Genomic DNA, 68,135 nt, shown 5'->3' on the forward strand with positions numbered 1-68,135 from the left:
AGGTGTACTTGACTGCTGGGAGAAAATAGTCATGGACTCTTCCTGTCACAGCTGTCTTTTTTTTTAAAGAAATAATTTCCTTTTTCAGTGTAGTGACTATTGGAAAGGTAGGTTTCTTCCCTGTCATGGTAGGTAGGTGGGAAAGGAGGTGTGAGAGAACCCGTGTCTTCAGGTGGTTATTGATGGATCTTAGAGTACTAATACTGAAAAACTCAGCAACACATGGTTGGAGTCACTTGAAGTCATATGTTAGTAATACAAGTGAGAGGCCATAAACAAATTATTAGCATTTCTTGAACTTTCAGGGACAGAATCTATACCAGGTGCCAATCATAACAGTTTCATGTGAATTGTTTGATCAAAAGACATTTAATAAGCACTTAGAGCATTATATGACTACTATGCATTTCAAAATGAGTTAAAAATGGAATGTGTTAACAAAACTCTAGTTGTTTTTCACTGCTTCTATATATGGCATTTTCATAATCCCAGGAAACTGCTACAAAGGGTGAGATTTCGGGTGACATTTTGGAAAGGGCTGTTCAGGGCAAATTTGTTGGAGAACTGAAAGCAGAAAGGAAAATGTAATGGATCTTCAACATTTAAGAATTTTTATTAGAGATTCATAAAGAGGAATTTCTCTTTAATAATAACAATGTTTGCTAAGTGCTTACTCTATGTAAATATAAATAATCCGGTTGGATGTAGTCCCTGCCCCACAAGAGGGTTCACACTTTAAGAGAGTGGGATATGTGATATTTAATTCCCATTTTACAGATGAGGAAACTGAGGCCCAGAGAAGGTAAGTGATGAGAAGTTAAATAAGTTAAAGAAGATCACACTGCAGGCAAGTGGAAGAGCCAGGACTAGAACGCAGGTTCTCTAACTCCCAGACCCATGCTCATTCCATTAGGCCACACTGCTTCCCTCAGGTCCCTTGGAATTTAGGGAAGTTTTTAAAGCTCTAAGTATAAGTCTGTTAGTTAGACTCATTCTATTTAGACAATTGTCAAAATTACCTTCAGAGTCTAGAGTATGTGGACAGAATAGCTCTGCATATGAACATGAATTTCCTTAATCGTTACAAATTTAGCAAAAATATGCATTATAAAATCTAGAAAATGTTGAAATTCTCAGTTTTTTTAAAGTAGTCTGAATAAAACACTGCTTTATTCACCTTTTAGATTCTAGTTCAAATCAATTAAATGCATTGAAATGAATGTAAAGAGACCAGGAATTTTAGTGGCATCTACACTACTTAGATCTTTTTGCTATAGTGACATTTTATAATTAATTCAGTCATTCCTGTTTAGGCGCCAAGATATGAATAGCAAGTACAGAAATAAGACTTCAGATGCAGTTTTGTGATTCTGTTTCCACAGACCCATGTTTCCCAGCATATGAGTAACTTAAAGAAAATTCAGGCAAATAAATCATTTAGATAATTTCCCTTCTGCAGTGATTCTCTGTGCTTAATAGAGTTAAGTACTTCTCCCGGAGACTTCCTCTACTCTTTGAGAAATTTGCCTTAATGTATTTCCCCCAGGATTTTCCTATCCCTCACTCAAATGTTGAATCCCAACCATTTGGCCCAAATTCAATAGGTAGGCTCTTTGACTAAATTCTCCAAATTCATTTCTGAAAGGAATTCTAAATTCTTGGAGAAGGAAATAGGAAGCAGTTTAGCTCAGTTAAAAGATCACAGGTCCTAGGTTCTAGTCCAGCTCCTCCATTTGTCTTTTGACCTTGAGCAACTCACTTCTCTGTGCCTCAGTTTCCTTATCTTTATAATGAGGAATAAATACCTCCCTCGCCTTCAGCCTGTGAGTTCGGTTTGGACAGGGACTATGTCTGATGAGATTATTCCCTCTAAACTATAAGCACGTTGTGGGTAGGGCACATCTTTACCAACTCTATTGTATTTTATGCTCCCAATATCTTAGTGCATAAAGTGAACACCCAATAAATATGATTGATTGATTATCCTGTATCTACATAATAATTATGGCACTTATTAAGCACTTACTATGTGCCAAACACTGTTCCAAGCACTGGGGTAAATACAAGGTAATCAGGCGGAATATAGTCCCTGTCCCACATGGGGCGCATAATCTTAATCCCCACTTTACAGATCAGGTAACTGAACCACAGAGAAGTTAAGTGACTTCCCCAAGGTCACAAAGTCATATCCCATATCCTCTGACTCCCATGCCCATGCTCTTGTCACTAGGCCGTGCAACATCAACATTTAACAAATACCATTATACTATTATTATTATTATGTATACGATTGACATACTTGAAGTGCTTTAGGTACGTTTAATGATGGGACATCAAATTTCATATGTTTTCACTCCCAGTCCTTTCTTAATTAGAAGAATATGAGGCCAGTAAATAGTGGGTCACCTTCCTCCACTCCTGTTAAACAGTGACCAACAAGAGGGACCCCATCTTTATGTATCATTAAATCAGATAATGAGACTCCACTATTATCATGATCCAGGAGATATGGGCCAGTATCATTTTTCCTCCACTTTCTAAGGCTTTTCCACTGACTGTAAAGATTAACAGAGTAAAGGCAACATCTTAAAATCTGAAATATCTGTCAGAAGGGTGATGACTGAAGATTACAAACTTCTTTCTAAGCAAAATGAAATGTATTCTCACACTAGCATAAAGCAACAGATTATAAATAAGTGATGTACCAAGTGAATATTTTAAGATGTTCATACATATCCCTTAATGTTTGAAATTACTCTTTCAGTGCAAACTAAATCCTTGTTAGAATCAGAATCATTTAAAAAGTGATCATATACTTAGTTGTTACAGAAAATAACTTGCATGATATGCTAGATGAAGTTTATTGAGAGAAGGTAGACAGAATCCACATCTCTTTATGCCTGTCTTTTTTATAAAGAAAATATGCATTATGGTGAATGTTTCCTTATTATTCTTTCACACTCACACTTAGAATCTAATCAGCCCCACTCAGGCTAAGTGTTCTCTTCTGAATATATTGGCCAGTTGTTAGCAAACTTTGAACTATAACCATGGGAGAAAAATTGTAGATATGAAATTAGAACATACTTCAGAGATGAAGATTACATATCCTCAGTGTGGGACACATGACTAGCCCTCCTTCAGTATGGTGAGGCTTACAAATAAGTACATCATTTCCCTCTTCTGCCCATCTAACTTGGGGTGCCTTTTAGGAGAGGAAATTAGGAATTATGATTTATAATGATTAGGTAAGAAATGGAGGGAGACTTAAGCAAAGTCCTTCAGACTGTAAGCTCATTGTGGATGGGGAATGTAACTGTCAATTAACTCTCTTGTTTGTACCAAGTGCTTAGTACATTACTCTGGACATAGAGAGTGCTCAATAAATGCCACTGATAATATGTGGTTCCAATACTCATATTGGGAGTATTGTGCTTTGAAGGACCTAAATAATCTTTTACAGGTTGTGTGTTAGGAAAGCAAACTAATCACCAGTACATAGTTATGCTTGACATGTTTGCCTTGTATGACCTTATTGTCCCATTCCTGCCCATTCTGCAAAATAAAGGCAAATCAAACTTATTTTTTCAAAATATTAGAGAATATTAAGAATTTTCTTAAATGCATAACTCATGCCTTTATTAACTGTCCAGATTCAGTTCTAGTATTTTTTCCTATGCATAGTGTAATTTTGAAAATGTATCCCCTTATAAGTATCCACAAGTGCTTAGGGAGGGAGTAGATTAAATAATTCCTAAAATATTCTAAATATGAATTATGATTTCAGATAGTAATAGATACAAAAACTGTGGCAGATATTGGTTGATGTAATTAAAGTAGTATTGGAAAAAGACTTCCTAGAAGAGGTGGGATTTGGGGATTTTAAGAGAGTTTAAAGGTGGATTTAGGGGGACAGTGTTCCATTTCTAGTAAGTCTATGGCAAAGACAAGGTACTGGAGAAAGGAAAGTCATTAGTGGAGTTGAATTATCTTGACATGATATTTGGGCTTGTATTTACATGAAAGCAAACTACCTAGGCAGAGGTTTTGAGAAATGGTGCTCAAGGAGAAGAAGAAAAAATAGTTTTCTCCTTGCAAACTGGAATTTCCCTTGGTATTTCACAAAATTATATTTTAATTAAACTAAGTTTTGAGGTTGAGTAGCAAAAAAACATTTTGTAAGAAAATGAAAATGTCTTTGTCATTTAATATCTCTAAAGGCAGTTTAAAGCTAATATTTTCAAAATGGCATTTGGTTGGACATAATGTGCACAAGACGGTCTTGACATTTGGGAAAGAAATGGAGTTTTATAACCACTAATATCTTAAAATGGAAACAACTGATCCAGTCATTCTCAGATTTAGTTCCAGTATTATGGCTTTCAACATTAACTGTTCTCAGTCCTTAAAATAAATCAGTAACTTCTGAATTTGCACCATATGAGGCATGTGGGACTACGTAAGATGAGTACAACACTCTACTTAGTATATTTCAGACCTCTAGCCTCATTGCTTTTTTATATTGCAATCATAGTGGAATTTGTAGATTTATTTGTAATGTGAAAGTGTTGGGTTCAGTACACAAAGACTTGGTTTGAGTTTCTGGTTTGCTATTGATTAGCTATGGGACTTTGGGTAAATTGTCCCCAAGGCTCAATTTTCTTATCTAGAGTAGAAGGCTATCATAGCTCCCCATTTGAGGAGAATGCTGTAGAAATAAAATATGAAAAAGTGCTTTGCAGTTGTAAGGTGAAAAAAGGGCTATTTATCCAATCTCATTTTCCAAACATGAGCATCACCTCAGCAAAAATGTTCCAGCATATGAACACTGGAGTTGTTTCCACCTGGATAAATTTATTTCACTGATGAGCCTATCATAATAGGGTCTTTTGAGAAGATGGCAACACACAAATAATACTGCAAAGTAATTCTGAGCTACTGAAATAAATATTAAACTGATGGCTCCACAAGTTCCCCAGAGACTTGTGAGCCTGCTCAGGTATCAGAGATATATATTTTAGTTTACCAAATGGCTTGAAATAATTCACTGAATTGCAAGCAGTGAGTAATTTACTTCTTTTTCACTAGTACCATCAGAACTGTTTAGGACTATCTGTTAAATTTTATGAGAAATGTAAAAATGTGATAAAAAATCACCAATATAATATCAGAAAAAATGATGAAAAACACTCTTTTGGGGACATAAAAATCACCTTTTCAGGCAATCACATGAAAAAATCACAAAGATTGAAGAAGGAATAGTGTCTTTCCTAGGAATTCAAATGTTCTATTCTAATTCACCTTTATAAATTTGAATAATCCCTGAGGGAGCTAAAAGCCAGGTGGCTATTCGTTTCTATTTTTATATTTATCAAAATCATGTCCTATCAAGTTCTTCCTTTTAATATTTAATGTATTTTTGACATGCACAGTATGATGTATTCTAATGCTGCACTAGGTGGAATATTCTTGCAATCTTAAATTCATAGTTCTGGATCTTGTTCTTCATTTAATTTCCATTAATCAAATATTCACTGGGCATCCACCAGATACAAAAACACTGTTCTAAGAACTTCTAGACTTGACAACAATTCATAGGATTTTAGTGACCATGTTAAATTAATCCATTCCTTTGAGACATTTTTTTATTTTTCAAGTGAAATGATTAGAGAAGTTCTCCTCATATATTTTGTCTTGTTAAAACTACATGAGTCACATCAGTACCCTATTCTAGTGGTTAGAGTGTTAAATTAGGAGTCAGAAGAGATTCTATTTCTAGCTCTGTAAATTCTGTGCTTGATAATTTTTGCCCAATCCTTTAGAGCTATTTCTTGGTTTCTCCACTAGCATTTTGGAGATGAAAAGAGAGACAGGAACCTATCAACCTCATCATCAGCCCAAATCAATTTAATTAGAAAAATGAGGTTGAAAATGATTACAAATGGCTAGTCCTTAAAAGTTATTCAAAATTGCAAGGGTTCCAAGTTTTCATCTTAAATGAAAACTTCAGAATAACTGATATCTCCGTGCACATGCTTGACTTTATTGAACAGAAAATCATGACATTGAGTAGTAAATCGTGATAATTTTTTATGCTTTCTTAATTGCTTACTCTGAGCCAGGCACTGAATGCTGAGATAAATACAAGCTAATCAGGTTGGGCACAGACAAAATCCCATGTGGGTCTCACAGTCTCAATCCCCATTTGAAGATGAAGTAAATGAGGCACAGTAAAGTCACATAGCAAACAAATGGCTGAGCTGGGATCAGAACCCAGGTCCTCTGACTCCTAAGCCCATCCACAGTCCACTGGGCAATGCAGTCCCTCAAATAATAAGAGATTAACGGTTGAGAAATTTCTCAGTCTTCAGAGTATGTTTGAGATTGATTGCAGACTAAATTTTCATTTCTGTATTACCTTGAAAGATATTTTTTCTCAGTTTATCTCACTTGAGAAGCAGTATAGGGTAATAGGAAGAGCGCGGGCCAGTGAGTCAGAGGACCCTACCACCTGTCTGTTTTGTAACAGTCATTCAACTGTTCTGTGTCTCTGATTCTTCATTTGTAAAATGTGGATTTAATAATTGTTTCCTCTCCTACTCAGATTGAGTTTCATGTGGACAGAGACTGTTAACAACTTGATTGACATGTATCTAACCCAGCACTCAGACAATAAGGGATTTACGAATACCACTACCACCACCACTGTACCTAGAAAAAGGATTAACAACTCAGTAAATTGGTTAGGGTCAAAAAAAACCTTGTTACTTCTAGAAATAATTTGAAAAAAGTCTTTGGTAATAGTAATTTACTGAGCAGAAACATCTTCCTTCCCAGGCTCGGAGATGTGAAGAGAGTTGCCTTAACATCAACAGTGCTTTACTGTGAGTCTAAGGAGCTACCTAGGAAGGCCTGTCAGGCAAACTTGCACCATGAAAGCTCCCCAAACTACTAGCTAACTAGCCTGCTAAGATACTAATGGGGTTCTTCAAATCTGAGTCAGTGGGAAAGATAGATGAGAATAAAATTAATTTTTAGTAGTATTTCACAAAAAAAAAGAAAAATGTTATAAACACTTTTTATTTATAAACCTCAAGTTCAAGGGATTCCACAATCACAGGTGTGGATGGACAGCATGAGTCCCAGCAATTTTACTTTGTGAATGACAGTGAATTCAGGAGTGGTAGAGTTGACTCTGGTCATGCCATCCAATACTAGGAGTCTTTATTGGGTCAGGGAAATTTCCTGCATTTTTACAGGAGAAACTCCAGTAGCTAATCACTGTGCTGACCCAGGGATTCACCACCCTGGCCCTAGGTAGCCCTCACATATGCCCACAATAGGTGACCACATCTATTGAATTCTATTCATTCATTCTATTCATGCCTTATCCTCTTTGTTTTTTCCTCCTTTCTCTCTACTAGGGTGTTTTTTTAAAATTCAAAACTTCTTTATACTTCCTTTAGTGAAATTTGGATGCCAAAGGAGAGTTGGAAATTGGTTGTATAGTAGCGTGTCCACACTCAAGAAAATCTTTCAGTCCAGATGGGCCCAGGAATATTTTCCTAAACAAGAGTGTTAATTTCTCCAGCAATTGAGAAAAATGCATTCATATAACAGAACTTATTTTTTTCTTCGTGATATAACAGGAAGCTAGAGGTGATAGGAGTATTCATTCATTCATTCACTTGTATATATTAAGTGCTTACTGTGTGCAGAGCACTATAATAAGCACTTGGGAAAGTACAATACAACAATAAAAAGTGAAAATCCCTGCCCACAATGAGCTCATAGAGTGGAGGGGTAGGAGTGGGAAGGACAGACAGCAATACAAATAAATACAATTGCAGATATGTACATAAGTGCTATGGGGCTTGGGGAGGTCAGCAAAGGGAGCAAGTCAGGGTGATGCAGGAGGAAGTGGGAGGTGAGAAAAAGTGGGATTTAGTCTGGGAAGGCCTCTTGGAGCAAATTTGCCTTCAATAAAACTTTAAATGGGGAGAGAGAAATTGTCCATTAGAGGCAGGACATGGGCCAGAGGGTCCGCAGCGAGACAGGCAAGATCGAGGCACAGTGAGAAGGTTAGCACCAGAGGAGCAAAGTAAGCGGGCTCAGTTGTGGAAGGAGAGAAGCGAAGTGAGGTAGGAGGGGGAAATGTAATGGAGTGCTTTAAAGCCAATGGTGAGGAGTTTTTGTTTGATATGGAGGTGGATAGGCAACCACTGGAGATTTTTGTGGAGGGTGGGGGTGACATGTCCTGAATGTTTTGTGTAGAAAGATGATGGAGGCGGTGGAGTGAAGTGTGGACTAAAGTGGAGAGAGATAGAAGGTTGGGTTGTCAGCAAGGAGGCTGATGCAGTAACCTAAGTAGGTAGGATGAATGATTGTATTAACATGGTAGCAATTTGGACAGAGAGGAAAGAGCAGATTTTATCAATGTTGTGAAGGTGGAACCAACAGGATTTAGTGATGGATTGAATATGTGGGATGAATGAGGAGTCAAGGATAACGCCAAGATTATGGGCTTGTAATACAGGAAGGAAGGCGGTGCCATCTACAGTGATAGAAAAGTCAGGGAGAGAACAAGGTTTGAGTGGGAAGATAAGGAGCTCTGTTTTGGACATGTTAAGTTTGAGATGAAGGGAGGACATCTAAGTAGAGATGTCTTGAATGTGGGAGGAGATGTGCACCTGGAGAGAGGGAAAGAGATTAGGGGAGGAGGTGTAGATTTGGGTATTATCTGCATAGAAATAGTTGTTGAAGCCATGGGAGTGAATGAGTTCTCCTAAGGAATGAGTATAGAGAATAGAAGAGTAGTCAGAACTGAACCTTGAGGGACCCCCACATTTAGAGGGTGGGAGCCAGAGGAGGATCCCAAGAAGGAGACAGAGAATGAATGGCCAGAGAGATGAGGAGAACCAGGAGATGACAGAGCCAGCGAAGCCAAGGTTGGATAACATTTCCAGAAGAGGGTGGTCCACAGTGTCAAAGGCAGGTGAGAGGTCAGGGAGGATTAAGATGGAGTAGGAGTCATTGGATTTGGCAAGAATGAGATCATTGGTGACTTTTGAGAGGGTGGTTTCTGTGGAGTGAAAGGTATGGAAGCCAGATTGGAGAGAGTCCAGGAGAAAATTGGAGGAGAGGGGTTTGAGTCAGAGGGTGTAGAAAACTCACTCAAGGAGTTTGGAAAGGAATGATAGGAGAGAGATGGGGTGATAACTGGAGAGAGCTGTGGAGTCAAGGGAGGGATTTTTTAGAATAGGGGAGAAATGGGCATGTTTGAAGGCAGTGGGGAAGAAGACATTGAGAGTGAATGGTTGAAGAAAACTTCAAGGGAGGGAACTAGAGTTTGTATACGGTGCAAAGGAATGGGGTCCTATGCACATGTGGAGTGGGTGGCATTTAAGAGCAGGCTCTGGAAATACTGCTGGGATGTATGGGAAAGTTGAAGAGGGCGTCAAAAGCGAGAGGACTGAGGAGGTGCAGGGGTGATTTTAGGGAGCTCACACCTGATGATGTTAATTTTCTTAATAAAATAGATGGTCAGGTCACTGGGGGTAAGGGATGGGGGAGCAGGGGAACAGGGGGCTTGAGGAGGGAGTTAAATGTCTGGAACAACTGGTGAGGGAGATGGTATGGGTGTCAATAAGGAAAGAGAAATAGTTTTGCTGGGCACAGGAGAGGGCAGAGTTAAAGCATATAAAGATAAAGTTGAAGTAGAAAAAGGCTGATGTTTAGATTTCCACCAGCAGTGTTCTGTGGCTCAAGCACAATAGCAAAGGAGGTGAACTGTGCAGCTGTGGTGGGTTAGTGGTACAAGATCAATGAAAGAATAGGGGAGCAAGTGAATTAAGTTCAGTAGAGAGGGTGGGGTTGAGGACATCTATTTGGTCATCAAGAGTGGGTAGATTGGGGCATGATAAATTGGGAAAGTTGGTTGGGTTCAGAGATCTGAGGTCTCTGTGGGGGAATAGCACAGATTTATGGGGAGAAGGAATGTGGAAGAGGAATCAAGTGAGAAGGCTGTGGACATATAGGAAGATTTCAGGGTTGGTGAGAGTAGAGATTGTACAGTGATTAGAGAGGAATAGGGGTGGGGAGTTAGATAAAAAAGAATGAGGAAAAGGAAAGAGAGGAGGGCACTGGGGAAGATGAATGGCTGAACACACAGGTGAAAAAGAAGGAGGCAGACTTCATGAAGTGTTCAGACTTGGCTGTTCTGTGTCAGTTGGTCAATCGAACTGATGCAGTTTCCAGGGTGGCTAGTATAGTTGTTCGTGAGTTCAGAAATGGGAATCCCATTTATATTAATGGAGCTCTTAAAAAAAATGGGTTGATACCAAGTGTCAGAAACAGCTAGATACTTATAACACTAGAAAAATGTGCTTCCAATTTGTCTTTGGTATCATGGTAGGTTTTCACCTACTTTATTAACATAGATACCAAAGCTTCATTACCTTGCATTTCTTAAGGAAGAATGTCATTAAATATCAAGAATTTCCTTCATTAACCATCTCCTTTCACTGGGGGCCATTTAACTCTTCTCCATTATGGAATGAATTGGGCACAATTTGATAGTAAGTCTATGTGGCCTTGACTTAACTCTCAAGGACCTTGTCTATTCCTATGCTCTTAGCAGCCTAGAACACTCAATAAATGTGTAAAAGTAATAGTGAAAATCTAGTTCTATGAAATCCTACTCAGAAAGCTATACCTGCTTAATTCATTGAATTATAAGTTGATAGAAAGAAGTAAGAGTAACTTGAAAGATCCATCTTATGGTCATCTTGGTATTGATTTTTTTCCTGTTTCTCATGTAGTCTGCTCTGCCCTCATTTTATTGATTTTTGCACCTGACAACTGTACACTTAAAGGCTTCCTTTAATGCTTTCAAAGAGAATGAAGATGTGTTATTCTTTCATTTATTGATTTTACATAAGTTTGCTATGGTAGGAAGTTTGCTATTAAGTACAAAAATCTCAATTAGACATGCTAACCAAGGCATATCCTAGCATTTATGACACAAGGAAAAAATCTTTAGGAATTAGTAATAACCTCTCTTTATCTGACCTTCAAAATAATGACTAAAAGGCTTTGGTAAAGGGAAAGCATTAGAGTGGGCAATTTTAAGAACAGTGGGAAGAAAAGGAACATGGGATAATACAATAATCAAAAACTCTTCCCTGCAAAATACAAGGTGAGGTTTGTAATGTAATCAACTTAACAATTTTAAGTCACCTAGCCAGTTTCAAAACTTGAACCATTTGTGTTAAAAGGTTCATTGAAATAATCCTAAAAGGTAATGGAGGTATGGAAGAAACTCGATGACATTTATTTGGGTTCTTTTTGAAGTGAAATAAGAGGCAATTGCTGAGTCCTGCTTATAGTATTTTAAAAACAAAGTCTTTATTCTCAAAATCTTACAAAAAGCAGATTTCTTGGGCTGTGAAGTAGGGTAGGAAGTAAACAACCTGTTAGAAATACCATATTAATAATGATCAAAGTTTTTCAGTTTCTTATTCAATATTTACTAACACATATAGTCAAATAGATGAATATAGCTAAATATCTGCAGCTTTTAGAACAATAATCTTCTTTGATTATAATGGGTGTATCTTCATAATACAGCTAAAGATGAAACTTCAGGTCATTATGAAATAATAACATATAATCAAACTGGAGAGTTTACTCGGTGTTCTTAGGAACATATTCTTCATTTCTTTACCAGATCCGAGAAGCCCATGGTCTAGTGAAAAAATCAAGGAGCAAGGATTCAGAGGTCCTGGGTTCTAATTCTGACTCTGCAACATGACTGCTGTGTGACCTTAGGCAAGTCACTTCACTTCTCTTTGTCCCAATTACCTCATTTGTAAAATGAAGATTCAGTATTTGTTCTCCCTCCTATATAGACTGTGAGTCCTGTATGGGACAAGGATTGTGTCCAACCTGATTATCTTGAATCTAACCCAGTGATAAGTACAGTGTTTGGCACCTATTAAACTCTAAACAAGTGCCATAAACTATTATTAGGTCTTCCCAACACTGAAGATTTGATATTCCTTAACTATTGCCAATGTTCTTATAGTATTCAGTGAAGAAAGTATGCAACATAGTAAAATTATTCATTTAAATATGGTTTTTTTTGGTTGAGAAGATTTTATTTGCATCAGATGGCCTTTAAAACTGAAATAGTTTATAGAAGTTATGGAAAAAAATGTTATCAGTATAAGCTTAGATTTTGAATTCTGATACTCTGAGGTCAGGCAATTATGTAAAACTGTGATCAGCAGAGTTTCTCATTTCAATTAGGGAAATAATGATTATTATCTAGATGAAATTTTGCTTCACTTTTAGTCAGATGTCATTTTCATTCTATTACTCAGCATTATTTAGCCTCTCTCTCTCACTCTCTCTGTGCTCCCCAGAGAAACTCTTCACATTAAGCACTTTAATTATGTGTGTAGTAAATGTATTTATCCATACTATTCTTCCATATAATGCAAATACATTATTTAGTTTATGTATCTGTTTTCCAGTTTGGTCATTTTTCAGGCTATTCACATTAGCAGGAGCATTGATTAAGCATCCACTCGATGTGGTGCACTGAACTAGCTGCTTGGAAAAGACAGAATCAAGTAATGGCCCTTCCTTTTTCTTCAAGGAGATTCATGTAGGTGTCATTTTTGTATTAGATTGTAAACTCCTGAAGTGTATATGTTTAACATTTTAAAATCATCTAATAGAGTGTCATAAAGTGTCATATAAAAATGAGTACTAAATGCTTTTGTTGATGATAATTGTATTTAAGGGCATTGTTTACTTATTTAGCTGCAGTTAGGAGAAGAATAAAATGAGATAATTTTATGTCTGGTGAAAGATATAATGTATTGACAGCCTGGAAGTGAAACACTAGTTGCAATGAGAATCCATTTCTCATATGTAGTATCATTTCTACACCTTTTGGGAACAACTTTAATATACTATTTTTAAATAAGAATTTAGAACAGAATCAGACAGAAACTTTTAAATAGAGATCAACAAGATATATGTACTTATGCATGCATGATTCATACATACATGTAAAATATATATACAGCACAATAAATATAAATATAAGTGAAAGCCATTCTTATCCAAAATAAAGGTAGCTTTCCCACTGCTCAATGAATCACTCAGTAATATTTATTGAACACTTATTATACTCGGAGCATTGTACAAAATACTTGGGAATACTATCCCTGCCTGTTAGACATGATCCTTGTCCTAACAGTCTAGTGAGGGGCGAGACATTAAAATATATTAAAATTTATAAATGTATAAAGATAGAGGAGCAGCATGACGTAGTGGAAAGAGCATGGGTTTGGGAGTCAGTCTGCCACTTGTCTGCTGTGTGATCTTGGGCAAGTCACTTAACTTCTCTGTGCCTCAGTTACCTCATCTGTAAAATGGAAACTGATACTGTGAGACCCACATTGGAACAACCTGATTACCTTATATTACCCCAGCACTTTTAAGTGTTTGGCACAGAGTAAGTGCTTAAAAAATACCATTATTATTATTATTATAAAACTGAGTATCAGAATTTGTACATAAATGCTGATGTGTACTTAGGGGGTTGAACTAAGGATGAGGCAAGTGGGTGGGAAAATAAGCTTCCTGCAGGAGATGTGATTTTTGTATTGCTTTGACGATGGGCAAAGTGCTGGTCTGATGGATGTGTAGGAGATGAGAGTTCCCAACTTAAGGGAGGGAATGAGCAAAATTCAAGGAAAGCAGTGTGGCTTAGTGGAAAGAGCATAAGCCTGAGTGTCAGAGGACCTGGCTTCTAATTCTGGCTCTTCCACTTGTCTGCTGTGTGACTTTAGGCAAGTCACAAGCCTAAAGTATGGACTAGAAAGGAAATAGGCTGGAGGTCAGCAAGGACCCATATGAAGTAGTCTAGGTGGGATATATCAAGTGCTTGAATCTATGTGGTAATGGTTCATAACCAACTAAAAATACTTAGGATATATTTTATAGTTTACTTCTCTGGAAACTATATGAAACCACACTTTATTTAGATATTCTTTGTCAATGTTAGTCTCACTCCATCTTTTACTTAAATCTTTTTCTGGTCAGAGTTAGTGATAAGGGACAAGACTGACATAATAATTTAAATGCCATTATACATTTATTTGAAACAGTTAACCCAAACAGTTAACCCAGTTTATAAAAGCCCAGTGCCAAGTAATATATATTTTCAATTATCCATCTTTACCAACCTTTGATAGAATCAGTGTTTTTTATCAAATCCATAATTGTCATATAGTTACTATGACAGTCTCTACAATATTTTTTAAAAAAAGCATCAGTGCTAGATAAAACAATATTGGCTCACCTAAATTATCTGTAGTTTTAAACCATGTCTGAAAGCTTTTAAACACTACTGTTAACTTCCATTGTGTCTTTGGATAGGTAAACAATCCAGTATACCAAATTGAATCCTGAAAATGCCACTGGGAAGAGAATCCTGGAATATTCATCTATTTTGCTCGTGCCACCATTTGTTCCAGGTGATGGGGGAGTGGTGGAAGCTGATTGTGAATTAGGTACAATGGTAGAAACCATGCTAATGTCAAGAGATGGAACTTTATGTGAGGTCAAAGAATTTATTCGCTTCTTCAAATTATAGTTGGAATCAGAATGCTGTGGAGAAAAATAAGTATTAATTATATCTTATCTGTCAAAACCTAGATGAAATAATTTTCACTGGTCTTTAAAATGAAAGTATTGAGCTTATTTTTTTTTTCTTTTCTATCTTTTCTTTATCACATCAAGTCTAAGAAAGAACCCCATCACCATGTCTATGTTTTCCTCATCCCTTAAAGTCAAAAATAAAACCCCATTTCTGTTCACCATCCTTGAGAGAACTTCACCATCCACATTTTAACTGAATCAACTTAAGAATCCCCAAATATTTAGAACACAGTGGGATATATTTCTCCCTATCTATTTCAGGTGGAGTCCTTCAACTTTAGGTAATTGGGTTTGGTTCATTTAGAATCCTGTTACCTGGGTGTTTTATTCTTCCTGGTTAAACAGTAGTGACTCCAGTGTGCTTTTGCGGCAGTGAGCATATCCATTTTACTTCTATCTGAAGTTGTACCTAAAGGGGTTTTGTTCCAATGTTTTATCTCAGGAGAGTGGCTAAGACTGTGCATAGGAGACTAGGGAAAAGAACATGTTTACTGTCTGGATTTCTACTTAACTTTTAGTTCACACAGTGAATTACCATGACAATTTGGGCCATGAAAAAGGATGCACTTTGGCTTGAAGAGTTGGATTTTTCGGGAGAATAGCCTTTAGGCAAGAGGAAGTAAGATGCCTTGACCATTAAAGCCAAAAGGAAGGACTTTCTACTTCAAATATATGAACAATTAGGATGCCTAATCCCATGGGATATTCCTAAGCATCTGTCCTTTCTAATACTGTATCACCAGCTCCACTAAATAATATGTTCTATTCAGCATGACCATTTTGGATATGTGCCAATCTAGAACTCAGATGTTTAATTTTTGTGAATATCTACTTATAGAAACTCACAGATTACTAATAGGGGAAGTGGTGGGAGAGGAATTATCCATTGAGGATTAGCCAGGAGCTCTGAACTAATCACCATTATACTCCTCCTTTATTTGGGATCAAAGCTGGAGCTAGAGTTGCTGCTTTCCATCTTCCCTCTGTTATGTCACCAACATAGCCAAGCTTTATGCCTCTCCCTTATCATTCATGGGAACTTATATTACTAACTTGATCTTTCTTGTTCATTTTGATAAACAGTACCATGATTTAGCCCTCTCCAAAAGCATCATTGTTCTTCCATATTGATTACCTCTTGGTAGAAATGATTCTTAATCACTTCTAATGTGAAAGATTCAGCCCATTTGTTTGGTATCAAAAGATAAAATAATCAATAGGCCAGAAGTCTCTAGCTTCTCCCAGCTTCCTTAGCTTGTGGTGATATTTGTCAAACAAACAACTTTCAGCATACAGATCAGACAATATGAGTCTGTGCTCCTCCAATTTCCCACTTTCCATAATCCCACTAACTCCTCCAGGTCCGCGTGTAGTGATGGAGTGGAGAAGTAGGGACAGAAAGAATGCCAACATTTGCCCTGTTCTTAGAACGCCTGGGGCAGGAGAGGTCTAAGACTAATTAATTGTAGCCTCCAAATAAAATTTAGTGCTGTCATCTCATCTCTCCTTCTGTGGGTTGCACTGTGGCTTCTTCTTCCAGAAAATTCCCTAATTCCTGCTTTTCAGATCCCAGCAGTTGTTACACACCATGGCACTGGACTTAGAGAAGCAGCGTGGCGCAGTGGAAAGAGCACGGGCTTTGGAGTCAGGGCTCATGAGTTCGAATCCCAGCTCTGCCACTTGTCAGCTGTGTGACTGTGGGCAAGTCACTTAACTTCTCTGTGCCTCAGTTCCCTCATCTGTAAAATGGGGATTAAGACTGTGAGCCCCACGTGGGACAACCTGATTCCCCTGTGTTTACCCCAGCGCTTAGAACAGTGCTCTGCACATAGTAAGCGCTTAACAAATACCAACATTATTTTCCTGCCTCTATTCTTATGCTTGCTGGAGATCAGTTTTCCTCTTGTAAAAATTATTTTCTTGTATTTTGGCTGCTGAAAGACCACTTGGCTGATCTGCTGGAAATATTCCTCAGTTGTACAGGGCTCTGGTGGCAGGCTAGAAAACAAGCAGTAGTAAGAGAATTCAAGCTGCTCCTATGGGCAGGAAGGATGTGAGAAGCAGAAGGACCCGTAGATTCAGTGACATTTGGACACAGGTAAGTGTGACAATCATTCATTTTCTCTCCACTTGAATTCTGTTGTCCCATATGCCAAGGAAGAGAATGAGGTTGAGAAACCTTGGGAAAATGTCAGTACCTGCACATTTTTAGAGACCATATATGCTACACTAAGGTTATCTGAAGTTGGTTATGCACTTTAGAAATTGAAGACTCCCTGCTGGTAGTGGTTTGGATAGGAGTTGATCCAATTTATGATAATAAACCTATCAAGTTAACTCTTTACTTGCCATTCCATTCTCCTCTCTCATTCTCAGATAGTTTCTTTTCAGGGATAGCCTAAGTCAACTTGTCCCTTCTGGAAGCAATCCATATCACATGCAATTCTTGTATCTTCAGGCTTCCATGGTATTCACAGCTAACCCTCAGTTATCATTTACTGGACTAACTCGTGCTTGCTGGATTATGCTGGAGAGTATAAAACAACAGAGTTGGTAGACATGTTCTTGAATAGGCATTTCAATTCGGCCAGACATTAAGATGAATTATATTAAATGAACGTGTCTGCTCAATGAATTTGCCAAGATCCTATGGCTATTTTGTGTTTAAAACTGTCATTGTAGTCAGAGTTGGGAGTTTTTCTGTCTAATCATTTTCCCCAACACCATAAGATTAAATAAAACAGTAGGTAGCTTCAGCACGGTTAAACCTATTATGTGTTGACAAACTTGAAGATGTGACAATATATTAGAATCTGTGTTAGAATATGCTCTGATCTTCTGGAAAACTTTTCCTACTCAACAGATTGCAACAAAAGCCTCTGAAAGAAGCACTCATAGCTGAATGGACCATGTGAGGAGATTGGATAATACCAGAACAACCAAGCAGATGCTGTAAAGTAAGCTAAAGTAGGGCATGTGAAGCAGGAGGGTAAAGCAAACATATAAAATATCTAATGAAATATATTTTCAAACATTGTGGGATAGCAACAGTCTGCTTAGAAAAATATCCAGAGAGAACATAGCGTTATGTAGTAATAAGATGGATAACATTTTAGAGCAAAGACTTCAGTTTCATCAGGAGACCAAATGACAGATTTTTAAGCAGTGATAGGTGCTTCAAGAGCCAGTCATATCAGTCACATCAGTCACATCGCCATACTAACTCTCTTCCCCTCCTCAAAGCCCTACTGAGAGCTCACCTCCTCCAAGAGGCCTTCCCAGACTGAGCTTCCCCTTTTCCCTCTGTTCCCTCTGCTCCCTCTCTGCTCCCCCTCCGCCCTCTGCTCCCTTCCCCTTCCCCCCTTCACCTTCCCTCAGCTAAGCCCCCTTTCACTCTGCTCCTCCCCCTCTCCCTTCCCCTCCCCTCAGCACTGTGCTAATTTGTATATATTTTTATTACCCTATTTATTTTGTTAATGAGGTGTACATCCCCTTGATTCTATTTATTGTGATTATGATGTCTTGTTTTTGTCCATTTGTCTCCCCCAATTAGACTGTGAGCCCATCAATGGGCAGGGATTGTCTCTATCTGTTGCTGAATTGTACATTCCAAGAGCTTAGTACAGTGCTCTGCACATAGTAAGCGCTCAGTAAATACTATTGAATGAATGAATGAATCATAAGCCCAGCATATTCAACAGAGTGTAGTTTCCATGGGCAGGGAACATGTCTACCAACTCTGTTTTATTTACTTTCCCAACTGCTTTGTTCTCCACACACAGTAAGATCTCAGGAAATTATAATGGGTAGATTTTTTAATGGTATTTGCTAAGTGCTTACTTTGTGCTAAGCACAGGGGTAGATACAAGTTAATTAGGTTGGACACAGTCCCTGTCTCACATGGTTCTCACAATCTTAATCTCCATTTTCCAGATGAGGGAACTGAGGCAAAGAGAAGTGAAATGACTTCCCCAAGGTCACAAAATAGACAAATAATGAAGCCAGGATAAGAACCCGAGTCCTTCTGACTTCCAGGTCTGTGCTCTAGCCACTAGGCAATGCTGCTTCTCCAACCCATTAATTGATTAGAAATCTACCTCCTCCATGGATAGGATCTCTTCACTGGAAGCATTGTGTTAGAATATAAAAGACTGGGGATAAATGGAAAACTGAATCCAAACATGATGCACTGTATAATATTGTAGATTCTTCCTCATCTCTTAGCCAAACATTTCTCAGAAAAATGTTTTCCTGAATTGATTGCCAGAAGCTAAATGGAATAATTTGAACTTCTTCCAGTCCTTGTTCTGGAGCTCATGATTCTGTTAATGAGAGGTCCAGTGACCAAAGAGTTGGATTTAGGTAAGCCATGTTGCAATTTGAACAATCCTCTTCTGAATACTAAGAGTTCCCTGAATAATTGAAATAGAACTCAAAAGCAGAAAGACTAAGATGGCGCTCTAAAGTAAAATGAGAAATTTTGGTAAAGAATTTGGCTACCCTGCAAATATACTGGGCTCAACCTGAAGTGCAGTATGCCTTCTGTATGGAATGTGGTGTTAAAATAGACAGCTTGTGGCTGTCACACAATTTGAGTGGAACACCTGCAGTTTTCAGTTCACGCAGGGCTGACCTGCTGCTGAGAGCCATCCTGCTATCTATATTTTTAGACCATTGTTTTGTTTTCAAAATGACATAATGCCATTTTTTTTAAAAAAAACTTCAGTTAAACTGACCATTATGACTAACAAAGTTCTTGGTAGAATAAAGCAGCATTCTGGGAATAGTTAGAAGGAATAGAAGTGAAAAGTGTATTTTGATAGATCTTGGATTTAAAAAGGTTGTTCAAGATCCCAGTTTGTTTAACTGTGATGAGAATGTGTCATAATTATGCTTCCTTAGGGGATAAACTTTCCCCCTTATATGTATGTATGAATATACTTGTATATTTCTTATTCAGGAATATCCTAAAATGACCTCTAACTGCCAGATCAAGGGAGAAATAAGAGTTTTCCCATATTATACAAGAGGCTGCAGCAGTCCAAGGTAAGCTGAAACCAAATAAAGTTTTCTTTTTCTTTTTTGTAACTCCAAGCACATATTGGTATTCAATAAATGCTCACAAAAATTAAAATATCATGGAAAAAGAACAAATCAACTAGGGAAAAAAATCCTAAAGAAAGAGCAAGACAAATGGTGCACCCACCTTAACAAAAATCTTTTGGAGCCCAAGACGGATATAAAGGAGCACTAGCAAGCGTCATTATATTAGATTGCCGAGGAGGTCAAACAAGCCATATGTGTGACTTATTTTGACTTTAATAGAACAACTATCTGAGAAAACCAGAAGGACTCTGGTCCTGTTGATACCCCCTATTCAGTGTCTTGGGATGCCTCTGCTTTGGGCAAAATCTAGACACTGAAACATGCAAGGTACCAAGAAAAATACTTTTGAAGAGTAGAGCAGCTGAATAAGAAGCAGAGACAATCAGTAAAAGAAGGGCATTTAAAACTGTAGCAGATGCCAGGCAAATAGAGCTCTCAAAATGTGAAAAATAGAAAAAGATCTGTGAAATGGAAAGGTTTGGTGCTAGACGAAGAGCAGGCAAACCAATGCCTATATGCTGGAAAGAAGGCAAAGTTGATTTTCTAAAGCAGAAGAAAAAATAAAATGCCCCAAACCAAAAGCCTTTCAAACAGATCACTAGGTATTGTTCAAAGAACAGAGATTAAAAAAGCAGCACAGTGTTGTTGAAAGATCACAGGCCTGGGAATCAGAGGAGCTGCCACTTATCTACTGTGTGACCTTGTCAAGTCACTTACTTTTCTGTGCTTCAGCTACCTCATCTGTAAAATGAAGATTAAGACTGAGTCCCATCTGCGACTTGAATTGTGTCCAGTCAGATTATCTTGTATCTACCAGAGTGTTTAGTACAGTGCCTTGCCCATAGTAAGAACTTTACAAATACCATTGAAAAAATCACTACAGGTGGCTAACAGGCTAACATTGAGTAAGCTCTTAGAAATAGATTTGGAAGTACTTGTTATTATTATTATTATAACTTTTAAGTATTTTCAAATGCAAAAGCAAAGAGATCTTTTACTTCAAATTTTATAGCCCCATTCAGAATAACTTCTGATGGAAATCAGATCTTGTGATAAATGTAGAACTTGATTTTAAAAGTGCTTTATATAAGTTAAGCCAACATTAATTTGCTATTCCAATATGAAATTGCCTCAAAATGATATTTTGATCACAAAAACATGGATATTTTAAAATGTAATGGAATTTGGGAAAGTTAAGGGGGTCATAATAATAGGTATACTTTATTGTTGGGCAAAGGACATGCATGATGAATGTTTATTCGGTCTGATATATTTCCAAGGCTTTTGTAAAGCAGCAGTAAATATGCCAATGTGTTATAAAATACATGAGTTCATTTTTAATTAGTAAAATGTTTCACAGATAGTGAACCTAAGATTTATAAAAAAACTTCCTTTCCTTTAATATTGCCATTTTTTAAATGTAATCCCATTTCTACCTTAATATTTTTCTAGCTTCACTGAATGATCTAAATTGTCATTTGCTATTCTTTTTATGATAATTTATGAGAACAATTAGATTAGATTTATAATTCCAGATTTTCCCAGAAAATGTGCAGTTCTGAAAAATATTGATTTTCTGGTGGCTTCATATAAAACGTCCACATTTTCAAATTCTATAATATGAGACAAATAAAAAAGTGTCAGTGAATTTCCGAGTACAGAACTTGATCTTTTTTTCCCAACACTTATCTGCATTCATAAATACAATTTACTGGACTTGTTATTTTGCCTCACTTCTCACATTTTGTCCAGAGAATAAGCAAGTTCAAGCAAATTCTAATTCTGCTTCCTCCACTTACAACTTTTGGTTCTAACTTTCAAAGTTAAAATCAACATTCATAGATATGAATACACACACACACACACAGAGTGGTTTAAATGAGCAGATTAGTACCAAAAAGAAAGAGATAACAGTATCACAATGGGGGAAAATGATCTAGCTATTAAGTTATCGCTGTAAAACAGTTTTTAAAAGTACTTAGTCCCATTTAAAAAAAAAATAAAAAACTACTTGGTGTCCAAAATTCATTTTGGTCCTATTCACAATGGCAAAGGTAAAGCTCACCTGCTATCACTACATTCTTCTAGGCCTTCCCGAATTGTTAGGCAAAAATAACACATCTGTCCACAGAAAATACACTCATCTGACTTAAAAATGAGCTGTGATTCATGTGCAATCCTGGATGAATCCTCAGGCTAATACACAATAAATCAAAGACTACTTAAAAATGCCTGAAGTTTATCAGACAATAGTAGTGTCTACAGCCAGGGATGACAGATGAGCCTCTGTCCTGAGATTTCAGGACCAAGAACCTGAACAGAGAAATTGCTTTGCTAACATCACTTGAACTCTTTTGGCGCTGCCAGTTATGCTTCCACTGCCTGGGAGTATGGAGAGAGCAGATAGACAGGAATGCAGGGCAATACAGAGTCCGTGTGTAGTCTTCACCCATGTTAGCCAGCTACAGGCAGAACTAGAATGAGAACCCAGGCCTCCTGGTGCTTTTTCCCGAAGCAAGTGTTCTTCCTACTGGACCAACAAAACTCCTCTCCATTGCCTTTAAACCACTCCATCACCTTGCCCCCTCCTGTCTCACCTCGCTTCTCTCCTTCTACAATCAAGCTCTCACACCTCGCTCCTCTAATGCTAAACTTCTCACTGTGCCTCGATCTCAGCTTTCTCACCGCAGACCCCTAACCACATCCTGACTCTGTCCTGGAATGCCTTTCCTCCTCTAGTCATACGGACAACCACTCTCCCCCGCTTCAAAGCCATTGAAGGCACATTTCATCCAAGATGCCTTTCCAGACTAAGCCCCACTTTTTTCCATCTCCCAATCCCTCCATCATTGACCTGACTTGCTCTCTTTGCTCTTCCCCCTCCCAGCCCCAAAGCACTTAGGTATATATCTGTAACTTTATATATTTGTATTGATGTCTGTCTCCCTCACTCTAGACTGTGAGGGAGTATCACTGTTTATTGTTGTATCGTACTTTCCCAAGATCTTAGTACAGTGCTCTGCACACAGTAAGCACTCAATAAATACAATTTAATGAAAGAATTAGTATGCCATGTACAGTGCTCTGCACACAGTAAGCACTCAATAAATACAATTTAATGAAAGAATTAGTGTGCCATCAGGTGTTTTTAATACCCACAGCTCATCAGCCTAACTGAATGATGGTGATCGGCCTAGTCTTGTTATCCTTGGTGATCCAGGCTCCAGGTTCCCTCTAATTTGCTGATTGCCATTCCAACCATATTTAAATGAAATAGAAAAGACAAAACAGTTCATTTTAATTTATCTGCCTAATTCCCATTAGACTAACGTGATAATTTTCATGATTATATTTAGTAAAGTTTGGAACAGTCAAAGAGTGATAGATATATTTGTGGAAAATGTATGATATTCTTTGGAACACATTAAAATCAAACCATTTCATCATCATGATTACATTTAAAGAAGCTGTTAATAACCTACTGCTATATTTGGATTAGAGTCATGTCATTGGTTGAATGTGTTTTTCTCTGTAACTGATATTGAATTTTTTTAGGCTGTTATTTCCTATGAGAGACCAGCCATATCTATGTCTTAGGCACTGCACTGTAGCTAATACAACATAGATGCCTCTAAAATTTTAATCTTCAGGAGATGAATTACTCAAAAGAACAGAAATGTTTTCTAGTGTATATGTTGAGAACATGGTATATGCTCTATTGCTGAAAGGAAACATCTGAAATCTAAGAAAATATATATTTTTAAAGTCTTTCCAGAGAATCTGAAATATGTCAGCACAAATAAGAAGTACAAATTAAGAAATACCACAGTTTTTTAAAAGAGAATGGAGAAAAACTTTTACTAAGCTTCTGCTTCTCAAGTTGAAGAGGAAGCTGATAACTTCAAAATGAATATGACCAGATTACCTAATTTGTTTTCAACTAAGATTACAGCAATATTATTCAATTGTAAATGAATTACGGTTTTGGCTATCTCTTCTCAAAGGCTGCGTGATAACAAAAAAGTCAACAATTTACCAAGATAATTCTCTTGTCTTCCGGGTCCATGGCTGCTGACAGGGCTTCTGCCAGGGCTGCTGCCTTGGCTGCCTTCCGCTTTGCTCTCTGGGCATGAAGATTGGTAAAATAGTTGACGGCTGCAAACTCAATGAGTGCAGAAAAGACAAAAGCAAAGCACACAGCTATGAACCAATCCATGGCAGTAGCGTAGGACACCTTGGGCAAAGAATGGCGGGCACTAATGCTTAGAGTAGTCATTGTTAAAACAGTGGTAATTCCTAAAAAAGAAAAGAAGAATTGAAGTATGAGGATTGGAATTCTGGATTTGTTCAGTTTTATTGCTATAAAATCTATATTCTCAGATAACTTACCCTAAATGACCAAGAATAACAAATTGATCTTGGCAGTGGAGAAAAGTGACCTATTTTGTATTTTGGGAGACTTAATCCATTCAAGTCCTTTGCAATAATATTTGGAAGAATTATTTTAAATATTAATTGATCATTCATTCATTTAATAGTATTTATTGAGTGCTTACTATGTGCAGAGCACTGTACTAAGCTCTTGGAATGTACAATTCGGCAACAGATAGATAGATGATCCCCGCCCAATGACGAGCTCACAGTCTAATCGGGGGAGACAGACTGACAAAAATGAGACAACATAATCACGAAGAATAGAATCAAGGGGATGTACACCTCATTAACAAAACAAATATCATCAACTCTATGAGGACAATAGTTTTGTCATTCACTTCTATTGTATATTTGCAATCTCTAAATAGGGTGCTCTTTTGGAGATTATTATTAAGATCCATGTTTTACGGGGTTGGTTTGATAAACCAAAAAAATCATTCCTCTAACAATTGTTTTTAAAAAGCCCATAAAAAACACCTCTTAACTAATGACCTTGAGTACACCTTTAAATGGAATTTATCTTGTTACCAGTGTAATCCTGTGAACTAAATTTTTTTTTAAAAAATGTAGGTTAGATGATGATTATTGGTGTATTTCCAATATTTCTAGAGTAATATTAAAGCAAACAGCGAAACTCCCAACATGAATTACACATCTTAAAGTCATACCGCATGACTTTAAGGAAACTTTGTACCAAATTTTAAATGTTGAAATGACTTTTATTTGATAGATATTATTTTTACATAGAAAATGAAATGATTGGCTATTTTGAGATTTGAGATTATATCCCTACAATATCTCATACACGATGCTTACATGAATTTCCAGATAGATGATGAATTTGGTAAAATTAAGATGAGATATACCAATAGGCTACACCTCCAGAAAAAAAAAGATATTGTTTTATTGTAGCGGGTTGTTATTCATTTTTAACGCTGGGAAAGTACCTTAATGAAGATTTGAAGATTAAAGATGTGAATTTTTTATCATCAGCCTGCTTTTCAAAGAGAGAATATTTCTTTGGAGAACTATATATGGTCAATTTTTATCACTTTCTACAAAATTAAACAAAAACTAAAATATGTTTCTAGTAACAGTTCAGAGAATATACCGTTCAACATGAGCAACATGTCCTTGCGTTGTATTTTAACTAAAATTTGGTTTCTTTCTAAACTTTGAGCAATTGTAAAACTCATTAACACATAGCTAATCATTCTTTATGAAAATAATTATAGGATAAATGTTTATGATCACCATTTCAGCAGGCAATCAAACTTTTGTTTTGAAATATCTGTGTAATAATTAAATTACCATAACTAATATGAATGTGTCAATTCTGATTTTAGAAAAATAAGATTTTAAGGTTAAAAAGTATATTATCAAATCATTTTAATCAAAATTTTTTGATATGGGTTTGAACCTTTTTTTTTTCATTTAGAAAGTGCTGCCCACATGCAAATTCCAAGTATCATACTCTGTACTCTTCTAACATTAAAATACTAAAAAATAACATTAAATTTTAATATCAGAGTAGATCTCTTTTTTGTAATCTGTTTTTAAATATACTTATAGGTTATATTATCAACTGAGGACTTCATCGTTGGCTAAGAATATGACAGTGACAGGTTATGTACATTCATCTAAATGCATCTGTCAATGTGACAAGAATATGTTTTAAAAGGTTGTTCAATCTAGTTTAAAATTACAATATACAATTGAAGACTCATAATATTGTAGTAGCAGGAGCATATTATAGTTATATAAGAATGTTTGCTATTTTGTCTCTCTCTATATATATGAAATTAATTAAGCACATTCACTGAAACTTGTTTTTACATGTACAAACATGTAAGCTACTTGTTTCACAGTAAGTACATATAATATTTTCAGAATTACCTAATTTAAATATGTTGAATACTGTACATTTATATTAGTTAATGGTACATAACATTATTTTTTTAAAAATAACATTTTGTTTACTATAGCACCATTTCATTCTGGAGGAACATAGTACAATCTCAACTCCCGAACATCAACTTTAGAAGGTAAATGGAGGTTGTGGAGAAGTCTGCTTTCAGGATCTGGGAACATAATGACCTACTCTTGTGTGGTGAGAAGTTTGTTTATTTTTTCTTGTTTAACCTTTCATTTAGCTTCCCTGTCACTTTTATATTTGTACCTGTTGATCTTTCTTTAGTCAATAAAAATCTGACTATCCATTATAATTCAGGGATAACATGTATATTAAAATTATACCAAGCAGGAATTTTGCTATTATACATAATAGAACATTCATTACATTATATATTTCTCCATAAACAGCCTTGGTTACATTAGAACCAATGGGAGAGAAATGTAAGTTTATATTAGATTTTTTTTTTGTTTTACTACAAAGAACAGTTGACGTGCCTAAAATAAATATGTACTGGAAGAATGGTGATGGATAAACAGAACTGATGCAGAGACGGCAAAGACATACCAAAAACAGTCCTGGCAGGAACAGACTCCTTATTAATCCAGAAAGACACCTGAGAAAGAATGACTGTCATAATGCAGGGAGTGTAAATCTGTATCATAAAGTAGCCCATCTTTCTTTGCAAGTGGAAATAAACTGTCATTATTATGTATTCACCTGTTAAGAGACATGTATATCAGTGTTATTGTCAACAATGTGCAAACAAATACACCTGAAACTAAATCATGTGTAAGATTTTAAATTAGTCCTGTCTGGGATAAAATGATAGGAAACAACATTTCTCTTAGGATATAGCTGGCTGATCAACAAATGATAGAAAAAACAGATACACCAGTTCTCATTTTAATGATTTTGTCATCAACTAAATAACACTGCTCCGTAAGGTTACAACCAATACTGCGTGTATATGAGTATCTAGTTTAAAATAGTTGAGAAGCAGCATAGCATAGGAGATAAGAGCATGGGGGCCTAAGAGTCAGAGGACCTGAGACATAATCTTAGCTCCACCACTTGTCTTTTATATCACATAATTTCTCTCTACCCCGGTTACCTCATATATAAAATGGGGATTCATACTGTGAGCTCCATGTGGGACATGGTGGACTGTGTCCAACCTTATTATCATGTATATATCCTAGGGTTTTGTACAGTGCATGACATGAAAAGGATTGAAAGAATAATAGTTCTTTCTTGACTCTGTGGGTGGTGAGTAATTCTTAGATGTTGGAGCAATTTGTCTGGTTAATTATGATAACAAATGAGGCTCTGGCATGCTAGCTAGTTACATGACTTCCTCCTCCAAGAGGCCTTCCCTGACTAAGGTCTCATTTCTTCTTTCCCCACTCCTTTCGGCATTGCTCTGACTTGTTCCCTTTATTTATCACCCCCGTCCCCACAGCATTTATATGCATATTATTATTTTTTTTAATATATATGTCTATCTACCCCTCATTGTGGCAGGGAATCTGTCTTCATATTGTTGTGTTGTTCTCCCCCAAGCGCTAAGCGCTAAGGTGTCTGAGTACAGTGCACTGTGCTCAATAAATATGATTCATTGATTGATTGAACACTTAAATATTGTAAATTTTTTTTTGCAAACTTTTCATAAATTACAAGGCAAGGAGTAGTTAAGGAATGGTAATTCAATGAAATACATTGGGCAAACTGGTTTGGAATAGTGCATTAATTCCTGTATAAGGGTAGATAATATTCCAGCTCATGAAAATCCTTACCTGTATTGGATTTAATAGTTTCACTTGAAACTGTTTGTCCTATCAGATCATACTGAAGTAAACTTGAAGATTCCTGAGGAACTTCTACAGAATAGAGGGGTCCTTTCTTCCATGTATAAATTATTTCACTTTTGGGATAAGCATCTGAATGTCAAAGCAAAGAATCCAATTAATTTTCACCTGACAAAATATGGCAGTTAATAAAAAATGCAAGTGAAGATTTATAATTCAGGTCAATATGTGGCTAACTCAAGTTTTGTTTGCATGCTACTACTCTGTATAAGAACTGCAGAAGGCATTAGCAGATGAATTAATTATGCTTGTTGAATCATGGTGAGAACTGTAAGTAGCTCCAATTTGTATGTATATTTTATAGTGAAACTACTTCTCAGCTTCCTAGGATGCCAATACTATTATTCAAACAGTTGTTTAGATTGAATATCACATTTGGATGTCAGAAACTTTTCAAACCTACAGCTCCCAAACTTCAGTGGACAAGCATGCCCATCCATAGGGAAGTTGACCAATCTCATGGGACAGTCAGCATTAATCGTAAGTCTGAAACATATTGAAATGGAAAATAGTATTAGAGAGTTTTTAAAAAAAGCAAGATAAGAGAATAATAAAGAATGATACCCACCTCATTGTATACAAAATGGTTCCATTTTGCATTATCCTGAAAAGTTTGTTGGGAGTTGTCATGTTATGCGCTATTGACTTTTTGCCATTCCTAAAAAATGTATCTGGTGTCCAAATTTTACTGACCATTAAATTGTTCAATCTCAGAATCTCAGTTGGTCCCCTAAACTTTAATCTTTCATCAATCCATGTCTGACGAAAGAAAACATCCATTGTGTATTCCTAAGAGAAAGCAAAAGTCACTTGTACCAAAAAACTAATGTATTTTACACTCATACTTAGATTTATAATCCTACTGATGCTTACAAATATCTAGATTAAAATAATTCTAAATTTAAATTTACTGCATAGTCCCACATGTAGCTATGTAGCTTCATTAACCTTTACCACCAGCTGGAAAACTGAGGAACAGCACTATGTAATGTGAGGAAAAATACAGTTACTTTTATGTTTTGCTTCTAGGTTTTATGAATTGTATTAAAGAGAAAAAGAACAGGAGTCTGATAATAGGGGGTTTCTAGGTTCTCTTCTAGGTTTTGCCACTACCAGCTCATCCCATTTTCCTTAGAAAATGTTCTCCCATCATTTTGCCATCATTTAAAAAGGCAAGGTTGTACTTCTGAACTATCTTGTAAATTTTGATCAAGTTAGTTTGTTAACTAACCCTCAGTGAGATCCACAGATCAGAACTTGGATATGAGAGGTCCGGGATTGAAAAATTCATTAAAAATCAGCCAATGTGCTCCTCAAATATTTACTGTGCTAATCTTTGCCTGAGAGTTTTAATGATAAATTACATCCACAAGTGGCAAGGTATTTTTGTGAAGGGCAGTTGAGATTATATGAAGTAACAACAGTGCAATCTAGAACTTTCAAACACTTCCTATGAGTCACAGATTTTTCTAAATGTAAAGATAGCCTAGAATTTCAAATGCATATGGTTAAGCCACTTCAGTATTAGTATCACGGCACTATATGCTGAAAATGAATACCGAGGCCTGTGATAACAATATAAGGAATTTTGGACAGTTTATCATTCTGTTTTCTTCAAAAGTTACTTGTTTTCCCCGTAAACCTTTATTTTCTAGAGTCTGGGGTGCTAAGCGGAAAACAAAATGGACAAGGCGCAAAAGAGAATGTCAACAATCCCCATTATCACTAATCTACCATCGCATTTCCCTTATAAGACCTATTAATGTTTTATAGTAATGCTTTTCCTTTCAAACCTTTTACCCTGGCATACTGAAGAGATGGCTGGGGATCATAAGGATGAATTAAAACTTCAAAAGTTGTCCCTCAACATATGCGTTTACTCTAAATGCACGCTGGAAAATATTATGATCCCTATGCTTTTATCTCCATCCCCAGAACGCTGATTGGATTGCCACTAAAATTAAGGTATAAAAGAATGTCTTCCGGAATTGCTCCCTTATCATTTAAATCGAATATGTCAAATACGTATCCCTGAGAACAGACGGGTTTTAACTTCCACTATCCAGGAGAGTTTTCACGCAGTGAAATCCCCAGTCCATTTCCCACAAGACCTTTTCTGCTGCGGATCTTATTAGATGAGGTCCAGTTTGTTTTAGGAAAAGGAGAGTGTGAGCACACACTTCTCCTTTCTCCCTGGCTCTAACTTTTGCTTCTTTCGTGGGGACACCCTGAGAATGCGACTTGACTCCTCCGGAATCGAAAATTGTGGTGGATCCTCTAGATTATGGAAAAGATTAACAGCGTGGCCCAGTGAAAAGAGCCCGGGCTTGGGAGTCAGGGGTCGTGGGTTCTAATTGCGGCTCTGCCACCTGTCAGCTGTGTGACTTAGGGCAAGTTGCTTCACTTCCCTGTGCCTCAGTGACCTCATCTGTAAAATGGGGATGAAGACTGTGAGCCCCAAGTGGGGCAGCCTGATAACGGGACAGCCCGATAACCTCGTATCTACCCCAGCCCTTAGAACAGTGTTTGGCACATAGTAAGCACTTCACAAATGCCATTATTATTATTATTGTTATAACCTGATTACCCTACCCCAGCACTTAGAACAGTGTTTGGCACATAGTAAGCACTTAACAAATGCCATCATCATTATTATTATAATGATAATGTTGGTATTTGTTAAGCGCTTACTATGTGCAGAGCACTGTTCTAAGAGCTGGGGTAGATACAGGGCCATCAGGTTGTCCCACGTGAGGCTCACAGTCTTCATCCCTATTTTACAGATGAAGTCACTGAGGCACAGAGAAGTTAAGTGACTTACCCACAGTCACACTGCTGACAAGTGGCAGAGCCAGAATTCGAACTTCTGACTCCCAAGCCCGGGCTCTTTTCACTGAGCCACGCTGCTTCCCATAACCTGATTACCCCAGTTCTTAGAACAGTGTTTGGCACATAGTCAGCGCTTCACAAATGCCATTATTCTTCTCATTATTATAAACGGATTACCCTTGTATCTACCCCAGCGCTTGGAATAGAGCTCGGCCCATAGTAGGAGCTTGACAAATACCAATATTATTATTATTATTATTAATAAAAAAACCCCAGTCATTAGTTCTAACGAGCTCCCTCGAGCATCCAGCCTGGCCAAGGCGTCCCGAGCAAGGAGATGGGGAGGGTGGAAGGGCCCCGTTGGCCTGGTGACCTCCCCTCAGCTAAGCCTCTTTTCCCCACTTTCCCTCTGCTCCTTCCCCTCTCCCTTCCCCTCCCCTCAGCACTGTGCTCATTTGAATACATTATTTATTACCCTATTTATTTTGTTAATGAGGCGTCCATCCCCTTGATTCTATTTATTGCTATTAAGTTGTCTTGTTTTTGTCTGTCTCCCCCGATTAAACTGTGAGCCCGTCAAATGGGCAGGGATGATCTCTATCTGTTGCCCAATTGTCCATTCCAAGCGCTTAGTACAGTGCTCTGCATATAGTAAGCGCTCAATATTACCCTATTTATTTTGTTAATGAGGTGTCCATCCCCTTGATTCTATTTATTGCTATTAAGTTGTCTTGTTTTTGTCTGTCTTCCCAGATTAGACTGTGAGCCCGTCAATGGGCAGGGATGGTCTCTATCTGTTGCCCAATTGTCCATTCCAAGCGTTTAGTACAGTGCTCTGCACATAATAAGCGCTCAATATTACCCTATTTATTTTGTTAATAAGGTGTCCATCCCCTTGATTCTATTTATTGCTATTAAGTCGTCTTGTTTTTGTCTGTCTCCCCCGATTAGACTGTGAGCCCGTCAATGGGCAGGGACGGTCTCTATCTGTTGTCGCACTGTCCATTCCAAGCGCTTAGTCCAGTGCTCTGCACATAGTAAGCGCTCAATAAATACGATAGAATGAATGAATGTATACATGCTATATTGAATGAGTGAATGACTGGTGGCTAGCGGCCCTCGGCCAGTCGCCAGGAGGGTCAGCGCTGCCCCGTCCCAGAGGGGCCGCAGGGGACACTTACCATCTCCACGTCCGACACGGGGCCGAAGCTCGTCACATAAATATCCGTCTTGACCTCGGTCACGGCGCCTGAAACACAGTCCGGAGGCCCGATGGTGGAGAGGAAGGAGTATGATAATAACAACAAGAAGCATGACGGCATTTATTAAGCGCTTACTATGTGCAAAGCACTCTTCTAAGCGATGGGGGCAGGGATACAAGGTCATCAGGTTGTCCCACGTGGGGCTCACAGTCTTCATGCCCAGTTTAATAATAATAATAACCCTGTTGGTATTTGTTAAGCGCTTACTATGTGCAGAACACTGTTCTAAGCGCTGGGGGACATACAGGGTCATCAGGTTGTCCCACGTGGGGCTCCCAGTCTTCATCCCCGTTTTACAGACGGGGTAACTGAGGCCCAGAGAATAATAATAATGTTGACATTTGTTAAGCGCTTAGAGAAGCAGCGTGGCTCAGTGAAAAGAGGTCGGGCTTGGGAGTCAGAAGTCATGGGTTCGAATCCCAGCTCTGCCACTTGTCAGCTGGGTGACTGTGGGCAAGTCACTGCACTTCTCTGGGCCTCAGTGTCCTCATCTGTAAAATGGTGAATAAGACTGTGAGCCTCACGTGGGACAACCCGATCACCCTGTATCTCCCCCAGCGCTTAGAACAGTGCTCTGCACATAGCAAGCGCTTAACAAATACCAACATTATTATTATTACTGCGTGCCAAGCACTGTTCTAAGCGCTGGGATAGATACAAGGTCATCAGGTTGTCCTACGTGGGGCTCACAGTCTTCATGCCCATTTTACAGATGGGGTCACTAAGGCCCAGAGAATAACAATAACGTTGGCCTTGTTAAGCGCTTACTGTGTGCCAAGCACTGTTCTAAGCGCTGGGCTAGATACAAGGTGATCAGGTTGTCCCACGTGGGGCTCACAGTCTTCATCCCCATTTTACAGATGAGGGAACTGAGGCCCAGAGAGGTGAAGTGACTTGCCCAAAGTCAGCCAGCTGACAAGGGGCAGAGCCGGGATTGGAACCCATGACTTCTGACACTCCAGTCCGGGCTCTTGCCACTGAGCCACGCTGCGGGGCGGCCTGGGTGCCCCCCCGCCTCTCCGTGCCCGGCCACCAGCACCCCCCCTGGACCCGGGCACGGGGGGCATCCAGGCCGCTCACTCATTCGCCCATTCTATCATCTTTATTGAGCGCCTCCTGGATGCAGAGCACTTACTAAGCGCGTGGGAAAAGTACAATCCAGCAATAAAGAGAGACAATCCCTGCCCACAATGAGCTCACGGTGTTGGGGGGTGGGATGGGGGGGCGGGGAGGGAGAAGGCAGACAGCAATAGCACTCATCAGGCATCGAAATAAATAAATAGAAGGACAGATCTGGACATAAGTGGTGGGGGGGGGGAGAGCAGAGGGAGAGAGGAAGGAAGGGGGAGATGAGGAAAAGTGGGGCTTAGCCTAGGAACCAGGCCTGGGCCGGAGGCAGGGAGAGAAGGGGGGGGTCCTCACCCCCAAAACCCGGCCGGAGTCGGTTGTCATAGCCGTCCAACAGCTTGTCCAGGATCCGGGTGATGTTCTCCGAGTAGAGGCTTCCTTCGTCCTTCGGGCTTCCCAGGGTGTGGTCCAACCTGGAGGAGAGAAAGGGGCACCTGCCCTCCCACCCATCCCTCTCCAAAGACAGGGGCACCTGCCCTCCCTCCATCCCTTCCCAACTCCAGTTGGATCCAGAGCTACGTGCGTCTTGGGATATATTCCCCCCGGGTGCCCCTGCCCTCCGTTAGGGTGGGTAGGGGTCAAGGACTAGCCCCCAGGAGCTGGGCACCCTTCCTCACCTCACCTCTCCTCTTTTTGCAGGGGACGCTTCACTCACCATATGGTGATGAAAAGCCAGGACAGGAGCGAAGCCATATCTCAGCGTGTTCCAGGAGTCCCCCAAGACCCCACCGGCAAGTCAAGTGCAGCAAGTTTCAAAACCCATTACCCCTCTCTTTCACCCACTGATCCTTAAGAGGAAGGTGTGACTAGTTCCTCTCCCACCCTCTTTAACGCCTCCTTTCCCCAATTTTTGGGGTGGGAATATGTGTCTGCCTGTCTGTCCGTCTCTGTAGGTTTATGTGTGTAGTCTTTGATTTCTTCTCTGCGGCTCAGCTTCATCTGACTGGCTCAGTTGGCAAATTAGAGTTTGAAGGGACGGAGCACAGTCGGAGGCCAGTGACAATAATCGAATAAGGCATTAGGGGAGATTAAAAGGAAGAAATCCACTGCTAGTTTTGGCATGGAATTAGCAGGGACCTGTTAGGAAATCTGGAAAAGCACTGGCATCTTGCTGATGGAGATTATGTTGGAAACGGACTCAGTTTTTATTATTTTTAGGGTGCCTGGAGATTATTGAAACAGCTTCTTTTTTTTCCCCAATGCCCCTCTTCAGGACTAACTTTAGGAATACTAAAAAAAAATTTCAACTCTCAAACATTTAAAATTTATTTAATTGTCTGAATTGAATTGGTGATTTTAAAAAAATCCTTATTCACCTGCATTTCTCTCCTTACACCTTCCTCCCAAACCTGAGCCTTAGTAGTGAGACTAAGTGCTGTTTTTATGAGTAATGATAATAATGGCAACCCAAAAGGGTGGAAAAACTAGATTAGAGAACATATTGCTCCAAATGAGAGCAATGTTAGACCTTTGGCTGTACTTAGAGCTCCTATGATTGCATGCCAATTAACGATACAGGACTCAGATCATTAAACCCTAAATCCAAGTAAATCAACTGAATGTGTTTTCAACAACAGAAATGATAGACTGAGAAATGGGACTGAGTGAAATTTGAAGGTGTTTCATTACTTAATTCTGCCAAACATCAAAAATATATTTATCACCTTCCACTGGCAGGCCTAAAGCATTGCCAATTCAAATTCCTGGAAATTGAATTGGATTGAGCAAGGTAAATGTTCACTTTACTGAGTTTCCTGGTACTCTTAATTATTGTTTACACAGCTTCATCCCTTCTTGGTGATGTATTTCTTTTTTGCTTTACTTTGTTTTCTAATGACTCTAATGAAGTGTAAAAAGGGTGTGGAATTATAGAAAAGATATATTGATGCTGCTGGCAAAGCAGAATAATACTATTTGGATGTTATTTCATTTTCATTATGAGCGGTGTAAAAATAGTTTTGATGAACCCAAGACCTTAAAATCTAGTTGTCCTTCTTATTCAGAAATACCACTGATGTTGAAGTTCACCTAACATACATGTGGGTAAACGTTATCTCTCACACTAAAGATACTATTACTTTATCATTGTTATCTAAACTAGAAGAAGACATAAAAGTTTCTCTTCTCAATTTATCCCTGGATTTGATTTGTAGAGTAACTTTTGCATTTATCATATTTTTCTTGTGGTTTAGGTGGTCTTATTGGCTTATTAATTACTCACTGTATAGAATTCCATTTGACTCAGAACGTTAAAACTGCATTGAGTTTTTAAGTACTACTAATGCCCACTTTTTCTGTCAAACTGTTTCCATGAATTTGACAATGAAAACACATTTTTTAAAAAAACAACAACTTTGTTTTGGCCTTAAGATGGAACACAAAAAAGGTTTCATTTCCTGCTGCATTACTTTATTGTCTGATTATCAAGATAGAACTAGCAATAGATTTTGGTATTGATATCCATCCACCTTCAACTTGCTGAAATTATTCTTTAGCAAAAGAAAAAAAATATATATTCTGCTAAATATTCTTCATTACTAGAATAACTACAAATTGTGATTTTCATGACATCTTTACTGAGCTCTTTAATAGAAATTAATCTATTGATATTTTGAAATCTAAGGCCAGTGAATAGAAAGTCAAATTTCCAGAATTATTCAAAGGAAAAAACAAGCAAACTGGGACCCATTTTTTTTCAAAAAAAAACCCTGTGTTCTTGGGGCTTTCCTTATGCTATTTTCCACAGAGAGTTTAATATTAATTACCAGAAATGGCTTTCAGTTTGCTTAAAAGCCCCATATTTCCTTATGTATCAAATAAATACTGGTATTGGCAACATTTTATAAATTTAGTATACAGGCAAAATCATGTGACAGGGAAAATAGAAAGATTTGGAGTGATTTAATGGTGGTATTTGTTAATTACTTACTATGTGCAAAGTACTGTTCTAAGCGCTGGGGGATACAAGGTGATCAGGTTGTCCCATGTGGGGCTCACAGTTTTAATCCCCATTTTACAGATGAGGTAACTGAGGCACAGAGAAGTTAAGTTACTTCCCCAAAGTCACACAGCTGGCAAGCGGCAGAGCTGGGCTTAGAACCTATGACCTCTGACTCTCAAGCCCGGGCTCTTTCCACTGAGCCATGCTGCTGGAGTGACTGCTATAAGCCTCAGCCAAGGAGATTTAGACATGGCTACCATTTGGGAGACTTTCTGAGATCGAATGATTGCGGTGATTTTTCTGGTAGATTCCTGAGGAAGGCATAGGTTCTAAATGAGCCTGTAAACCTCTGTAATCCACTTAAATTCATTGGGACCCTAAATTAAGGGAACCAGGCCTAGTCCATCCTAGTTAATCGATATATTAATGGTAATTTTTTAATGTCTACGGTGTTCAGAGCACTGTAGTAAGTGCATGAAAGAGTACACCTCACCACATGTGGTAGACACATTCCCTGATCATGAGGCATTTAAAATCCTTGGGGCACCTACAGCTCACAACCACGTGGAGGTGGAAAGAAACTGCAGTTGAACCAAAGATGATGGCTCCATCTTTCTTCTTCTACCAGCAGGTCTAGGATCTGTGCCCAACCCCCACCTTCGCAGGGATCTCATTATTCTCACCAGGGTATGAGTAGATCCTAGAGCAATAGCAAGTTGGCTAATATCGGAGGTTCTGTATGTTTCAACAGGCCTTTGCAGAGACACTGACTAACTTCCTTTCACAGCCTCTGAACTTAGAAGCAGAGGAGCCTCTGGAATCTAGGAAAGACCTGTGAAGGGGCAATAAGAGCAGAGGAAGAGGAAGAAAGGAGATGATAGCGTGGCAAGTAGACTAAATTCATTCTTTCACTGCACACCTACTGTATAACAAAATTGTACTAGGCACCTAGAAATACTAATCATGATATTTATTAACTATTAACTCTATGCTGGGCACTGTGCAAAGCATTAGTATAGATATAAGATAATGAGATTGTACATGGTCCCTGTCTCGCGCAAGAGTCACCATTTAAGGAGAAAGGAAAAAAAGGTATTTTATTCCTGCTTTAGAGATGAAGAAACTGAGGCACAAAGAAAAGTGACTTACTCAAGATCCCATAGAAGACACTGGGAGAACCGGGGGTTAGAAAATGGGTCCTCTGATTCTCAATTCATTGATCTTTCCACCAACCTTCCCACTCTACCTTCCAACTGGAATGTAGTATAAATATCAGACCTAGTTCCTGATTTCGAGTTCATTTCCTTGTTAACACTGTCTCCCCATTTTCCTATGGTCCCATCTCTCAAATTTTTACACCTCTTCTCCTGGTATTTCCTCTCAACCTTTTTATCTAGGCTTTATCTTTTTTTTATTCCCACTTTTTTAAAATTTCCTCCTTCTCCTCTTCCTTCTCCTTTCCCTCCTCCTTCCACTTTTCCTTCTCCTCTTCCCTCTATCCTGCTTTATCCTCTCACCTCTTTGCTCTTCTCTTTCATCACTTCTCATTCTTTTCTTAGAGAAACAGCGTGGCTCAGTGGAAAGACCCTGGACTCTGGAGTCAGAGGTCATGGGTTCGAATCTCAGCTCTGCCACTTGTTAGCTGTGTGACAGTGGGCAACTGTGGGCCTCAGTTACCTCATCTGTAAAATGGGGATTAACTGTGAGCCTCATGTGGGATAACCTGATTACCCTGTATCTATCCCAGCACTTAGAACAGTGCTCTGCACATAGTAAGCACTTAACAAATACCAACATTATTGTTATTATTTGCCTGATCAATGTTCTGGCCTCTACCCTGTCTCTAATGCCCCATCTCAGTTCTCCAGTCCAAATTAATCTATTTGATCACAATAAAAGTTATCTCTTCATGCATCCTGGATTACTTCTAAAAGACTCCCATATTGGATTCTAGGACAAACAGGGAATTTTCCAAGCTACTACAGAGTTCAACAGGAGAAGTAGGGTAGGCTCTCCAGAGGCTAGAAACTGTTCCAGAAGGATTGCCTGATGAAGTGCTGATTTTATATTTTGCCATACTACTGTTTGATTCAGTGTCTGCCATAAATCTAAATTTTCAATAATTCCCAGAAACAGAACTTACTCTGAGACACTATTTTCTCTCTCTGGAATCAAATGGTTGACTCTATTAATATAATTCACCATGGAGGTCAGGAATCAATCAATAAATGGTGTTTATTGAGCATATTGTGTGCAGAACACAGTACTAAGTGCTTGGAAGAGTGCTTGTGAGAAGCAGCATGGTGTAGTGAATAGAGCATAGGGCCTGGGAATCAGAAGGTCATGGGTTCTATTCTTAGCTCTACCACTTGTCTGCTGTGTGACCTTGGGCAAGTCACTTCACTTCCCTGGGTCTCAGTTACCTCATCTATAAAATGGGGATTGAGACTGTGAGCCTCACTTGGGACGGGGACTGTGTCCAAACTGATTTGCTTCTAACGACACCAGTGCTTAGTACATTCCTGGCACATAGTAAGTGCATAAGAATACCATTATTATTATTATTACAATGCCACAGAGTGGGTATTCCCTCTCCCACAAAGAATTTACAATCTAGAAGGGGAGTCAGACGTTAAAATCAATTACACATATGTACCTCAGCATTCTGGGGCTGAGAAGTGGGGTAGGGGAATATCATGTGTTTAGAGGGTACAGATCCAAAAAGGAAGAGGGAATAAGAGAAGTTAGGGCTTACTCGGGAACTTGTTTTGGCAGAGATCATATCTATTTATTCTATTGTACCATCCTCTTTCAGGCACTTAGTGCAGAAAATGCCCATAAATACCACTGATTGATTTGACTGGACGAGAGATCATTTTAATAAGGCTTTGAAAGTGGAACTAGTGGTAGTCTGTCAAATATGAAGGAGGAGAGAGTTCCAGGCCAGGGGAAGGACGTGGGCTAGGGGTCGGTGGTACGATAGATGAGGTCATTTTACAATGAACCGATTGGCCTCACCAGGGATAGTACCTTTGCTATCCTTGGATTTTCTTGGAAAGGATATGAAATTTTGTCCTGTATGTTTGAATCATTTTCTGGCTAAATGGAAGTGGGTATGCCGTTGCCTAATATGCAACATCTTCAGCTCTCTACTCACTACTCCACAAAATACATCAGATACCTAGCTTTCCAGCATTTATTTCTTATATATGTTTGTTCATCTATAGAAGCTTAATGGCCTTTAACATATCTGCCCAGAACATTTCTGATCTATTGTGAAGGATAGAGACTTTCTTTTTATTTCCTTTGAAAGAGCACTACACAACAAGAGGAACTTAATCAGTGCTTTTGATAATGATGATGGCTTGTTATTAAATTCCACATTTAATATAAGCCATCATCATTAATTGAAATCATTTACCAAAAGCATCATCGGTAACCCTTTATTTGATTTCTGAAATAAGATCTCATAATGCATCATGGATGTTCTCAAAATATTCATTCATTCACTCATTCAATCATATTTATTGAACACTTACTGTGGGCAGAGCACGGAACTAGGCACTAGGAAAGTACGATTCAGCAATAAAGAGAGACAATCCCTGCCCACATTGGGCTTACAGTCTAGAAAGGGGGAGACAGCATCAAAACAAGTAAATATACATCAGTATAGATAAACAGACGTAGATATATATACATCAAAACAAGTAAACAGGCATTAATATAAATGTATAGACTTATTGATATGTTCATATATACACACGTGTTATAGGGCAGGGAGAGGGGAGAAGAGAAAAGGGAGTGAGTCGAGGTGATGCGGAAGGGAGGGGAACTGAAGAAAAGGGGGGCATAGTCTGGGAAGGCCTCTTGGAGGAGGTGCACCTTCATTAGGGCTTTGAAGGGGAGAAGAGTGATTGGCAGATTTGAGGAGGAAGGGCGTTCCAGGCCAGAGGTAGGATGTGGGACAGGCGAGAAGGAGGCACAGGGAGAATGTTAGCACCTGAGGAGCAGAGTGTGCCGGCTGGGATGTAGAAGGAGAGAAGGGAGGTGAGGTAAGAAGGGACAAGGTGATGGAGAGTTTTGAAGCCAATAGTGAGGAATATTTGTATGAGACGGAGGTTTAAAGGCAACCACTGGAAATTCTTTTTTGGAGGGTGACATGTCCTGAATGTTTCTTTAGAAAGATAATCCAGTCATTGGAGTGTAGTACAGACTAAAGTGGGGAGAGACAGGAGGCTTCTGAGGGCCCACTGCTATTGCAGTCAGATGATTTCGCTTCTCTCTGAGAGGCTTTGAGATACTTCTATAAAGAAATTTTAAAGGCCTCAGAGAACATTGTCTTTAAAACTCTATCCCAAATTGAATAAATAGAAAATTGTTATTGGAAGCAAAATATGAAGGATCATTACCTTAAAATATAAAACTTGAATTGTTTAGGTCGAGGTAGGAAGAGAAAACCAAGTTTAGCATTTCAAGAGATTCTTTATCCCATCTTACCAGACTCCTGCCTGCAGCCAGCAAACCCAAACCTCAACATGTGCACTAGTTCATAATTTGTAAAAGAATGAGAATCTGTAAATTATCTATCAAGCTGTCAGTGATGGATGATGGTTGAGAAGATTGTCATGTATCAAAGTCGAGAGCCAGAAAATAGTATTAAATCCAAACAAGCAAGAAACTCCACAGACATTATGTCATTTAAGAAGCACATCGCCTTTCTTGGGGAGCACTCACCATAAAATCCAAGCAGTTTTAATAGATTTGCTGAAGGCTATGTGTAAGCTAGTTAGTGATCATGTGTTTATGTAAAATTGACAGGAATATTTTGAACACATTCTTGAAGGAACTAAATTCTCAATGTTAATTCTTTGTCCATTGATTTTCCATCTTTCCTCTTAATTCCCCTTTCCCATTTATATTGTCTTTTATTTCGGCTTTTCCCAATGCTTATTGTTTTAATCACTAGGTACTTTAATTAGTAACTTCTTTGAGCTATTTTTCTCTATGCATATGACTAACTGCTAATCGGACCCTTATTTTTGAAGTCCCTGGATGGTAAATTCTACAGCAATACATTGATGGGTGAAGAAGTGGGTTTATAACGAAGAAATAAATGAACTTACAGTCTAGAGGCCAAGACATACATCAATATAAATAAATACATTACAGATATGTACATAAGTTTGGTGGGACTCGGAGGGGGTATTTATTGAGCACTTAACTGTGTGCCAAGCAGAGGCATATCCATTCCATTCTTAGCTTGAGCAGTGGTAAGCAATTGAAGTAGTAATATGACATTGTTACTGAGATAATGCTTTTCTTCCAGAATATCTCATACATATTTGGAAATGTAAGTGAGATTTTAGGATTTCTAAATAATATAATGAATAAATCAATTAATAAATTAATTAATAATAAGATAATGAACTTTTAAACAAAATTGTTATGGGACAAAATTTTAATTATGTATTTTTCCAAACATAGTTTTTGCTAGAATGCACAAACACAATGTCAAAAGTCATTATATAAGTGGAAAATCAACGTATGAAAAGAAAAATGTAATTTGCAGAGTAAGAGCTAATTGTAATTCATCACATCATATCAATCAATCTGTAGTGTTTGAAGGTCCTGGTAACTTAAGCCCTTTAGATTTACGGAAGCTGACAAATGATCCCATTTTAAACCACAGGGCTGAATCTATCAGGCATAACATCTTAATAGAGATATATGGGGAATTTCAGGTATTAATAGTACTTATTCTGCAAATCAACCAAATTCATTTATGTATCATTATATTTTTGATATTTTTGTGTATCTCACCAAAACTTTTTTCAACATATGCTCATCTTTTGGGGATGGGGGGGTTTAAATCAAAAGTAAATGCCCAAATATTTTGGAACGCTCCCTGAATACCTTTTCTCTGATGAGAAGTGTGCAGGAAAAAGCTGATAAGATAATTCCTTCAGTCAATTTAAATTATTTATTTTTCATCTGCTTTTGCTAAATCCTTTTTTTAAGTTAATGAAATATCCTGGCAGAGCTTACATCTGAACATTTAATTAAAGAAATATTTTAATGAATTATAAATATATTTACATGGCTATAATAAATTTTGTTCAAGCATTCTATTAAGAAAAAACATACAGATGATTGAAATGGAATGTAAATGCTTAAAATGGAGAAAAAGTGATCCTTTAGTATTCATTTCTTTATTGGAAAGGGGTAACTTCCTTGAGGAATATAAACTTTGAACTTAGCTGATTTCAGTCTTTTTCAGTTTTCCTCACTACACTAACTATGCATAGTGGGAAATGTTTTGATCTGAATATTAACATATACAAATAATAGTGATAATAATAATTATTATAAAGTGCTTACTATGTGCCAAGCAGTGTCCTAAGTAAGCACTGGGATGTTCATTTATTCATTAATTCATTCAATCATATTTATTAAGCACTTATTTTGTGCAGAGCACTGTACTAAGCACTTGGAAAGTAGAATTCAGCAATAAAGAAAGACAATCTCTGCCCATAATGGGCTTACAGTCTAGAAGGTGGGAGACAGACATCAAAGCAAGTAAGCAGGCATCAATATAAATAAACAGAATTATAGATGTATACACATCAAAACAAGCAAATAGGCATTAATATAAATAGACTTATAGATATTCACTTATATTCACAAGTGCTGTGGAGTGGGGACAGAGGGGTAGAGCAAAGGGAGTGAGTTGGGGCGATGGGGGGGGGGAGCTGAGGAAAAGGGGTGCTTAGTCTGTGAAGTCCTCTTGGAGGTCCTATTGGAGGAGGTGAGCCTTCAGTAGGGCTTTGAAGGTGGAAAGAGTGATTGTTTTGCATAAAGGACAGGGTTTGCGAGGGAAGATAAGGAGCTCTGTCTTAGACATGTTGAGTTTTAGGTGACAGGAGAGATGTCCTGAAAGCAGAAGGAGATGTGAGCCTGGAGGGAGGGAGAGAACAGAGGAGGAGATACAGATTTGGATATCATCCAAGTGGAGATGATAATTGAAGCTTTGGTAGCCAGTGAATTCACCAAGGGAGTGAGTGAGGATGGGCAATAATAGCGAAACAAGAACTGACCCTCGAGGAACCCCTACAGTTAGGGAATGGGAGGGGGAGAAGTGACCTACGAAGGAGACTGAGAATGAACGGCCAGAGAGATAAAAGGAGAATCAGGAGGAGAGGACAGAGTCAGTGAAGCCCAAGGTTGGATAGCGTGTTGAGGAGAAGGGTATGGTCGACAGTGTCAAAGAAGTCAAAGTGGATTCGGATGGAGTAGGAGCCATTGGATTTGGCAAGAAGGAGGTCATTGGTGACCTTCGAGAGGGTGGTTTCAGTGGACTGGAGGGGACGAAAGCCAGATTGGAGGGGGTCCAGGAGAGAGTTGGAAGAGAGGAATTTGAGGCAGCAAGTGTAGATGGCTCACTCCAGGATTTTGGAAAGTAAGGGTAGGAGGGAGATGGGGCGATAACTGGAGGGGGCTGAGGGGTCAAGGGAGGGTTGTTTTAGGATGGGGGAGAAATGAAAATATTTGAAGGCAGAGGGGAAGAAGCCATTGGAGAGTGATCAGTTGAAGATGGAAGTTAAGGAGGGGAGGAGGGAAAGGGAGAGAGTTTTTATAAGGTGGGAGGGAATGGGGTCTGACGCACATGTGGAGGGGGTGGCCCTTGAGAGTAGAGAGGAGATTTCCTCTGAAGATACTGTTGGGAAGGATGGAAAGTAGAAGAGGTCGAGAGGAGGGGGGATGGAGGAGGGGGAGGGTTGATTTTGGAGAGCTCAGACCTACTGGTGTTAATTTTATTAATGAAGTAGGTGGTGAGGGATGACGGAGTGGGAGGGAAAGGGAACCTGAGGAGGGAGTTAAATGTCCGGAACAACTGATGAGGGTGATGGGCAAGGGTGTCAATAAATGAAGAGAAAGAGTTTTGCTGGGCAGAGGAAAGGGAAGATTTAGGGCAAGAAAGGACAAACTTAAATTGGACAAGTTTGGCCTAGTGTTTAGATTTCTGCCAGCATCATTCAGCAGCTTGAACATAAGAGCAAAGGAAGTGAACAGTGGAGGTGATACAGGGCTGTGGGATAGTGGTGCGAGAGCGACAAAGAGATAGGGGAGCAAGTGAGTTGAGTTGAGTAGAGAGGGTGGAATTGAGAGCATCTATTTGGTCATCAAGAGTGGTAGAATGGGTAGGGAGGCTAGGTGGGGTGTGATGCACTGAGAGAGATAGACGGGGTCGAGAGAGCAGAGGTCTCTGAGGGATAATATTACAGGTTTATGGGGAACAGAGGTGTGAGAAAGGAGGCCAGTAAGAAGGTTGTGTTCAGAGAGAGGGATTTCAGAGTTCCTGAGGGTGGAGATTGAGCAGTGGTCAGAAATGATGAGATCAAGTGTGTGTTCATGTTGATGAGTGTACGAGGTGGGGTGGAACAGGAGTTTGGTGGAGTTGAGGAATGATAGAAGATGGGTGGCAGTGGAGTCACCAGGTAATTATATGTGGATGTTGAAGTCTCCAAGGATCAAAGTGGACATAGAAAAAGAAAGAAGGAACGTGAGAAACAGTGTGGCTCCAGTCTTTGTAATAGTTTTGTGACCCTGAAAAGAAAAGCTCTGTCATCTCGATTTTGTACTTCCAAAATGAGTCTTCATGTGTGACCATGAGCAAGTCATGACTATGCTGTGCCTTGGTCTGTTTCTATGAAATGAGGCAAGTGATTCCTGCTTTGAATCTGTTGTGTTTAATTTCTGATAATTAGATTCCTATTCAGTCTTCAAAAAAAGTCACATGACTGAATACAATGTATACGTTAAGTTCAATATTACCACGATATATAAATAGCTGAAAATAATTTATCAGGTATTTATGAATGTTGGGTTCACCAAATATAGTAAGGCTGTTTAAGTAAGAGTCACTTATTTTGGTCCTTATACTTATTTCATCCTATATTCAACCTCCTCCTTAGCCCTCTCAACATGGTGCTGACTTGTCAATAAGTCCAATTGAACTAAAATCCTAAATCTGCTTGCTTCAAGAGACTCTTGGGAAACCACTAGGGAGCCCAGAGTCAGATTCATTTTCATTTGCTCAGTTGGACTGATTGCTTTTAGTTGTTTCACTTGATTTAGTTTATGTGAGATTATGTGAGAGTTCCTGCTTTGATGTCAAATTGGAGGTAGAGTGCTATTTATCCACAGACTATGGGTAAAATATTTATTTGAACAGGAAAAGATATCCTGGATGAAATTATGTCTAGAGAGGTCCCTCTGGATCCCCCAAGAAGGATACCCAGATTACAGAAAGACTTTCCTCACAAATGGAACTCAAAAAAATGTCATCTTGTCCCTAGGGCCACGACATTCGAATAAAAATTCGGCATTTTTATGACTCCTTATTATATATGAGTAGAAACATCTGGTGGAAGATGTTTAAAAAGCAGGTTGATTTCAACATAAAACTATGAACCTCTCTGCTGCCTTCAAACTACCCACCTCATCCTGATCTTTGAGGATTTGGCTAACACTTGCTACATTAAGCACTCAATAAGTACGATGGAATGAAATAAGATGGAATGAACTTGATTGCATGGAAACTCATCTGCCATATTCCCTCCTACTTGCTATTTTGAGTGCAATATTTCTGCAGTTTGTTCGCACCAGACTGGCAATTTACTTGGAACTTTACTGTGCATTTTCTCTTCTAAATCATTCATGGAAATGATAAATGATATTCATCCTTGCTCTTATCCCTAAGGTAACTCCATAATTTAAGCCATTGGAGAATGAGTGGTAGATACAAATAATCAGGTTGGACACAGTCCTGTCCCACTCAGGACTCACAGTTTTAATAGAATGGGGTAGAATTTAAACCCTATTTTACAGATGAGGTAACTGGGTCACAGAGAAGTTGTGACTTGCCCAAAATCACCCAACAGACATGTCAGAACTGGGATTAGAACCCAAGTATCTGACTTTTCCCAGGCTCTTTCCACCAGGCGACACTGCTGAATCCCTTCTAGGCCATACAGTTTCTCTGTAAATCTACTTCTACCCAACAGATGACTTTCATCAATTTATCCAACTTTTCCCATTTGCCTGGGCACTAGTGGCATTCTACTGGTGTTGAGTCACTCATGTTGTTAGAATTGACCCACAAGCAGGTATTTATTAAATCTGAAGGTCTGATTTAGGTCTTGGTCTATAAGAGTGACTGCTTAATCCTATACTTCATCTCCTCTCATTAGCCAGTTTTCTTCCTATACAAGAACATTCCCTACTGTACTCCCCCGAGTGCAAGTGAGGTGCTCTGCAAAAAGTAGGCATTCAGTAGATACTTTTGATTGATTGATTACCCTTGGGTGTTTGTTTAAAGCTTTTGGTGTAGAATCTGACCAAATAATTTTGAAAAAAGTTAATTATGGTATAACTCTAGATGCTTGATCCTAACAAAGAATTCCGAATAAGTGAAGATTTCTTCTTTATAATTTTCTGCTGTTTACTCTTTCTCAATCCAGTTATAAAATTTATCATTTTGCAAGGTGAAACACATAGTCTATAATTACCTGATAGACTTTACAGATACAAATTCCACAGGTTAATTTCACTTCCAGCACAATGGGGTACATTACTGACCTTGGGCAAGAAACATATCCAGAGTATTTCTGGGCAGCTGTTACTCTGATGACCCTCTGATTTAGGAAATATCCACTTGTGTCAGAAAGTCAATTCAAACAACATGAGTGGCTCAACACTAGTAGATTGCCACTAGTTCCCAGGCAAATGGGAAAAGTTGGATAAATTGATGAAAGTCATCAATTTGGTAGAAGTAGATTTATAGAGAAACCATATGGCCTAGTAGAGACTCAGCAGTGTGGCCTGGCGGAGAGAGCCTGGCAAAATTCAGAAACTTGGGTTCTAATCCCAGTTCTGACACATGTCTGTTGTGTGTCTTTGGGCAAGTCACAAGTTCTCTGTTCCCCAGTTACCTCATCTGTAAAATAGGGTTTAAATCCTACCCCATCCTATTTATGAGTCCTGGCTGGGACAGGCCTGTGTCTAACCTGATTATTTGTGTCTACCACTCATTCTCCACTGGTTTTTTCCCTTCTGCCTCAAACATTTCCACATCTCCCCCATCATAAAAAACCCTCCCTTGACCCCACAGCCCCTTCTAATTATTGCCCCATCTCCATCTTACCCCTCCTTATCAAACTCTTGGAGTGAGTCTTCTACACTTGCTGCTTGAATTCCTCTCCTCCAACTGTGTCCTAGACCCCCTCCAATCTGGCTTCCACTTCCTCCACTCCACTGAAATGCCTTCTCAAAGATCACCAAGATCACCTCCTTTCTTGCCAAATCCAATGGTTCCTACTCCCTTCTAATCCTTTTCAACATCTCAGCTGCCTTTGACACAGTCATTCATTCATTCATTCATTCAATTGCATTTATTGAGCGCTTACTGTTGACCATTCCCTTCTTCTCAACACTTTACCCAACCTTGGCTTTACTCACTCCATCCTCTTCTGGTTCTCCTCTTATCTCTCTGGCCATTCATTCTCTGTCCCCTTTGAGGGCCACTCCTCTCCCTCCCATCCCCTACCTGTAGGGGTCCCTTGAAGGTCAGTTCTTAGTCCCCTTCTATTCTCATTCTACACTCACTCCCTTGGTGAACTCATTCGCTCCCACAGCTTCAACTATCATCTCTATGCGCATGACACATCTATATCTCCTCCCCTCCCCTCTTCTCTCTCCCTCCCTCCAGGCTCGCATCTCCTCCTGCCTTCAGGACATCTCTACTTGGATGTCCTCCTGCCATCTAAGACTCAACATGTCCAAGACAGAGCTCCTTATCTTCCCTCCCAATCCCCGTCCTCTCCCTGACCTTCCCATCACTGTGGACAGCATAACCATCCTTCCCGTCTCACAGGCTCACAACTTTGGTGTCACGCTTGGCTCGTCTCTCTCATTCACCCCACATATCCAATCCATCACCAAAGCCTGCCCATCTCAGCTTCATGACATTGCCAAGGTCCACCCTTTCCTCTCCATCCAAACTGCTACCATGTTAGTACAATCACTTAACCTATCCCAACTGGATTAGTGCATCATCCTCCTTTCTGACCTCCCAACCTCCTGCCTCTACTCACTTCAGTCTATACTTCACTCAGTTGCTCAGTTTATCTTTCTACAGAAACGTTCTGTGCAAGTCACCCCCTCCTCAAAAATCTTCAGTGGTTGCCTATCAACCTCCATATCAAGCAAAAACTCCTCACTATTGCCTTCAAAGCTGTCCGTCATTTTCCCCTCTCCTACCTCACCTCCCTTCTCTCCTTCTACATCCCAGCCCTCACACTCTGCTCCTCTGGTGCTAACCTTCTTACTGTGCCTCCTTCTCACCTTTCCCGCCATCAACCCCAGCCCACGCCCTACCTCTGTCCTGTAACATCGTCTCTTTGTAAATCCACCAATCACACTTCCCCCTTCAAAGCCCTCCTGAAGGCTCACCTCTTCCAATAGGCCTTCCCAGACTAAGTTCTCTTTTCCTCAGTTCTTCCTCCCCTTCCCATCACTCCAACTCACTCCCTTTGCTCTAGCCCCTCCCCAGTCCCACAACACTTATGTGTGTGTGTATATATATATATATATATAAATATATATATATATATACATATCTATAAGTCTATTTATATTAATGCCTGTTTACTTATTTTGATGTATATATATATATATATATATATATATATATATATAATTCTATTTATTTATATTGATGCTATTGGTTCCTGTTTAGTAGTTTTGATGTCTGTCTCCCTTGTTTTGAGGTCTTTCTCACCCCTCCTAGGCTGTAAGCCTGTTGCGGGCAGGGATTGTCTCTATTGCTGAACTGTACTTTCTAAGCATTTAGTACAGAGCTCTGCACACAATAAGCTCTCAATAAATACGAATGAATGAATGAATGAATGAATGAATGAATGAATGAATATTCTCCAAAGATGGGAAAACTGTCAAAATGTCAGGGATTCAACCCTTTTACCAAATCACTATTCACCCTGGCAAACTGGCCAAATCCCAGGATGGAATAGAGCAAATCTGACTCCCACGTCCAACCTGACAGTCATTCAGACCCAGGATCCCAGCTTCTACCTGAGGTGTCAGTGCCCTCTGCATCCCTGAATCATGCCAGCTCCTGACTCATGGATATTTGAACGCAGAGCCCAAATTAATGACCCTTAATTCCAAACCCAGTATTGAGCCCTACCGTCAAGTCCTACTAAAACCAGCCATTCTTAGCTGGCCCTGTTCTGATCTTTATAAATGTTCAAGGCCTTCCATCCCCTTAACATTAGGAGTAACCAGTCCAAACTGTAGGTTCCTTAAAAAACGCCAAAACAAAATGAAAGACATTTTTGTGAATCTGTGAGGTGAATTCTAGGTCCTTGGTTCCATAAACATACCCAAGCCCACATATACAAGGACCTATTATTTTACAATCTCTTTTAATTGTAGCATTCTTCTTTGATTAGAATTCTGAGTCTCGTATGTGTGTATTGTTTTCCCGATCTACTCTTCTAGTTGTGGCTGTAAATTTTGTTCTTAACTCTTAACAAACCATTTTTTCTTTCTTAGCTACCTAGAATACCAGCTGCATAGTCAATTTTGTCAAGCCAATAGTTTCAAGATGCTAAAGTTACCATATCTCAGAATCTTTCTCTTCTACCCTAACTATATGTAGGAAGCTATTCAAGTAGCTTCTTGATTTACTGCCACTATGAGATTTTCTGGTTGCAGAATTAATTTGAGAAATGCTCTCCACCAGGGAAATAACACTTAGACCTGCTTTTTCATTTCTGTTGTTCACCTCCCCTATGAAAATCATGGAAACATTTACTTAACTATTAAATTTCAAGCACTTTCATATCATGCTTTATTTGTTTCAAAATTAAACATCTGGTCTAATTTATCCAATTTATGTTAATTATAGGGCCAAGAGATTACTGAATAAGCAGAAAATTTAAAACATGATACTCTGTTTAAAATCACAATTTAAGTATATTTGAAATGCACATGCATTTGGACTTCACTTCATATTTTGACTATTCATAGTCTGTAAATGTTTCATAAAAATCAATATGATTTTAGTAATGAGTGGCCATTGCGGCTTTGGTAAACACTTCCCTTTGGACTCCACGTCTAAAAATATTTCCACAGTTTGCAACGAAAGCAGATTTTCAAGGAAAATGCATGGCTTTGTATAAATGTAGCAAAAATGTCCTTAAAACTCATTCAACAAAATTCTCATTCTGAAATTTTCAAGATGTCTCATATCACAATTCCAAGTGGCAAGTCTGTATTGAGACGTAATGAGAATTGATGTACCTCAGGGGAGGGAGCTGAGAAAAGTTCAAGGTGTTTTCTGACATTTTTCCAAACATTCAAAGCTTAGGTACAGAAATTAAATTTTATGTACAGGGAGAAAACAGAAGAAACCTAACCTAGATCCAAACTATACACTATTATACTACACTTTTCCTTATATGCATAGAGCAAGGTCTGAATATGCATATATTCAGAAGTTAGAATGTGGGTATGTTACTAGTGTAACCAGACAAGGAGAGAGAGGGTGTGAGAGAGAGGTAGAGAGGGAGCAACTCTAATCAGTCTCTTCTGCATTTAAAAAGCTCCAACTGGGTTCCTAATTGGTTTTTATTCCCAGATTAAATGTAATGGCAAATATAGGTCTCTGACTTCTGAGAATTCTAGTTTCGAGGAGTAGCTACTGCTAGAATACATTTCTCTTTCTTCCTTTCAGTTCTTTTGATCTTAGTTCCACTTCCAAAAGGTTGTGAGCCTTAACATTGCCACAACCAGACTCTGCCAACACAATATGTTTTTGGGTTTTTTTTCATTCTGCAGAAACAAAGTCAAAGAAATCGCAGTCATTGCCAGACTGGCATATCACACAGAGCTGAGGACCTCAACAGTCTTTGATCACAATATTCAGTTCAGCAGGTATTTAAGAGACTCTGAATTGTCAATAAGTCATTTGCAAATGCCTTATTTTATTGGCCTCTTGGTCGCAGATAGGGTGGACAGATGTCCATTTTTCAGTTGCTCTGTCCTCCGTCCAGTTTCAATACCAGCAATGTAGCCTGACACCAACCCCTGCAGTCTGCTGTCTTTGGATTGCTAAGAGGCACAACCCTCCTTCTTACATTTTCCTCTTCCCTGAGGCCTTAGGCTGTTGTCTGGTTCCTTCTTCAATGTCTGGCTGGTACCCTTCCCAAGTGGTAAATCTATTCACTCACCACTGTAGCCTTTACTACCACCACTTCCTAATCCTCAGAAACCCACTTTCCAATGAAAAAGTCATCGACATTCTGGTTGCAATTTTTTTTTACTTCAGTACTAATTTTTGGTTTTATTTGTACAGGTTTATCAGGGTCCATGCTGTTTAAACTTTAGAATTTCTAAGAATATGAATAATCCAAAATTCCACTTGATGAGAGTGGACTAGAACATAGGAGGAATCCATAGCAGTCCTTTTGTGAAGAGACATGATTAACCCCTTCATCTTTGGGAGTAAGCATGGCATTAAGCCCTGGAAAAATATTGAACATTTTGTCTTCTAATTTAGAGCTATGATCACTTAGGAACATAATTCAAGAGGGATCCTTTTGTCAAGTTTTCCTTGTAAATAATTACTGACATTTGTAAAATGGAAAATAATGTGCTAAAGAAGTAATGCCCAAATCTAACCTGATTTATAGTATTGTAATCAGTATTAAAGCAGACTGTTTTTGAAAATATTTTGCTATAACAACAAACATATTTTCCTTGTCAGTAACATGCTTTCAGTGGAATGATAATTTTATCTGCAATATGTAAAATTACCTGTTTTGTTAGCATGTACCAGTAAAGAAGGATTAAAGAACTGTCAGAGACTAGAATGTTACAAAAGTTTTACCTTTAGCTAAATTTTTAGATTGTTCATTCATTTGACAGAAACAAAAAACATCTTGAAAAAGTGCTGTGAAACCACAAAAGAAGTCAATATGTGTTCCTTAGTCTTATGATCAATTTACTTGGAAAAATGTGCTCTTTCAAGGTACTTGGATAAATGGAAAAATAAATAGTATCATAAAATAATTAATTAGATTTTGCCTTTGAGACAAAGTTCTTTATCTTGATATTAAAGTAGGAAACAATTGTTATAAGAAACAAGAACTAAAAGAAATAGCAGGATGATTGAAATAGGAATTTAGGACACTATATTGTAGTAGAGAAGAAGCATGCGTAGTGGATAGAGCATGGGCCTGGGAGTCAGAAGGTCATGAATTCTAAACCCAGCTCCACCATTTGTCTGCTATGCAACCTTGAACAAGTCACTTAACTTCTCTATGCCGCAGTCATGTCATCTGTAAAATGGGGATTGAAACTGTGAACCCCACATTGGACAAGGACTGTGTCCAACCTGATTTGCTTGTATCCACCCCAGTGCTTATTACAGTGCCTGATACATAGTAAGTGCTTAACAAATATAATTATTATTATTAGTCCTGGCCTTTTCTGTACCATTTATTTTTCACTCCCTTCAATGCAGTATAGAGAAAATGTGACCAGAAAGGAAATATGTCAAAAGTAAGCATCAGGGTCTGATTATTACATCTTCCTCTACTTAGTGGGTAAAGTTTGCAGAGGGCAAAACTAATTTTATGTCTTATTGGCCTCAGTGAGTCTTAACCATCAGCTAGTTAATAATAGTGGAATCTGCTAGTAGGGCTTTTTGTTGCAATTTATATTTCCTGTTGCAATTTATCATGGCAAGCCTGATAGGAATTAGGAGGACAATGTGCAGACAGTTATTTTCCAGGAAGCTATGTCCCTGTGAGTACCACCAGACTGGCCTAGGAGATAGCTTAAATGATAGGGGACACTCTGCTCCTCTCACTCTACTAGAGAACAGTCTAGGCTCCAGGGAGCGCCCTGGGGCTCCTCTGGGTGGTGGCTGGAAAAGCTTGAAATACTATCTGGCAGGGAGTCAGGAGTTGACATCAGGGTTCCCAGGGCCCGCTCTGCAGTGCTACTAGTTATACGAGGCTTCACAAACTAGATTTATTTGAAGAAAACTCCCCAGCCAGTGTTTGGTTGACATTTAGGCATATTTCACCCAGATATGAGGACAGAAAATAAGAAACACTGGTCTGGTGCAGACACAGTGGGAATAATACTTCTATTCTTCATAATATTACTGATTGGTGTGCTCTAATTAATCTTTTTTTAGATGGGGAACTCTAAGTACAAGAAGGCTTAGTGACTTTCTCAAGGGCGCACAATGATTCAAACAGTGGCAAAGCTAGGAATAGAAAGAACCCAGGTGGCCTAGATTCCTGACAGTGCTGCTAGATATGGGAGTCAGTCTTTGAAAAGAGTTATTTCTTTCACCTCAGTGCAATGGGTTTTGTGTTTCTGAAGTCAATAGTTTAGAGCAATGGAAGTAGGACAGGAACAAATTTTTCTGTTGGATGTGGATATATGTCCCAAATAAAGGACCATTTGTATAATGTGGGGCAGTTATAAAATCATCTTCTTATAGAGTATTTGTGGGTTTAAAGTTTGAGATGATAGATTCTAGACATATGAATTAGAGATATCATTAATTCTTCTGTATGTTTCCCTTTCTCATTTTTAATGCTAAGACAATGTTCTGTCTGTTTGTTGGAATTTTTTTTTTCATTGTTCATGAAGTGAAGCAACATTCCAATTGTCTTTACAATTGTCTTGCACCTACTCTCTCACTTGGATGGAATTAAAGAGGATTCATGCTGTCTAGGTTTTATTTCCAGTTCATGTAATTACTTCTTTGTTGACCTAAAGGGAACAAACCTTTCAATGAACTATTTGAGAGAAAGCAAATTTGATTAAACTATATGAACCACCTGGAATAAGTGAAAGATGACTAGGTACAGTACCAACACAAATGGAAATTATCTTCTACTAACTCAGGAAAAGTTGAAAACTTTCTATTTTACTGAGCAATCTATTAATGGAATTTACAAAACACCAAAGTTTTTGGGAAAGTACAATTGAAGAAAAGCCCAAGGAATTTCCAATCTAATGGGCCTCTCACAGAAAGCGTTGTAATCTTATAATTTTTGGCTGTTGTTGCTATTTAGGAATAATACCCTTCTCCTGGAGACTCTCCTTAATGGAGTTGCAACTGACTGGAAATGAATCTGCTTCTGATGCATTTGTAATCAATAAATAGTGAATGTGGCTCAAATTCCTTGGTGGCTATAGCACCAAGAAAAAATTCTTCTCCTGGGAGAGTTAGACATGTGTACTCTGGGATTTGGGGATGAAAATGTTAAGAAATTCAAGTTATTTTTATGATTAGAACTTTCTGATTATAAATTTGAGGGGCTTGGTACAAAGAGCACTAGCTAAGTAGCTTTTCAGCCCAACGAGTCAAGATGAAAATGTAATATTGGATGAAAAGGTTAGAGTGTTCTGGAGAAGTTCTCTTTTGGGGTCAGGTATGTCTTTTGATCACTGGCCAAAATGATTTTAAGATGATGATGTCTAATACTTTGAGTGCTCTTCTGTTCTTCAAAAGTAGTGTTATTCCCCAAGTAATGTATCAACGAAAGTGCCACAGAAAATGGCCTTAGCTAGTTGATGCTCTGTGTGAGCTGCCTTGGGAATGATTGGGTTTTTTTTTTTTACCGCAGTCTCTTTTCTTTCCATTTGGAAGTTGTAAATAGCAATGCCTAGCTAAGATCCAAATACTACATAGAGCACTCTGCTTTTTGAAAAATATCACTCTGACATATGAGCACAGATTTGTTAAATCTGAAACATTTGTACTGCATTTCTAGCCAATGACTTTTCCATTTTTTTCAACTTCATTAAATCTTTTCTGATTGAGAAGGTATGCTTTAATGGTTTAACTGGGCTGAATACAAGGCCAATGGGGGGCACTAACGTGACAGATGGCAAAAACTAATGCAACAAAAATAGGGCATCAAGTTGGGAGACCACTGTAGTACACAGACCACCTAGTATGCAGCAATCCACAAAACAATTGCTGTCCTTGAACAAAGGCTTTGCAAATCCTGGGCGATTGAAAAGAGATAGGTCTTGACAATACAAATCCATTAAGGATCCATCCATACCAGTAAGGATCAATACTTAGAGCAAAGAATATAGCAGTGTGTGTTGGTCATGAACTGGGCTTTGAAGCCACATTCAACCACATGGTTAATAAAGATAATAATAATGATGGTATTTGTTAAGTATGTGCTGGGGTAGATATGTTAATTGGATTGGAAACAGTCCCTATCCCAAATTGGACTTAGTTGTCTTCCACATTTACTTCCAAATTGGAAGACAGATACTTACTCTCCATTTATGGATGAGGAAACTGAGTCACACAAACATTAAGTATCCCAAGGTCACACAGAAGGCAGGAGGTGGAGCTGGCATTCAAACCGAAGTCCTCTGACTCCTTCCACCAAGCCACACTTTTTCTCATGAGGCTGTGCTACTACTTGTAACTCCATCTTCTAAAACAAAGAACAGATATATCTAACTCTCTGAATTATACATAGAAAATAATTTATATTGCAGATATTCATAAGAAATTAAATATTTTAAAACAAAGCTTCACACAATGCTGCCCCTAAGTGAAAGCTAGGAGTCAACTGCCATGGATCAACTAGCCTGGCATGCTGTAAACAAAAAAGAAGTGGCTCTTTGTGAGGAGAAATTTTATAGAGATTGAGAGAAAAGTAGGCAACAAAAAAACAGAGAAAGGGACATAGTATGCATAAGGTGGCTGGGACTGTGTCTGAGACTTGTCACCATCAGTGATGCCTTCTTTTGCATTAAAAAAGACAACTATATATGTAGTTATGTCACATTATATTATATATATATATATAAACATATGTATGTTATATATATGACATAATTTTTTCCACAGTTCTTATTCTGCTTTACACCTCAGCTGAAAGACCTGTTAATCAGTGGTTATTTTTAGACAGGAAGACTGCTTGTCAGTGTTCTAGGAAACAACACTTATTATAGTCTTTTAAAAGACCACCCTGGGAGAAGATTTGAATGGATAGCCATGCAAACATTCAAATGTAGTTCCTCTAAGTGTCCTTTAGGCAACTACAATCTTCATTTCAATATTTTTCACACCAATCTCCTTCTGTTTCTCACATGTGTATTTTAAACTAAGTAGAGTCAGGTTCACATCATGTTTTTTTGAGCCCTGTGAGATCACTACGTTTGATTCCAACAGGTGAGAGTGCAAGGGGTAGTTTATGCTTCCACCTACTGACTAAATTTTTTCCTTACTGGGATAGCATTTATGAATTGCCTCCCCAACAACCCACTCATTTGTATGCCCACCTATAGATAAGTCAACATCCCTAGAAGCCAAACACTGGGAGGCCCCACCCTGAAGCAAGCTATATCTAGAGGGTGAAAGAAAGATACATACAACTTTAGAGTGGGAAGGAAACAGACTCTTACTGGAACTCGATCCTTCCCTGAGGGATTCACTGGGAGGATCAAGAGTGGATTTTGCAAAAGGACCCCTCTCTATGATGTTGGGTGTGATGCCATTGAATGTCACCCTAGTAGTTTAAAGTCTTATACTCAGACCAGCCAGCTCTCCATTCTTGCCCAGAAATGGGCAGGCTGACCCTCAGTGATTGATTTGGATGTTCTGGACCCAGATCACCCAGAGAAAAGTTTTACAGCTGGATAAAGACTGCCTGGAAGATGGATTCTCTTTCAGCAACAGGGGGCTTCAACTCTCTCTGGGAGAGGAAACATGGTTTAGTGGAAGCATACTGCCCAGGAGGCAGAAGGTTTTGATTCTACTCCCATTTTTACCACTAGCCTGCTATGTGACCTTGGCCAAATAATTTAACCTCTGGGCTATAGCTTCTTCATCTGTAAAATGTGAATCCTGTTCGATCAAACTGATAAATTTGCACCTATGCAGAAGGAGGTTGAGGGATTATACATAAGAAAATAACTCTAAATTGGGATCTTAGAATTAGGTGTACAATTTTTTAATGTTTTTAAAAATTTCACCTAGATGTGATGAATTTCAACAACTCTGGCAAAGGAATTGGTAAAGGAATTAAAATTTTATACATTAAAAACTCTTTAAATTTCCATACATTAATTGAAATAGTATTGAAATTTCAGTACATAAATCTCTACGGTTGGTCTTTATTAATATTAAGAAACAACACATGAAATATCCCTTTTGAAGAAAGAATACTTTATCATTTAGTGTAAAGTGTTCTTTTTATTTGTAGAAATTCAATTAACTGAAAGAAAATGAAGTAGTTTCTATTGGTCTTTGCATTTAGTTCTATGCCAATGAAGAACAGTCTTCAACTTTTTAGAAGTAGATTTGAGATCTTTTGTTTTCAGGTGAAAAGGGAAAAATTCTATTTGTCCAAGAAATTGAAATCTTCTATGTCACTGATTAACTGCATAATTTTTACTATTCAGAAGAACATGTGACTAATGCTTACCCATATAAAAATAGCTTGAAGAATAAAAAAAGACTAAAGAAAGACAAAGCATAAAGGTTTCTTGACTGATTCTGAATATGTGTGTGTGATGAAAATCCAGTTTCAAATAATTTATGTAATAACTGAGAACATGCTCCTCTTTTTTACATATGTGTCAGGGAAAAAAAGAGACACCAAACAAGCATACAAGCTCACAAAAGTCATAATAAAACCAGGTCTAATTGCTTCTTTCCAGGAAATCATTTGAGTACTAATATTATGATGAAATCCACATCTTGGAATCAGCATGGCCCAATGGAAAGAGTAGGTTCTCGGTGTCAGAGGACCTGAGTTATAATCTCAGCTCTGCCACTTGCCTGTTGTGTGGCCTTGGGCAAGTCACTTTGTTTTTCTGAGCCTCATCTATAAACTGGGGTTAAACATCATCTCCTTCTCTCATAGACTCTGAGCCTCATGTGGGACAGCGACTGTGTCCAACCTGATTAACTTGTATCTACTCCATCACTCAGTACAGTGTTTGACACATAGTTTAACATATAACTACTATTAATTATCCTGTGTAAGAATCATAATGTAGGACAAGTGTTTTTGAGTTATTGACTTCAAGCTACAAAATTATAAACTACAAGGGAGAAGCTTAGAATACCAATTTAACCCATTTTCCGAAATGTTTAGGGTCTTTAACTCACATTTTAACTGTAAATCATAAATTGCCAAAGTTATTTCTATATGTATTTGTATGTTTTGTCGCCTGCTTAGGTTCACATTAGCTTAGTTGCAGTTCACAAGCAAATTTCCATGATCAAAACCCACTAATTTGGATCAGGGCTATAGAATCATGTTCCAAGAAACAAATCAATTAAAAAATATAAAGGACATTTTTATTTGTAAATGTTAAATAAAACTATGTAAGTTAAAAAAAAAGATAAAAAGCAAGTGGAAAATCAACAGAGCTTTTATTTAAGTCATATTGAATTTTCTTTCCACAAAGCTCTTCTTTCCCCCTCTTCTGTGGAATTTCCCTTCACAGAGGGTTGCTTATTATAGTGACCATTTAAGAGCCAAAAATTGATATCAAGCCACTTTTTCCATCTTAAAATGAGAAAAGAGTTTTTGTGAGACAAGGTGTCCCAAGAGATAGTCATCTAGATCAAACCATATTATTGGCCATAGAACCATGACAGAACTGATTAATTTCCCTGGAATACTTATGTATCGTGAGTTAAATACTATGTCCTCTCTCCTGTTTCTGACTTGATGCACTCCAAAATCACAAGAAGAAAATCAATCAATGAGCCATCATTTGCCTTTTTAAAAAGTTCTGAAAATCCTTGATTAAAATGTGATGTTATTAAAAATAGTCTGAAGGAGTCCCTTGTTGACTACAGCAAATTTTCTGCTGTTGTTTTTTAGATTTAGTATTCATCACACTCTATGGTACATTTTACCCAAATCTTACAAAGTTGCTGAGAAATCCCAATAGCAGGCAGACCAGCTGGTAGGTAGCAAATAAACAGGGAAGGGCTTATTTTCTTAGAGCAATGCCTACACAAAGCACAGGATACCTAGACAGATATTGTATGGGGCAAACCCATTAATGCAAAAAAGAAAAGTCTTTATGTGTATACATTCTGGAAGCTCTCCATCAAGTTTCTCAAATATAGTCACATGCTTAAATAGACTTTCACATTCAATAAGATCATCTTTGTAAATGAAGAACATCATAAGTTGATGTGTGACCATAGATAGTATGCACTTCATCAGCCCACACAAATAGCTTGTAATATGTTTGGGGGGGGCGGAGGGGAAGGATGAGAATGAGAAGAGGCAAAACTATTCAGGATTTTTCCACAAATACATGGTCTCTCTTTTTTGAGACATTGATGTCATTTCTGGTCATGTGGTCTACAAGTGATTAAAATATTGTTGAAAATATTTAATAAGTTCAGTTTGAAGCATTTCACTGAGAATACTGCTTAGTAAGGATAACCAAATTGTGACCCACCCATATATGTAATGTGCTATGTCATTTACTTTCAAGTTGTATTTTATATGAACTGGTTTTATTTTTCATTTCATCCACTGAACTTTTTTGTTTTGAGTATTAAAGAAATATGTCTGTTTCATCCTTGTAGAGCAGAACTCAAGTCATGCAAGATAAAATTTTCCACCAAAATCATCCTTACCAGCATTTAACTTTGATTTTTAAGAAACTCTTTTTGCAAAACAATATACACAATTTATAATAAGTGAACAATTGTAATTTTTAAAAAACCATGTAAAAATAATATTCTTAATTATTTTCTATTGTTACTTGACTAAATATAGTTATAATTATTTGATAACAAATATGAAATGTTATTTATATTTATCGGAACTGAAAGTACCATATTTTTCCAATTATATGGGGATAAGATTATTTTTCTCTGTAACTAATTATCATATAAATCGGATTTAATAATTCATTTTAGATCTCTTCTAAAACATAATTACATTTGTATTGCATTGCAAAATCATCTTGAAGTTAAATGATGCAAAAAATTCATGGAAGTCTCAAGAGTAAAATGCATTGTAATTTTACATAATGTTCAGCAAAAACATTGATTACATTATCTACAAAAATATAATATTTTGTAGCTGTCGAAATGCTATTAAAGACATTTATTCTTTAATCCATGAATTTCAAGATACAATGAAGATGCTTTATTTTCTGAGGGATAAGACATATTACCTCCAACTATATGATTCTAAGTGCCCACAATCACATAGGTTAGTGTCATAGATTTGGCTTGAAAATAGTAAAAAAAGGAGTATTAATAGCAGTATTTATTGAGCAGTCAGCGGGTACAATGCATTATACTAAACATTGGGAGCATACCACAGGAGCATGAGAAACACAAGGAATTTACAGTACCGAATTCATGGAACAATTGAATTTTAATACTTTTGCTGTCAGACTTTTCCAGAAGTAACTTCTGATTTGTAAAAAACCAATCAGTCATTAATTGTGTTCCTACTGTGTGCAGAACACAGATCTAAATGTTTAGGAGAGTATAATTGTTAGTAGACACAACACTTGGCCTCAAGGAATTTACAATCAAGAAGGGGTTAAATACACTAAAATAATGGATTATTATAATGGATGAAATCAGTGGTATTTATTAAGAGCTTAAGTGTTCAGAACACTATACTAAGCACTTGGGAGAGACAATACAACAAAGTTGGTAGATACTTTCCCTGCCTACAAGGACTTTATACTCTAGTGGAGAAAAATTAAAATAAATTATGGATATATGCATGAGTTACCTGATAATAAGTAGGATGATATCAGGTGCTTTAAGGGTATAGATCCAGAAGTACAGGTGGTGCAGAAGGGAGAGGAAATAGGAGAAATGAGGGCATATTTGGAATAATCCCGTCAGAAGAGATGTGATTTGTTGGGGAGAGTGGTGATCTGTCATAAATGAAGGGAGAAGAGTTCCAGGTCAGAGGGAAGACATGGGCAAGAGGTTGGTGGTGAGATAGACAAGATGGAGGTGCAGATGTATCCACTTAAGCAAGGGGGTATGTAAATTGATATAGAAGAAGAGTGTCAAGGGATTGTGAGTAAATAAGTGTGTTGTAATTGACACAGATGTGAGGGGTGGTAATTTGGGAGATATAATCTGGGAATATAAAAGATGTGATTCCAAAATGGGTTGGAAATGGAAATAAATGTGGTCCAGCAGAAGTACTATGGTACATTAATGGGTAGATGTATCCATCTATCATTAAGGAGGTTCACATTATTAGCTTTCATTGCAAATCTATACAAAGATCCTGATATCAACACCTCAACTTGAATGAGAATGTATCTGGTTTTTCTAATTCACCTGTACAGTATCTGGTCATGTGAGCTCACTTCAAGTTTGGCTAAAGAGAAGTCCCAAAGACTTGGTGGCAAGCATGCAGCAGGGTGGAGGCGGGCCACAAATACCCACAATATTCATAGCCATTTTTCAGGCATCTGAGTCAGTAAATTGGAATGCATCAGGAAATATACCCCACAGGCCTCACAGTTATTGGTAAGGAATTACAACGACAACAAATCCTAAGAGTTGCCAATCCCCAATCTGATAGACTAAAAATAAGACTGGGGCTCCAGTGACTACAGTGGCTACCAAGCATCAGGTGCCATATATTCAGATTATTTTTATGCTTTTCAAAATATTAGGAGGTTCACCTAATGTGAATACAGTAATTTGCCCTTGGCCCTCACTAAAGCATGTAATCAATTGTATTCTGAAATTAACATGCATAAATTGATAACTATTTCTGCAATTGGAGCAGAGAGAGCACTAATTTACAGCGTTTAAGGCACCATTTTGCCAGATAAATGACACACAGAAAGTACTTATTTGGGCTAGTCATATTAATTTTCTTTCCTTCATCTTTGAAATATTATGGTCCAGGCCCTGAAAAGTGATAATAGAAAGATGAATTTTAAAATGTTATCTATAAAAAGTTTTAAGAACTATGAGCTAGAGGTATTAAGATAAAATATACAAAATTGGAAAACTATGTGAAGGATCATTCAACTTGATATAAACAACCTCACTTTGATAAATCACTTCTAAATTTAGGAGGGTTCATTGACCAAGCCATCAAGTCTGTGAGTTGTGGTATTTTATTCTTAAAGCTAGACTTATCTGAACACTTTCTATTTAAGGGATTATTTTGCTTTCCAGGTCTTGTCAATTACCATGGATGCTGAGTTGAGTACCAGTAAAGAAATGCCTCATTTTTGTTATTTCCACTTCCAACCATTTTTCAGGCAAACATAATGCACAAAATAAACATTAAAATTGTACCCAAACCAATTATAGCCCTATAGGTCTATAAACCACTGCCAATTAAAATTGGTTATTGAAATAGTCCAGAACTATATTGATACTCTTATAGCATGTTCTATTAGGAGCCAGTATTTTACCATGCAAATGGATGATCAAACCAGTGCAGTGGGATGCCATGATTTGATAACATAACAATTGAATCGTTTTCCAAAAGTAATTCCCACATATGGGCAAATAATTTTTCATTCTAAACTCCATTATGCTTTCCTTCAGCAACCAGCTTAATACAATTCCCTCAGGAACATTCAAATCTCTTATTAAATCTAAATGAAAAGGAACTTGTAGTTCCCCTAAAATTTTTACCCACCAGATCATTAACAATTTTTAGGTGTAAGATTTTTTTTCTGATCAAGTATTCAAGTCAATTTCAATGTCATTGACAGGTGATTTGGAGAAACTAACAGCCTTTTCAACTAAACCTCCATTGAGCATATATCTTTAATATAAACCACCTGGAAGTAAAGGCAGTAAAGTGATTGAAACATCTCCCTTTTTCTTTGTAGGGTCTGATTGCTTTCATGGTCAGCTTTTCAAGGAGTTCAAACTAACAAGGAGCTGAGAGGAATTAGGAAGTCTGGGAGGAAACTACATCTCCCAGAATCACTTGTAAATGACAGCTAATCAACCTGTCTGGAACCCATTAAATTCCAGAGGGGAGAAGCTCTCACTCTTTTTGGTTTCTCTCCCTGCTTGTGTTGCTGCTGGGTGAAGCTGAATGGTTTGGGCTAGATCCTGCTGTGTGTTATTTGTGAGTATGTCCCCTTAGAAATATACTTAGGGAATTTTCTGAAGATAATTTTGTGGTTATAGGAAACTGTTTCAGAAAATGTTATAATTTGGATCTGGTTTAGTATTCCCATATGATTTCCTGTAATTTAGAATTAAATTTCCTTTCGGGTTTCTGTTATCAATACCTGAGAACAAATAATGATTTCCTGAGTTTCTCCCATGCCCCTCAGATGGGCTGACATTAATTGGATGTGAAATAGCTAATCACTGTAGTCCAGTGCTTCCTATCTGCCAGGGTATCTTAATGGGCTTGCAGTTCACAAGCTACCGTTTAGGAACAACCAAGGAAAATACTATATTGAAAACAACCATGATATTATTGATGGAGCTAACCTTTCTTGCTAGTTACTTAGTTCCTTCACACTTTTCAGTGTTCACTACACTGGAGGTACTAATATATGCTAGGACTTGTCTGAGCATGGTAGAGTACTGTGCCCCTTGAAAGCAATGAAATATAGTCATTTAATACTATTAATACTATAATACTATTTTTGCTTTTTTGAAATTTTTAAAAATTAAAGTTAAAAAACCTGTGAGTAAAAAGTGTTAGGAATCTACCATGAGAAATCTTGATTGAGATCAATTTGACTATTTGGGCACATGTAAAAAGATATGATTTAATTTTTAACTTAGAAACAAATACACTTGGTATTAGTCTCAAAGAACTTTCAAATATATTCTAAATTAGAAAAGGAAGGACTTTAGTCAATTTTCATTTCTGGAAGAACATTAAAATCTAGTCTCCTGTGTAGTTTCCCCTTTAGTGTGTTAAAATATATTTTTGGGAGCTACTTGAGGGTGGTGATAATATGCGGAATTGCTTTTCACAGGTTAGAAATAGCATTAGGTTTGAGAAGGCTTTGGTTACATTCATGGATGAGAGCCCGTAATGGAGAAAAAATTTAAGAAAGTTAAAAACCTCAAGAAAGGTGTGAATGTGTTTTTGATATATATATATATATATATACATATATATGTATGTGTGTGTATATAACATTTTCACCTTTCTTAATGTTTTTAACTTAAATTTCATGTATATAAAACATATATATGTATAATTTATAAATTATAGAAAATATGAATTTTATTTAAATGTATACATATAAAATGTATATATATTCCATGAAATTGAATTAACAAGTAAGGCCAACTTCAACCAAGCTTCTTTTGGTATCACTGTTGCAAACACTGAGCTTTACTTTTAACTTTATCCAGAAAGGCATTTATGTTGTTCTTAAGTGGCATTACATCATAATAATTAGATCAGCATAGAAATCTTTACTCAGATATGAAACATGCCAGTTATTCCTATTTTACAGTTGAATAAACTACTACCAATCATATTTACTGAGCATTTACTATGAACAGATATGTATTAAGCACTTAGGAGACTAATATATCAGAGTTGGTAGGCTTGTTCCTTGCCCACAATGAGTTTATAGACTAGAAGGGGAGACATTAATATAAATAAATTCAATATGAATATCTACGTAAGTGCTATGGGGTTGAGGGTGGGTTGAATACCATTGACTAGTGGATAGAATATGGGCCTGGAACTCATAAGAACTTAGGTTCTAATCATGACTCTGCTACTTGTCAGCTGTGTGATCTTGTGCAAGTCACCTTCACTTTATCCGTGGCTTAGTTATCAGTAAAATAGGGATTAAGACTGAACTCCATGAGGGACATAGACTTGTGTCCAACATGATTAGCCTGTATCTAGCCCAGTGTTTAGTACAGTTCCTGGCACACATAGAGTACTTAACTAATACCATAAAAAAGAGTACAAGGATGGTGTAGAAGGGAGTGAGAAGGCTTAGTCAGGAAGGGCCTCTCAAAGGAGATGTGCTTTTAATAATGCTTTGAAGGTGGAAAGCGGGATGGTCTGTCAGATATGAAGGGGTAAGGAGTTCCAGGCCAGTGGCAGGATGTGGGTGAGAGGACGATGACAAGACAGATGAAATCGAGGTGCATTGTGTAGGTTGGCATTAGACGAGTGCAGTGTATGGACTGCTGTTATATTAGGAAATCACAGAGGTAAAGTAGAAGGGGCAAGGTGATTGAGTGTTTTAAAGTCAAGCCAATGGTAAGGAATTTCTATTTGAAAACATATCTACCAACTCTGTTCTATTGTACTCTCTCCCTAACTCCCTAAAATGGTCTGAAAAAAATACTCTCCTTTATAATTTATCCCATGCTTTTGATAGCCGCAGCCATGGCAGCATCAGCAGTTGTAATTAGGCTCAAGCAAAAATGCCACCTGATAGATGTGTTGGTTCCAAATACCCACAGTCCCTACATTATGTTGGTGGCCATTCAAGTTGAGTTGCCTAAAGCTTTTAAGGGGTCAAAGACCACCCAGGGTCTTCCTTAGGTTTGACTCCAGAAAATTCTCAATGAATTCTTAGTTATTGCAGGACCCCATTCATCTCCTTAATGGACACAGTTACCTAGTTTCAGTACACTTACTATTGCCCACCAGTTGAATGAAATCAGTAGTTCAAGAATGACCTAATATGGAAGTAGGCTGACAGATACCTAAAGTTCTTTTATAATTTTTAGTTTGCGTTCTTGCACAGTCTTAAAACTTACTTGTAGTACATATCTGGGCATGAAGGTAAAAGAAGATAAGGTCCGGAGACCCGAGGGATCATGTCATCTGATCCATTTTGTTGGCCCATTTCAACACCGTGCACATGTGCACAAGCAATTTCTTAGATAACATGGCATACCGTTCTTGGATGAATGTTTCCCCATTTCCTGTTTGTGTTTTTTGTGCTGTTGGTTGGGTGTAAAGAGTGCTGGTCTTGAAATCAGTCTATGTGGTACAGTAATAATGTAATGATGATAATTTTGAGGCACTTATTATGTTACAGGCATTGTACTAAGCACTGTTGTGGATATAAGCAAATCTAGTTGGACACAGTTCTGGTCTGTGGGGCTCACAGTTTCAATCCCTATTTTACAGATGAGGTTACTGAAGCCCAGGGAAGTGAAATAACTTGAAGTCACACAGCAGACAAGTGGTGGAACTGGGATTAGAACCCATCATCTTCTGACTCCTAGGCCCGTGCTCTATCAGCTGTTCATTGCTGCTTCTCTAATTATCATATTTGTAAGTGCTTACTATATGCTAGGCACTGAACTAAGAACTGGGATGGATACAAGCAAATAGGGCTGGACACAGTCCCTGTCCCACATGGGGCTCACAGTCTCATTTCCCATTTTACAGATGAGGTAACAGAGGCACAATGAAGTGATTTGCCTAAATTCATGCAACAGAACCAGATTAGAACCCATGTCCTCTGACTTCCAGGCCCATGCTCTTTCCACTAAGTCATGTTCATACACTGCTCCAAATGGAAGATTCCATCCAGCATTCTAGCCCAAATGAACATTTAAAACAGGTTAATGGTAAAACTAAATGTACCTAAAGGAATAATAATAATACTGGTATTTAAGTGCTTACTGTGTGCCAAGCACTGTTCTAAGCACTGGGGTAGATACAAGGTGATTGTCCCACATGGGGTTTACAGTCTTAATCCCCATTTTACAGATGAGGTAACTGAGCACAAAGAACTGAAGTGACTTGCCCTAAGGAATGAGAATTTAAAGGCACAAATACTTTGAGTATATATTTTTTAAAATCTGATGAAAAGATAAAACAATCTGTCACAGAAATCCAAAAGCCAAGATCTGTGCTTTGGGGAATTTATCAGATTCTCTGATATAGGATTGGATTAGCTATGGGATTACAGACAATATGATGAGAAGCTGGGCTCTGCACAACTAAGAGCTTAAATACTATTATTATTGAAGAAGAGAAACCCTTAGACAAGCTTTCCATATCTATAAACATGTAGGATCTGTGAAAGCTAAAGGCCCGTGATTTAAATACTTGTATTCACTAGGCAGACAAGAATGTGGACTGAATTGCCCATCTCAAAATGTAGGATTATTTGGCATAAAAGCAGTGACCAATCGAGGAAGCGATGAGTCAGGCATGCAAAAAGCATTATCCCTAATAGTGTCTGCAGTTGGGAAGTTGTGGCATAATTTTGGTAAGAACAATCAATTTGGAAAAATGATGTAAATCCTATCTACAGAAGTATAATGATGAATCTCTCTGCAGATGTGGTTGAATCAAGAGGACTAATGAGAGAAAGTGAATCCTGCAAGGGAAAGTTCAATGAACTTAATTTAAACTGGATGGTGTATTCAAGTTTAATATTTTATCACAGCAGGATTATAAAATACTTTTAAAAACAAATAATTCAACAAACATACAATATTTGGTTCCCTTACATTAAAATTTCTAATAATAATAATGATGATATTTGTTAAGCTCTTACTGTATGCCAAGCACTGTTCTAAGCATCAGGGGAGATACAAGCTTATCAGGTTGTGCCACGTGAGGCTTACAGTCTTCATCCCCATTTTTCAGGTGAGGGAACTAAGGCACAGGGAAGTTAAGTGACTTGCACAAGGTCACACAGCTGACAAGTGGTGGAGCTGGGACTAGAACCCACGACCTCTGACTCCCCAGCCCGCGCTCTTTCCACTAAGCCATGCTGCTTTTATGCCAAGTAAAATTTGTTGTATACATCACATATAATACCTTATGTAAATTACATCTACTGTGCTCTCACTTTCCTTTGCCTCTCTGCAATCT

The 68,135-nt window shown here is 38.1% G+C and overlaps 1 protein-coding gene across 1 annotated transcript; it reads right to left on the minus strand.

Annotated features, from left to right (window-relative positions):
• Positions 1-13,856: 13,856 nt before the first annotated feature.
• Positions 13,857-34,226, minus strand: GABRA6 (gamma-aminobutyric acid type A receptor subunit alpha6). Its single transcript, XM_001505700.4, has 9 exons — positions 33,931-34,226; positions 33,570-33,688; positions 32,067-32,134; positions 28,625-28,845; positions 28,460-28,542; positions 27,985-28,128; positions 26,756-26,908; positions 23,879-24,138; positions 13,857-14,685 (listed from the first exon to the last, which is right to left on the minus strand). Exons 1-9 carry the CDS (start codon positions 33,966-33,968, stop codon positions 14,416-14,418), a joined length of 1,356 nt encoding a protein of 451 aa, XP_001505750.1. The 5' UTR covers positions 33,969-34,226; the 3' UTR covers positions 13,857-14,415.
• Positions 34,227-68,135: the final 33,909 nt, after the last annotated feature.

This window comes from Ornithorhynchus anatinus, chromosome X1, assembly GCF_004115215.2.
Source record: "Ornithorhynchus anatinus isolate Pmale09 chromosome X1, mOrnAna1.pri.v4, whole genome shotgun sequence".
NCBI classification, from domain to species: Eukaryota; Metazoa; Chordata; class Mammalia; order Monotremata; family Ornithorhynchidae; genus Ornithorhynchus; species Ornithorhynchus anatinus.

Bases quoted from the DNA above. Each gene is read 5' to 3' on its own strand.
- GABRA6 (XM_001505700.4), bottom strand. From the start codon at position 33,968: ATGGCTTCGCTCCTGTCCTGGCTTTTCATCACCATATG. The intron at 28,129-28,459 runs GTAGGTTTGAAA...TTTGACATTCAG, and splicing joins TCCACTGAAGTTTGGGAGCT to ATGCTTATCCCAAAAGTGAA. The intron at 26,909-27,984 runs GTAAGGATTTTC...GTCTCTTAACAG, and splicing joins AACTATTAAATCCAATACAG to GTGAATACATAATAATGACA.